The following is a 71,428-nucleotide window of genomic DNA, read 5'->3' as shown; positions in this document are numbered from 1 at the left end:
TAAAAAAAATAAATCTTTTTATTTTTTTAAAGTGATTCACTCTTAAGGAAGAGATGTTCTTTTTAGCATTTTCATTTACAAGGGAGCATTGTCTGCAATGTGTTTCAAAGTAAATAATTCCATTCAAATGGTGACATTCATTTCATCTTTCATTGATAGTCAATGGTTTAACAATTGCAGCATTTTTTTAAATCTGGCTTGGCTTAGCGCAGTACCACTCTTTGTCTTATTCTTATCTCATTGGCTACTCCTTCTGTGTCTTCCTCACAGTTCTCTATCTTCTTCCCATGACTCCTTCACACTGGTGTATCCTGCATCCCAGGACCCAGTTCTTGCCCTATGAACACTCAGTGCCTTGATAAACTCGTGAATGCCACTTGAATACGTGCCTCTAATTTTGAGGCTTCTGAGGCTGAAGCATAGTGTTATTTTTCTTTGGCTTGTCAGAAACACAAAGGTGATTAACTTTTTTTTTAAAAGATTTATTTATTTGAAAGGCAGAGTTACAGAGACGGGAGTGACACACAGAGAGATAGCTTCCATCCACTGGTTCACCTCCAAAATGGCTGGGTCAGGTGGAAGCCAGGAGCCGGGAGCTCCTTTGATGTCTCCCATGTGGGTGGCAGGGGCCTAGGGACTTGGGTCATCTTCTTCTGCTTTCCCAGGGGGATTAGCAGGAAGCTGAATCAGAATTGGAGCAGCCAGAGACTATGCCCATATGGGATGCTGGCACTGCAGGTGGCTTAACCCGCTGCCTATTGTGCCACACTGTTGGCCCCAAATGATTAACTTTTTAAAAGATTTTTATTTATTTATTTGAAACACAGAGTTTACAGAGTTGGGGGAGGAGAGAGAAATCGAGAGAGATCTTCCATCCACTGGTTCACTCTCCAAATGGCCACAACAGCTGGAGCTGGGCTGGTCCGAAGCCAGGAGCTTCTTCCAGGTTTCCCACGTGGGTGGAAGGGGCCCAAGGATTTGGGCCATTTTCCATTGCTTTCCCAGGCACATTATCGGGGAGTTGAATCAGAAGCGGAGCAGCCAGGTCTGGAACTAGCACCCCTATGGGATATGGGCACCACGGCAGTGGCTTTACCCGCTACACCACAGCATTAGCCCCATGATTAACTTTTTAAAATGTATTATTTTTAAGGTTTTCATTTACAAGGAGCTTTGTCTACACAAGGTAAATATATTCAGTTAAAACTGAGATGTTTATTGCAACTTTTAGTGGTGGTAGGGTTTAACAACTTAGAGTACCTTTTCTCTCCAACTTGTAGCGTGCCATACTCTATCTGATCTCCTAGACCAGTCCCCTAGGTTGTCCTGGATGACTGTCTACCTTTGGACCAGTTCTTGCACCTTCTTCCTCCTTTAGTCCTCCCTTCAAACTTGCTCCTCCTGTGATCTTCTCCATCTTAGCAAGTGACAATTCCATCCTTTCAGTTACTCGGGCTGGAAATCTTGGCATTATCTTTGACTCCTCTCTTTCCTTTAGCCCTACGTCCAGGGAATCCAGTTGGCTCTGTCTACAGGATATTTGCAGCATCTGGCCACTTCTCATCATCATTTCCATTGTAGTCTCCAATGGAATAGTTTCTTAACCTATCCCCTTGTTTCCAAGCTTGTTCACCTAAATTCTATTGTGTAAACAGCAAGCCTGGATGTCAAATAATATTACTCCTCTTTTTTATTTTAAACATTTATTTATTTGAAAATGTGTTTTTTAGAAAGATTTATTTATTTGAAGGGGAGAGAGAGAGAGGGAGAGAATCTTCCATCTGCTGGTTCACTCTCCAGATGTCCGCAATGGCCGGAGCTGAATCGATGCAAAGCCAGGAGCTTCTTCCAGGTCTCCTAGGTGGGTGCAGTGTCCCAAGGACTTGGGCCATCTTCTACTGCTTTCCCAGGCCATAGCACGGAGCTGGATGGTCTCTTGTGTGGGTGGCAGAAACCCAATTACTTGAGCCACCACTGCTGCTCTGCAGGATGCACATTAGCAGGAAGTCGGAATACGGAGCCAGAACCTGGCATCCAACCCAGGCACTCCAATGTGGGCCGTGGGTGTCTTCACTGGTGTCTTAATCACTGGGCTAAACATTCACCCTAAGAAACATGTAAACATTTAACACTAAAAAAAGGAAAATTTAACACTGCAATTCCTGAACTTAAATTTTTAAAAATAACGCCCCAATATACTTTTTTTTTTTCTGATACCTATCACCATCTTATGATACCAGTGTTCAGTGGGGAACACTCCTTCAGAATAGGCAAGAGGGCTGTGAGCAGCTTCTAGCTTATGTTACCTCGAAGTGGGCCACCTTCCCTGCCTCATACACACCTCAGTTGCTAGTTAGAAATGCAGATTCTTGGGCCACTCCTTTGTCTTAGGAATTGGAATATCTAGGAATGGGGCTTCAGAATGTTCATTTTAAACAAGTTCCCAGGGTAATTTTGCTACTCTCTCAAGTTTTTGGTTTATTTTATTTTATTTATTTATTTATTTATTTATTTTACTCTCTCAAGTTTTACAACTACTGCTCTGGGTACTAACAGAAGCCAGAGTGTAAGTCACAAAAAAACAAATATTTCCTTTCTGCCACTATTGGAAAAGCTCATTGATTTTGCTGTAAGACCGACTGTTATGGCCGGCGCCGTGGCTCACTAGGCTAATCCTCTGCCTGTGGCGCCGGCACACCGGGTTCTAGTCCCAGTTGGGGCGCCAGATTCTGTTCCGGTTGCTCCTCTTCCAGGCCAGCTCTCTGCTGTGGCCCGGGAGTGCAGTGGAGGATGGCCCAAGTGTTTGGGCCCTGCACCCCATGGGAGACCAGGAGGAAGCACCTGGCTCCTAGCTTTGGATCTGATCGGATTGGCTTGGCACACCAGCTGCAATGCACCGGCCGTAGTGGCCATTTTGGGGGGTGAACCAATGGAAGGAAGACCTTTCTCTGTCTCTCTCTCTCTCTCACTGTCTAACTCTGCCTGTCCAAAAAAAAAAAAATATTAAAAAGACAGAGTGATCAGAATCATGCCCTAAAATCCAGGTTTACCAAAAATTCAGCTTCCAAGTCATATCCCTGTCAAATCTCTGTCAGCTGTAAGCAGTAGCAGATTGTTTGGCCAGTAGCTTGGGAGCCTGAGTGGATTCCATTCACAGCTCTGAAGCTGATGGCAGGCTGTGTGTGTGTGTGTGTAGTCATTCTGTTTCCTCACTGGGAACGACTTTGGTGGTCCCAGGCTGACAGGATGATCTAGAGAGGTCTAATACATTTGTTTCAAGACTTTGGATCAGAACAGCCATAAGCTACTACTGGGACTCCTCTTCTTAAAACCTTGCAATGGTTTCCAACTTCTCAATTACCAAATATCTTACAGCGGCCTACAAGGCTTTATACAATCTGATTCCTCGCCTCTTTGAAGTCAAGGCTCCATAACACCTTCTACCCTGATCATTCCAGTCAAAACTGGAACACCCCTCCCCCGCCCCATTACTTTCTGTAACAATTAGCGCATTCTGAAAGGCCACATAATTTGCTGTTTAGTTTATTTTCTGACCTATGCAAGAATTTTCCCGTGTTTTATTCACTGATATATCCCAGCACATAGAACAGGATTTGGCATATATTAGGCACTCATAACTACTCATGGTATACATAAGTAAATCAGTAGATTAAAAAGCAACGCTTTATGGAATGAGATAGGAATAGACTTCAACAACGTGAAGGTCTTTTAGTATGTGAATTAGTATAATCGCTGGCCCAGTAGAAAGTGCATGGGGGCCGGCGCCGCGGCTCACTAGGCTAATCTTCCGCCTTGCAGCGCTGGCACACCCAGTTCTAGTCCGGGTCGGGGCGCCGGATTCTGTCCCGGTTGCCCCTCTTCCAGGCCAGCTCTCTGCTGTGGCCCGGGAAGGCAGTGGAGGATGGCCCAGGTGCTTGGGCCCTGCACCCCATGGGAGACCAGGAGAAGCACCTGGCTCCTGCCATCAGATCAGCGCGGTGCGCTGGCTGCAGCGCGCCGACCCCGGCGGCCATTGGAGGGTGAACCGACAGCAAAAGGAAGACCTTTCTCTCTGTCTCTCTCTCTCTCACTGTCCACTCTGCCTGTCAAAAAAAAAAAAAAAAATGCATGGGGCAAAGAGGCAACACAGGAGGGTGGAAAGCTGAACTGCTACTGTCGGCGCTTTTGGCCTGCCAGATCTTTTGCTGCTTTTCCCTCTCCCCTTCTTTTGTTCTTCACTGTAACTACTAAATTACCAGCGGTTCTCTATCTGTACCTGACTCCTTTCCCAGGCCCAGAACACACTGCCCTGTGGCATTACTCCCTCGCTTTCCCCCACTCCTTCCGTTTGGACTGAACTTAGAGAAACTTTGTTTGACTCTCCCAAGCCTATTTTATATCATAACATCCCCTGTTGGCTAAACCTTACAACGTGTTGCAGATTCTGAGGCTAAGCCTGAATGTTTCTGAACCCTGGCTAGTTGGACACAGGTGTCAAGCAATTATTCTAACAACCACTGGGAGATAGTTGCTTGTTAGGGATTTAACAAGAAAGGTGAAAAAATGAAGAAGCTCTTGGTTCCTGAAAAAATCCCATGTTAATCCTCTTGGACTATGTAGATATAAGTCAGGTAATCAATTCATTTTCCTCAGATAACTCACCACATGGGTGAAATAAAACAAACGTAGATATTTTAGGAACCTTCTATCCTATGGGGGGCACCCCTTATAGGTTTTCTCTTTTTTCAACAGTATAGGGATTGCACATCCTTTTTGAATGTTTAGGAATTTGGTATTCCCCAGCTGGACAGAGGGAATGGATTTAGGGTAAGAGAGATTATGGGATGGGTCAGTGCTGTGGTGTAGCTGATAAAACCGCCGCCTGCAGTGCTGGCATCCCATATGGGTGCCAGTTTGAGTCCGGCTGTTCCTTTTCTGATCCAGCTCCCTGATATGGCCTGGAAAAGCAGTAGAAGATGGCCTCTGCACCTGCGTGGGAGACCCAGAAGAAGCTTCTGGCTACTGGCTTCAGTTCGGCCCAGCTCTGGCTATTGCAGCCATCTGGGGAGTGGGGGAGTGAGACAACAGATGGAAGACATTCTCTCTCTCTCTCTCTCTCTCTCTCTCTCTCTCTCCCCCCGTGTGTGTGTGTGTGTGTGTGTAACTCTGTCTTTCAAATAAATAAATAAATCTTGAGAGAGAGAGAGAGGTTATGTTTAAAAAGAGTTCCCTGGGGGCCAGCGCCGCGGCTCACTAGGCTAATCCTCCGCCTAGCAGCGCCGGCACACCAGGTTCTAGTCCCGGTCGGGGCACCGGATTCTGTCCCGGTTGCCCCTCTTCCAGGCCAGCCCTCTGCTGTGACCAGGGAGTGCAGTGGAGGATGGCCCAAGTGCTTGGGCCCTGCACCCGCATGGGAGACCAGGAAAAGCACCTGGCTCCTGGCTCCTGCCATCGGATCAGCGCGGTGCACCAGCCGCAGCGCACTGGCGGCGGCAGCCATTGGAGGGTGAACCAACGGCAAAGGAAGACCTTTCTCTCTGTCTCTCTCTCTCACTGTCCACTCTGCCTGTCAAAAAAAAAAAAAAAAAAAAAAAGAGTTCCCTGGGGCCGGCATTGTGGTATAGTGAAGTATGGCCAAAGTGCTTGGGTCCCTGCACCCATGTAGGAGACCCAGATGAAGCTCCTGGCTCCTGGATTCAGCCTGGCCCAGCCCCAGCCACTGTGGACATTTGAGGAGTGAACCATCGAATGAAGACCCTTCTGTCTCTCCCTGTTTCTTTCTAACTCTGCCTTTCAAATAAACAAAATAAATCTTTAAAAAGAGAGAGAAAAAAAGAGGTCTCAAAAAATGACTACAGATCTGACTTAGAGGTGACCAGTGCGGAAACCTCTGTGTAGGAATCTCTAGAAGTCATGACCTGGTTAAACAGATTAAATTTTCCTTATGTTACCTTTAGTTTTTTGCTTTGCTTCTGGAAGTGATTTAGGTTCACGAGTTAGGAAGAACTGAACATAGCTGGAGAAATGTGAAGAGGTAGTGACAGATCAGAAGGCCAGAGGTGTTGGGGGAGAAGCTAAGAGGAGCCATTCCAAATGAAAGGTGACCAGCAATGACCAGGATGTGTAAGCACTAGCCAGAAATCTTCCTACATTCATGAAGACTCAGATTGTCCATTAGTCATGTAAAGTAATGGCTCAAATTATTCTGTTTGGCTGTTAAAGCAAACTTAAAAGACTGAAAAATTTGGGCAGCCTCAGATTGTATTTTGAGGGTTCTGTCTGGGGAGGAAAGAAGATAAAATGTTTAGGGTGGAACATCCTAACATGTTGCAAAATGTTGGTGTATAGGGCTTGGGATGGACCTGCAGGAGAAGCTGGTACTGATTTGGGGCATACCAGCGGACCCTGAGGAACTGCAGTGGACTGGATCCCACAAGATGCCTTAACAATTCTGAGAGTGCTAGGCACAACAAGTTTCAAGAGGAAGGATAATGCATATTAAGATTTATTAGAGCTTGCTAAAGATATTGCTTTGATTCCCAAAGATCAAGTAGTGGCAATTATATGAAAAATGATTACCAAGAAAACTACCACAGTTGCTGGATTTCTGAAAAACCTCAATTTCTTTTTTTAAGGTTTTTATTTAATGAATACAAATTTCATAAGCACAGCTTTTAGGAATATAGTGTTTCCCACCCTCCCACCCCCACTTCCATCCCACCTCCTACTCCCTCTCCCATCTCATTCTTCATTAAAATTCATTTTTAATTCACTTTATATACAGAAGACCAACTCTATACTAAGTAGAGATTTCCACTGTTTCCACCCACACAGACACACAAAGTATAAAGTACTGTTTGAAGACAGGTTTTACTGTTAATTCTCATAGTATACCTCATTAAGGGCATATGTCCAACATGGAGAGTAAGTGCACAGTGAATCCTGTTGTTGATTTAACAATTAACACTTATTTTTGATGTCAGTGACCACCTGAGGCTCTTGACATGAACTGCCAAAGCTATGGAAGCCTTTTGAAACCACAAACTCTGTCAATATTTAGACAGGGCCATATGCAAAGTGGAAGTTCTCTCCTCCCTTCAGAGAACAGTACCTCCTTCTTTGATGGCCCCTTCTTTCCACTGGGGTCTCACTCACAGAGATACTTCATGTAGGTTATTTTTTGCCACAGTGTTTTGGCTTTCCATGCCTGAAATGCTCTCCTGGGCTTTTTAGCCAGATTCAAATGCCTTATGGGCTGATTCTGAGGTCAGAGTGCTATTTAGGGCATTTGTCATTCTATGAGTCTGCTGTGTGGCCTGCTTCCCATGTTGGATCATTCTCTTTTTTAATTCTATCTGTTGTTATTACCAGACACTTGGTCTTATTTATGTGATCCCTTTGACACTTAATCCTATCTATATGATCAGTTACACACTTAAGATCACTTTAACATGTAAGATGGCATCAGTACCTGCCAACTTAATGGAATTTGGAGTCCTATGGCAAGTTTTTAGCTTTACCCTTAGGGGTAAGTCCATGGGAATGTATGCCGAACTGTACATCTCCTCTCTCTCTTATTCCCACTCTTATCATTATTATTATTATTATTTTTTGACAGGCAGAGTGGACAGTGAGAGAGAAAGAGACAGAGAGAAAGGTCTTCCTTTTCCATTGGTTCACCCCCCAGTGGCCGCTGCAGCCGGTGTGCTGTGCTGCAGCGGGCGCACCGCGCTGATCCGAAGCCAGGAGCCAGGTGCTTCTCCTGGTCTCCCATGTGGGTGCAGGGCCCAAGCACTTGGGCCATCCTCCGCTGCACTCCCAGGCCATAGCAGAGAGCTGGCCTGGAAGAGGGGCAAACGGGACAGAATCCGGCACCCCAACTGGAACTAGAACCCGGTGTGCCGGCTCCACAAGGCGGAGGATTAGCCTATTGAGCCGCGGCGCCAGCCCCACTCTTATTTTTAACAGATCAATTTTCAATTGGATTTAAACACATAAGAATAATTCTGTGTTAAGTAAAGAGTTCAACCAATGGTATTAAGTAGAATAAGAAAATACTAAAAAGAATAAAATAGTAAGCTGTTCCTCGACAGTCAGGACAAGGGCTGATTGAGTCATTGCTTCTCAAAGTGTCAGTTTCATTTCTACAGGTTTCCTTTTAGATGCTCAGTTAGTTGTCATAGATCAGGGAGAACAAATGATATTTGTCCCTTTGGGACTGGCTTATTTCACTTAGTATGATGTTTTCCAGATTCCTCCATTTTGTTGCAAATGACTGGACTTCATTTTTTTTTTTACCGCTTGAGTACATATCCCATAATTTCTTTTTTTTTTTCCCTAGGACTTTTAATTTGTCCTAAAGTCACTGAAGCAAGAATCATGATAAAACATTCTGTTTTCCTTTACAAGCCCCTAACGGGGAAAAAAAAAACCACAACTATTTGTAGGAAAAAAAAAGTTTTGTACATATATCCCGTAATTTCTTTATCTAGTCTTCCGTTGACGGGCATTTAGGTTGATTCCATGTCTTAGCTATTGTGATTTGAGCTGCAATAAACATGGAGGTGCAGATAGCTCTTTTATTCGCCTATTTAATTTCCCTTGTGTAAATTCTGAGGAGTGGGATGGCTGGGTTGTATGGTAGGGCTATATTCAGATTTCTGAGGTATTTCCAGACTGACTTCCATAGTGATTTATCAGCTTGCATTCCCACCAACAGTGGATTAGTGTGCCTTTTCCCCCACATCCTCACCAACATTTATTGTTTGTTGATTTCTGTATGAAAGCCATTCTAACCGGGGTGAGGTGAAACCTCATTGTGGAAAAACCTCAATTTCTTAACAAGCAAAAAGAGGGGTGGGTATTGTGGTGCCATGGGTTAAACTGCTACTTGGGGCACCTGCTTCCCATATTGAGTGCTGGTTACTGGGGCCGGCACTGTGGGGCAGCGGGTTAAAGCCCCAGCCTGCAATGCCACCATCCCATATGGGTGCAGGTTCGAGTCCTGGCTGCTCCACTTCCAATGCAGCTCTTTGCTGAGACCTGGGAAGGCAGTAGAAGATGACCAAAGTCCTTGGGCCCCTGCACCTGGATGGGAGACCCGGAAGAAACTCCTGGCTTCGAATCAGTGCAGCTCCAGCCGTTGTGGCCATCTGGGGAGTGAACCAGTAGATAGAAGACCTCTCTCTCTCTCTCTCTGTCACTCTCTGTCACTCTCTGTCACTCTCTGTCTCTCTGCCTCTGCCTCTCTATAACTCTACCTTCCAAATAAGTAAATAAATAAATCTTAAAAAAAAAAAAAAAGAGTGCCGGTTAGGCTGCTCCACTTCTGATCCAGCCCTCTGCTATGGCCAGGGAAAGCCGTGGAGGATGGCCCAAGTCCTTGGGCTGCTGCACCTGACTGCGAAGACCCGGAGGAGGCTTCTCACTTCTGGCTTCGGATTGACGCAGCTCCCAGCAGATAGAAGACCTCTCTTTCTGCCTCTCCTTCTCTCTTTGTGTAACTCTGTACCTGAGACGGGAACAGATGATGTCTCAAGAACTGGTCCCTGCCACCCATGTGTGAGACCAGGATGGAGTTGCAGGCTCCTGGCTTTGGCTTAGATCAGCCCCAGGTGTTGTGGGCATTTGGGGAATGAACCAGCAGGTGGAAGTGTGTCCTTCCTCCCCGACCCTGGGTGTTTGTGTGTATGTGTGTGTCTCCCTCTCCTTCTGTTGCTCTGCCTTTCAAATAAATGAATAAATATGCCTTTTTATTAATTCATTTATTTATTTGAAAGGCAGAGTTACAGAGAGGCAGAGGCAGAGGCAGAGGCAGATAGAGAGGTCTTCTATCCACTGGTTCATTCCCCAAATGGCCGCAACAGCCAGAGCCAGACCGATCTGTGGCCAGGAGCCAGGGGTTTCATCCAGGTCTCCAATGTGGGTGCAGGAGCCCAGGCAATTGAGCATCTTCTACTGCTTTCCCAGGCCATAGCAGAGAGCTGGATAGGAAGTGGAGCAGCTGGGACTCAAACCGGTGCCCATATGGGATGCCGGCATTGCAGGCGGCGGCTTTACCCACCAGAACCAAAACCAAACCAAACCAAAACAAAAAATGGGGTGGGGGATAGTATACAGTAGCCCAAATCTTCAAAAGCTCTCGGTAAGAATCTTCTGTAACTCTACGAGCACTCCAGGCCCAAGCCTCTAGCATGCCCCTGAACACTGACGGCTGCTAGAGAGATAGTGATTGAGGAATGTGTGCTGTCTTCTCAGATATGTAGGCTAGAGGGCTGGGAAAAGACAGCTTCCATCTTCCCCGTGGAGTTCTATCAGTGTGAAGGGATGCCCTCAAGGTATTCAGGAACTCCCAGTACTTTTCAGCGATTGGTAGGAAGAGTACAGCCATGTGCCCGTGCTGCATAATGACATTTTCAGTCAACGAAGACTGCATGTATGATGGTGGTTCCCTAAGTTTGTAATAGAGCTGGAAAATTCCTATTGCCTAGTGATGTTGTCGCTGTCCTAACATTGTGGGGTAACGCATTACATGTGTGTTTAAATTACAAATACTACATAGTACTTGATAATAAATGACTGTTATTAGTTTATGTATTCACTATACTATATTTTTATTTATTATTTTACAGTGTACTCCTTCTACTTATAAAAAAGTTTACAGTAAAAGTCTGCAGAATTAACCAGCAGCTGTCTCATACATCTCATGTATACTGCATCTCTATCTTTCTCTTTTAAGTTTTATTTTATTATTTTTATTTGAAAGGCATAGCAAGGAAGAGAAAGAGAGAGAGAGAGAGAGAGAGAGCGAACTTCTATTCACTGGGTCCCTGCCCAAATGCCTGCCACAGCCTGAGCAGGGTCAGGCTGAAGCCAGGTCCAGGGTTTCCCACGTGGGTGGCAAGGGCCCAAGTACTTGAGTCGCACCTGCTGCTTCCCAGACGGGCACATTGGAAGCGATCAGAAGCGAATGGGGGGGCCAGTGCTGTGGCTCTGGCGTAGCTGGCAAACCCGCCTCTTGCAGTGCCGAGATCCCATATGGGCGCCAGTTTGAGTCCTGGCTACTCCACTTCAGATCCAGCTCTCTGCTATGGCCCGGAAAAGCAGTAGAAGATGGCCCAAGTCCTTGGGTTCCTGCATTCACGTGGGAGACCCAGAGGAAATTCCTGGCTCCTGGCTTTGGATTGGCCCAGCTCAGGCCATTGCGGCCAACTGGGGAGTGAACCAGCAGATGGAAGACCTGTCTTTGTCTCTGCCTCTCTGTAACTCTACTTTTCAAGCAAATAAATAAATCTTTTTTTTTTTTTTTTTTTTGACAGGCAGAGTGGACAGTGAGAGAGAGAGACAGAGAGAAAGGTCTTCCTTTTCCATTGGTTCACCCCCCCAATGGCCGCTGCAGCCATCCTCCACTGCACTCCCGGGCCACAGCAGAGAGCTGGCCTGGAAGAGGAGGGACAGAATCCGGCGCCCCGACCGGGACTAGAACCAGGTGTGCTGGCGTGGCTCACTTGGCTAATCCTCCCCCTGCGGCGCCGGCATAAATAAATCTTAAAAAAAAAAAAAAAAGAAGAAGAAGAAGCGGATGGGGGACTCAAACCCAGGCACTCCAATTTGAGATGCAGGCATCCCTACTGCATCAAATGCTTGGCCCAATACTGCATAAAGAGGCTACATCTAGGAACTGAGCCACAGTAACTAGGTTCATGTAAGCACACCCTGTGATGTTCACACAGCTACGATAAAATAGTTTCTGGGTTTCTTAGAGCCTGTTCCCGTGGTTAAGCAAAGCATGGCTGTAATTGGAGACAGAATTACCTGGAGGCTTAGTTTTAAATTCAGAAACAGCAAAGTTTCCAAAAAACATGCATTCTGGACATAACGAAATGCCACTTAAAAGATCATGTAGGCCGGCGCCGCGGCTCACTAGGCTAGTCCTCTGCCTGCGGTGCCGGCACACCGGTTCTAGTCCCGGTTGGGGCGCCGGATTCTGTCCCGGTTGCCCCTCTTCCAGGCCAGCTCTCTGCTGTGGCCAGGGAGTGCAGTGGAGGGTGGCCCAAGTGCTTGGGCCCTGCACCCCATGGGAGACCAGGAAAAAGCACCTGGCTCCTGGCTCCTGCCATCAGATCAGCGCAGTGCGCCGGCCATTGGAGGGTGAACCAACGGCAAAGGAAGACCTTTCTCCCTGTCTCTCTCTCACACTGTCCACTCTGCCTGTCAAAAAAAAAAAAAAAAAAAAAAAAAAAAAAAAAAAAAAGAAAAGAAAAGAAAGGGGGAGAGAGAGAGAGAGAGAGAGAGAGAGAGAAAGAATATTCCATCTGCTGATTCACTCCTCAAAAGCCCACAACAACCAGGGCTGGGATAGGCTGAAGCTCAGAGCCCAGAGCTCATTCCAAATCTCCTCACAGTGGCGGAGACCCAAGGTCTTGAGCCATTCATTACCTGCTGCCTCCCTTAACAGGGAGCTTAATTGGAAGTACAGGAATCAGGACTCGAACCAGGCACTGCAATATGGGATATAGGTGTCCTAAGCAGCAACTTAACCTGTGAGCCAAACCCCAACCCTGAAATTCAGCACAGTTAGATGTCTAGAAATGATGTATGAAAATTTAAATGTTCAAAATTTGAACGTGGGCAATTGTTATTTCATGGTTTAAATCTTGTCGTTTTGGGGTGGGTGTTTGGCTTATCATGTAAGTCGCTGGTTGGGATGCCCATATTCCATATCTGACTGCCTGGATTCCATACTCGCCTGCGGCTGCTGACTCCAGCTTCCAGCTAATGGAGGCTCTGGGAGGCAGCAGGTGATGGCCCAAAGTAAGCGGGTTCCTGCCTCCCACTTCGGAGACCTAGACTGAGTTCCCAGCTCTGGGGTGTGGCCTCCCAGCCTTCGCAGGCTTTTTGTTGCAGAGTAAACCAGCAGATGGGAGCTTTCTGTCTCTCTGCTTTTGGAATAAATAAATAAATAAATTTGTTGTTTTATGTAAATCCTGTACTAATTCATCAAGAAATAATAGATGCAAATATAGCAAGCAAGGATTTTAAAATAATGAACATAGATATGTTAAAGGATCTTTTGGAAAAGATAGAAAAATTTGTGAACAATTTGGGAATTTCAGTGGCTTTTAACTTTTTAAACTTGTTTTATAGTTTTAATCGTTAAAGTGAAGCCTATTTCCAAAAGATTAAGGTGATCCTCTGTTTTTCCCACGAAGTAGTCAGTAGAAGTAGAACAGTACACCATGTGCTAGCTTGGCCTCTTGGGAAACATAGCATGTACAAGTTTGCTAGAAAGAGATAATGATCACTTATAGCCATATATCTCACGGAAAGTTCACAGGGATATTAATCTAGAGAGAAAATGGCGACGACGGGGGCAGTAAGAGGTTGGGAGAAGTACCTTAGTTTAGGATCAGAAACGGGCAATGTATGCCCTAATTGAAGGTTGTAGAACCACTGTCCTCCAACTGTGTATTTTTTTTATCATGTACTCTTTTCCCACAGCGATTTCATAACAATAAATTTACAAAGCAGTCCTCTAGTGTAGTTTTATGTCCTTAAAAATATTTTAAAAAGCATTAGCTAGAATTGTACACATAACTTGTTTAAAACGGAAACCAAAATGCACTGCCCTCTGAATGTTCATTCTTGCTTATTTTGACGCAAATAGAACAGCTTTTTTAGATCCAGAGTTTCTCCGTGTGGTGCAGACATGCCATTTTCTATGAATTTTCCCACCTCTGGGAAATTTATTTCTGAAACGTGTTAAGTGTGCAATAAGCCAAGTGGAATCGTGACGCAATAACCCATTGCAAGTTGCCTTGCACAAATGATGTCATTCGGCACAGACCTGCTCACTTTTATAACAAGTAGGTCTGGGAAAGCTCCCTCCATGATGTCTCCCAATCCCCCTTCCTTATCATGTGCACGATGCAAAAAGCCATTTCCCGAGCCTCCGGAACCCCCTAACTTGTGGACGGTGGGTGCACCGCAGTGGTTGGAGGCCCATCACTGGTGCAGGCGGAGATGGACTATTGGGAGCCGGTGAGGAGAAGCTAGCGTCCCCAGCCCCGACGGCGGGGCCGCTGAGGAACCTGCGTCGGGTGGAGCCCGCAGCACCGGACTTCTTTTCCTCGGCGGGGTCCCGCTGGCGCACCAGGCGGGACGCGGGGCGCCGCGGGCGCGGGACAGCCCTCCCCCCACCGTGTTCCCACACCCGCTCCCGCTCCCGTGGCGCCGGAAGTGACGCGCACTAGGCTGAAAGATGGCGGCATTGGCGCTCGACCAGGGGGAAGGTAAACACCCGCCAGGCTGCGCGCTGGCCCCCTCGGGGCGCCAGCAGGGGCCGAGGGGGCCTCCTGGGCCGGCTCTCCACCCCCTGGCTTCCCACCTCCCGCCCTCTCCCCCAGCGTGGCGGGCTAGCGCGTCCCTACGACGGCGCGCGGGGCCCCCTGCCGCCCAGCCCCGCCTCCCTGGGCGGGCCCCGGGCGGCTCCCGCGGCCCGCAGGGGGCGCGAGGCCCGGAGCGGCCCCTGGCTCGTGGCCCCACAAGCTCCGCCCATTGCCCGCCCCTTTCCCGCCTTCCTCCACCCCCGGCGTGGGTGATCCTGAGGCTCGGCGCGCTTCGGGGCAGAAGCTCTGGGACGCCGTCGTCGACGCTGCCACCGTTGGTGCTTCTGCAGCTGCTCACAGCCCCTTAGCCCTTTCCCCCGCCCGCGGCCCCTGGTCGGCCCTCCCGCTCAGCCCCGCCGGGTGCTGCGAGGCCCCCGGCTTTGGTAAGGCCACCTCCCGCCCCGACGCCGCGCCGCCTCGCGCCTAGCCCGACTGTCTGGACTCGCGACTCAGCGCTGTCTTCTTTCCCAGGACTGATTCCGAGGGGGCCGCAGGCGCGCAGACTCGCCCCCCGCCGGAGCGCTCCGGCCCGGCCCGCGAGCGGTCCCTTGTAGACGTTCGAGGAGCCTGCCGAGTGCCGTCCCGGCGCCCGCCCACCGATTGGCCCGTCGGCCCGCTTCTTCCTGATGCAGACTGCCGTCCACTAGAGGTTGGACAGGACCCCCGAGGTGCGTAGCCGCCCCTGGCCGCCCGGCCTGCCGAGCCCGGGCTTCGCCTGCGGCCCCGAGCTAGGCACGGATTCCGTGGTCCTTTGCACAGACCTGAGTCAAACATTGGGTTGACGCCGGGACCTAATTTGTCTTTGAGTTTACTTCAATTGTTTGCAATCTAATTCTTTTTTTTTCAGAGAGAGAGAGAGGGAAAAAAAGGAAGAAGCATAATTCAGCCATTTTTTGCAGCACACAGCTGCAGGTACCATGATTATTTTTTCCCTAACCCGTTCCTTCCCTTTAAAAATTCTATTTATGCCTGAAATAGAACTATGCAAAATGCGAGGCGTATGAAACGTGGACTCGGAAGGTCTGGGTTCGACTGGGTGACTGAGAAAATCGCGAATCGAGCTTCGGTTTCTTATCTGTGAAATCTAGGCAGTAATATCCACATCACAGGGTAGTGAAGACTATATGAGGTCATATATGTGAAAACAGTCTATAGCTGTAAAGTGTAAAAATGCAAGGCCGGTTTTTAACCTTTACCAGAGTGGTTAATGTGCTAGTGCTAACTGTTGCTGCCTCTTTATTTCTGTATTATTAACAAGTATAAGCAAATAAGTATGGAATAGCAAAGCACTGCTGTGAACCGATAGATATGTAATAGATAGATATGTAATAGTCGTGTTGCTTGGCCTTCCTCCTACGAATTGCTAACTGCTTATTTAAATAACGGTATTCTTTAATTCAAATGTAGTGTTACCCTAGGGCTTTGCTTTTGACCTTTTCTAGGCTGCTTAGGCCCTCTTTTTTTTAAACTCAATATTTGTTTAACACCTTATATTTGTTTGTTCTCTAGTTTTCAAATTTGTTCTCCTTTGTTGATCTAAGTTGTAATTTAGGAAATGCTTTTAAGATATACATGCCCTAATTTGAATGCCTGTTTTTCATATCTAGGGAACAGGATGCCTGAATACCTCGAACTAATTCAAAAATTGTTTTTGAGGTGCTTATTAATCCATTCATGTTTCTGTAATTCTTAGTCGATGTAGACAGTTTCAACTTTTTGGCACTTAATGTAGTATTTGTGTAATGTAATTCTCGTTTTGGGTCCCAACACTCAGTAGGTGCTTCAAGTCAAAGTTTAGCAGTGGGAAAAGGTGTTAATCTGCATTCTGTTACGGATGAATTGGGGGAAAGAATAGCTTGGTAAATATTTGTGGTTTGAAATGGAGTTTATTTGCCAGAATTCATATGCGTAATGGATCAGTATGGAATCATTCTTACTTGGCACATCAAAAATGTATGGTTTGGCTTTAAAAAATGGTCCACAAAAAGTGAAATAGAAGCATTTTGGTGGGGGTATGTTGTTATTTTTAGCTCACATGGTTTTCTGAATAGTTAGATGTTGTATTAAATTTATAATCCCCTAGCCCAGTGCCAGTTGTCTTTCAGAGTATGCTTTGGTGTTTTTGTCAAAAGGCAGAGTTACTAGAAGGCGAACGGGATTACAGTTGTGAAAAAGAAGAGCCTACTTTTAAAAACTGGTTGCTTTTCGATGTTGGGTTTAGTGCTTGTCTGAAAGATAAAATTTTGGGAACTTCTGCTTTATTGGGAATTTCAAGGTTTGACCTCTCTGCCTTGATTTGGGTTTATCTGGGGCTAACATATTGGAACCAGGGCTGGCTTGGCATCATGCATGTGCAGAAGAACTTCATAGCCTGCATGTAAAGCTGGCATGGGCCAACATAAAAGTGAAGGGTGAAATTCATGCTCATAATTTAAATTTGTAGTTTGTCTTTCCTTGGAGTGGCATAGTATACAGCAAATAAAAACCCACCATGACAAGTCAAGAGAGACAGAAGAAAAAACGTTTATATATTAGTACCTCTTAACTTCCTCCCGCCGTGTATTTGAACCAGGGACCCCACAAATGATGTAGCTGGCACATTGTCAAGCTTGGTCTTTGCCCCTACAAATTTTTGAGAGTGAGTAATATTAACTATGAGGAGAATGAATCTTTAACCTTGAGGGGTGTGTGTGTGTGTGTGTGTGTGAACTGATTAGCATATATTTCCTCTGAATTGGAATGCTGTAGCTCTTGCGGGGTCTCTATCGGTGAAGCATTGTAGAGCAGTGGTTTATCGGGAGGGCTCTGAAGTCAGGCAGACAGCCTTGGGCAGGTTACTGACCCTCTGAGGTTTGATTTTTCTCATTTTTAAATCAGGGATGTTTAAAGAACTAGAGAATTGTGAGGATTCAGTTTGTTCATTCATCTGACAAGTATTTATTAAGCACTTAACGTATCAGGCACTCTTGTAGATGTTGGGGATACAACAGTGAATGGAACAGAACAAAACAAAAAAAAAATAGGAGCAAAAAATTAACTACGTACAATAGGTAGCCTGTGTCACCATTTAATCTACTACAAAGAAAAATATAGCAGAGAAGGAAGATGGGGCTTGACTGGTTGATGGAATGGGTGGAGTTTCACAGTTTTAAAAGAGGGTGATTAGGATGGTCTCCCTGAGGTGACACCCAGAGGAAAGAGCTGAGAGGGGAGTCCTGTGGATCTGGATCTGAAGCGATCTAGGTGGACAGAGCAGGCGGTTGAGGCCTCCAGGTGGGCGTGTGGCTGGTTTTCAAGGCACAGTGTCAACAAGGGGGAGAGTAATAGGAGATAATTATTATTGCCATTTTAGGAATCACTGGAAAGGCTCTCCTAGTTCATCTCTGCCATGGGTGTGTGTTGTATTGCTGTTGGCCCACAAGTGCAAGACTTTTTCAGAATGAGAAATTTTCACTTTGGAGTAAACTAGAAAAGGGCAGCTGTGTTCTCAGGTCTCCATAATGCATATCTGTGTGAATCATTGAAGCACATAAGAACAGATAGAAAAATTATCCTTTGTCTCTGATGAGATCTTTGAATTCAGTTAACGATTCTGCATCATGAACCTTACAGACTGACAGGAAATCTGTGTGTTAACATGGCGACCTCCCCAAAGATCTAGTGCAGTTGTATGATTCTTGTGGATAACTCAAGCGCAGCCATTACAGTATTGGAGGTGTCGTGTTAGAACGTAACTTAGAAGATTGGGGGTTTTATTCCCCAGTAGAGGCTTTTCCTAGAATTCTCTCTGGATCCAGCCTCTAAAGGCTAGGGAAGCTGTTTTCCATGACGTCACTCTTGGACTACTACTTGTAGAGAGGAATAAGCAGAGTAGCATTAAATTAAAGTTGTTTGATGAAAAATATCCTTGAAGTCGAGTGTTTTGCTTTCTTATAAGGTTTCTGGTAGTATAGGATGACTAAATGCTAAGCATACCTGAGGAGTGAAGTAATGCAGGTAATAGGTGCCAGTCTGGAGGCTGAGGACCCCAGCTTTCCCAATAGCTCAGTAAAATGCTCATTTGCAATTTGGTATGGAATTATAAAAATATTTGGATGACAAGAAAGAATTTCCAGTATTAAATAAAGTAACTTACGCAGCCTTTCCTCCCATATTAAACGGAGTTGTTTCTCAATTTGGGTAGTATATCTGGGGGGTATAATGACTGCAAATAGAGCTAAAAAAGTTGATCTGTTTCCAAAACTCCTTCGTTGTAGATGGGTACATGGAGAAGTTGGCCATTTTGAGATTGTTGCATTTAAAATTTTTACCTTTTACGTTATAGACATTATGCGAAATGTTGTGATTCAGAAATTAATTGCATTTTAATCAAAAGTAAGCCACACATTTACTTTTTAATATGCAAGTACAGCATTTTTAACGTAGGCATCAATTTTGGTGGGGCAACTGTGTGAGGATGTAGGTAGCATGGAACCCCATGTTTTTGTTGAGGACGTCATATATCCGCCTCTGCAAATCTAGCTTTTGTACTGAATAGCTTCGGGTTTTATATGAATTTTCAAGCAGATGTCAGAGGAATGTGAAAGTAATACATTTTTGCTTCTGGTATAAATATGAAGGTTAGTTATTTTTTGAAACATATTTAATTGCCTAGAATTTTGCTTTCAAATTAGAATGGCAGCCTTTTAACTGAAACGGAAGCATTTAATTTCTTTGCCTTTAATTTCCTGTCCAGTTTTACCCCCACCAGGCTTCTTTCTTTACTAGTCACTAGAGAGTTTGAACTGTTCAAAATTTCTGTGATATAAATAGCAATAATAGTCTTCCAGGGCAGAGGTAGGAAGAGGTTGGGTGTGTGTGTGTGTGTGTGCGCGCACACATGTGTATGTAATGTGTGAGTGACTTATCTCTTATCACACCTTCTATGGTATTCAGGCCTTTTTGTCTCAGGTCCTCTCTGTACTCTTCAGAATTACTGGGATTCCAAAGAAGTTTGTTTTTTGGGTTATATTGACTTATATTTACTGTAACAGAAATTGAAACTGCGAAATTTAACAGAATGCTTGTAATTGCTTTAAAAACATAACCTATTACATGGAAACCTAAAATCACTTTTTTTTTTAGTGAAAAATAACTTTCCCAAAATGGTGAAGCCCTTGGTGAGAAGAATGATACCGTTTTATATTTTTGCAAATCACTTTAATGTCTGGCTTACTGAACGGCAATGAGCTTCTCCATCAAGTCTGTAGCAGTGTCACACATCATATAGAAACCCATGGAAAACACAGAGAATAAAAGTGGAAAAGGCAAATAACTTCTTTTTATTATTATTTTGAAAATGATTTTGGCTTTGGGAAGTCCTTTTAGAGAACTTGGACCCCAGTTGTCCCTGGACCATACTTTGAGAATTGCTGTTGTAATCATTTTATGTGCAAAAATGTGAAGTTTTGTTTTTTTTCTTTAGTAGTGCCAAGTTTATGAAATAAGACATACTTTTTAGTATTTGTTTCCCTAGTAGTGTAAGTATGCCTTGTCATTTAGTCTAATTTAGGTTTGTTCCCTCTTTGAAAAAAGGAATTTAAAATTTTGAAGGACAAGTATAGAGTATATACATATTATATAGGTTTATAAATCATAATTTCCCTTAATCTTTTCTGTTTTGAAAAGGGAAAACACAATTTCTGTACATTGAACATTTTGTATGATAATAAATATTTTTTCTGGAAGCCTCTTAATGGATTTTTTTTCTAACCCTTGTTATAGAGTTCTTATTTGAGTTTTATGTTAATTTTGCAGTTCTTAAGTTTCTTTCTTTTTTTTTTTTTTTAAGATTTATTTATTTGCTTGAAACTCAAGAGTTACACAAAGTAGGAGAGGCAGAGAGAGAGCGAGCGAGCTAGCGAGGTCTTCCATCTGCTGGTTCATTCCCCAGATGGCCGCCAGGGCCGGAGCTGCACCAATTTGAAGCCAGGAGCTGGGAGCTTCATCTGGTCTCCCAAGTGGGTGCAGCGGCCCAAGGACTTGGGCCATCCTCCACTGCTTTCCCAGGCCATAGCAGAGAGCTGGATGGGAAGTGGAGCAGCCCGGACTCAAAGTGGCACCCACATGAGATGTCGGCACTGCAGGTGGTGGCTTTACCTGCTATGCCACAGTACCGGCCCCTTAAATTTCTTTCTTAAATTGGTATGATTCTGCATTTGCAGAGATTTTATAAGATTTTGCACATTTTTCTTTTTTTGTATATTTTTCTTTTTGAATTCTTATACTTTGCTTTTCTTATTTAAAAAATTTACTTTCGTACATGTTTTTGTGTTGCAGTTTTTATTTCACTTTAATTTGTCTCACTCTTCTACTTTAATCTTTTTTCTTGCTAGAATCCAGGATATGGGTGGGAATAGGTTTGTTTTGTTTAATATGTTCATTTGTAAGTTTGGTTGTTTGATGCTTTAAACATTAATGTTGTAGAGCCCTTCTTCCCTACAGAATATAATGCAAGCCACCTATATGATTTTAAACTTTGTTGTCACATTTTAAAAGTAAAGGGCGAGGGTGGCTCCTTGGCTCACTTGGTTAATCCTCCGCCTGTGGCGCCAGCATCCCATATGGGCTCCGGAGTCTGTCCTGGTTGCTCCTCTTCCAGTCCAGCTCTCTGCTGTGGCCCGGGAGTGCAGTGGAGGATGGCCCAAGTGCTTGGGCCCTGTACCCACGTGGGAGACCAGGAAGCACCTGGCTCCTGGCTCCGGATCGGTGCAGCGCCGGCCGTGGCAGCTATTTGGGGAGTGAACCAACAGAAGGAAGACCTTTCTCTCTGTCTCTCTCTCTCTCTCTCTCACTGTCTAACTCTATCTGTTAAATTAAAAAAAAAAAAAGTAAAGAGGGATGAGCATCTTTCTGGTTTCCCACGTGGGTGCAGGGGCCCTGGTCGTTTGCAGAGAGCTGGATCTGAAGTGGAGCAGCCAGTAACTCGAACCGGCGCCCATATGGAATGCCGGTGCAGGTTTAGCCCACTATGCCACAGCGCTGGCCCGGGATGGGCGTTTTGCGATGCACTTCAGACGTGCTGGCTGGGACGTGCGCATCCCACATTTGAGTGCATGGTTTTTGTCATGGCTACTTTACTTCCCATCCTGCCCTTCATTTTGGAAGGCAGTAGGTGATGGTTCAAGCACTTGCGGCCCATCTACCCACGAGGGAGACCCGGATGGAGCTTGGGCTCCATGCTTCCTCCTGGTTCAGCCTGAAACTGATGCAGGCTTTAGGCAGAATTAGCAGATGGAAAGTCAGTCTCTCCTTTTAAATAAAATGAAGGTAAATTATTTAAAATAAAAAAGTGAAGGAGCTCGCGGTGTGGCGCGGGTCAAGCTGCTGCTCAAGAGGCCGGCATACCGTTTCAGAGCTCTGCGGGAGGAGGCGGGGTCCTGGAGACCCGCTGTTTCACTTTCTTTCTAGCTCCCTGTTAAGGTAACCCGGGAGAGCAGTGGATGGCCCCAGTGCTTGGGTACCTGTACCCACATGGGAGAACCAGGAGTCTTTGGCTCCTGGCTTTGGCAGGAAAGTAGTCTCAGCCATTTTGGGAGTGAACCTGGCCAAGCTGACCCGATGGCATGGCCGTTTGGGGAGTAAACGTGGCCCTGCCCAGATAGGGCACGGTCATTTTAGGAGAGAACCTGGCCCAGTGCCGATGGCGCGGCCATTTTGGGAGTAAAAGTGACCCATCCTCACAGGCGCAGTCATTTTGTAGAGAACCTGGCCCAGCGCCGATGGCGTGGCCATTTTGGGAGTAAAAGTGACCCATCTTCACAGGCGCATTTTGTAGAGAACCTGGCCCAGTGCCGACGGCGCGGCCATTTTGGGAGTAAAAGTGACCCATCCTCACAGGTGCAGTCATTTTGTAGAGAACCTGGCCCAGCCCCTTCGGCGCGGCCATTTTGGGAGTAAAAGTGACCCATCCTCACAGGCGCAGTCATTTTGTAGAGAACCTGGCCCAGCGCCGACGGCGCGGCCATTTTGGGAGTAAAAGTGACCCATCCTCACAGGCGCAGTCATTTTGTAGAGAACCTGGCCCAGCGCCGACGGCGCGGCCATTTTGGGGGTACAAGTGGCCCATCCTCACAGGCGCAGTCATTTTGTAGAGAACCTGGCCCAGCGCCGACGGCGCGGCCATTTTGGGGGTACAAGTGGCCCATCCTCACAGGTGCAGTCATTTTGTAGAGAACCTGGCCCAGTGCCGACGGCGCGGCCATTTTGGGGGTAAAAGTGGCCCAGCCCCGACGATGCGGCCATTTTGGGAGTAATCACGCTCTCCCTCCGACAGGTACAGCCATTTTTGGAGTGAACCTGGTCCAGCCCTTACAGGAGTGGCCATTAAAAATTTTTTAAAAAATATTTATTTGGGCCAGCTCTGCGGCTCACTAGGCTAATCCTCCGCCTACAGCGCTGCCGGCACCCCGGGTTCTAGTCCCAGTTGGGGTGCCAGATTTTGTCCCGGTTGCTCCTCTTCCAGGCCAGCTCTCTGCTGTGACCCGGGAGTGCAGTGGAGGATGGCCCAAGTGCTTGGGCCCTGCACCCCATGGGAGACCAGGAGGAAGCACCTGGCTCCTGGCTTCGGATCAGCGCGGTGCGCCGGCCACTGGGGGGTGAACCAACGGAAAAGGAAGACCTTTCTCTCTCTCTCTCTCTCACTGTCTTAACTCTGCCTGTCCAAAAAAAAATTTTTTTTATTTATTTGAAAGGCAAAGTTAGAGAAGGAGGGAGGGAGGGAGGTCTTCATCTGCTGGTTTACTCCCTAGATGGCCACAATGGCTGGAGCTGTGCTGATCCTAAGCCAGGAGCCAGGAGCTTCTTCCCGGTCTCCCATGTGAGTGCAGGGGCCCAAGGACTTGGGCCATCTTCCACCGCTTTCCCAGGACATAGCAGAGAGCTGGATGGGAAGTGGAGCAGCCAGGACTTGAACTGGCGCTCATATGGTATGCCGGCACCACAGGCGGCAGCTTTACTCGCTATGCCACAGCGCAGGCCTTGCAGCCATTTTGAGAGTGAACATGGTGCAGCCCTGACTGGCTGGGCCATTTGGAGAGTGAGTCAGGGCATGGAAGATTTGTTTCTCCTGTTGCTCTGTCTTTCAAATAAAAAATTAAAAAAAATTATTTATGTGCAGCACCGGCCATAGCGGCCATTTGGGGGGTGAACCAACGGAAGGAAGGCCTTTCTGTCTGTCTCTCACTGTCTATAACTCTACCTGTCAAATAATAATAAAAAAAATTTATTTATTTTAAAAGTTGAATGAGAGAAAGAGAGGCAGAGACAGAGATCTTCCATTTACTGGTTCACTCTGTGTATGGCTGCATGGGCCAAGACTGGGTGAGGCCTGAGCCATGAGCTTCATCCTGGTCTCCCATATGGTTGCCGGGGCCCAAGCCATTGGGCCATCTGGTGTCCCAGTCACATTACCAGGTAGCTAGATCAGAAGTGGAGTAGCTGGGACTTCAACAGGTGGTACAGTTAGTGGCTTTACTAGTTATACCACAAGGGTGGTCCCAGATAAATAAATGTTTAAAAAAAATTAAAAGCAAACCATACGTGGTTAGTTTTAATATAGTTAGTCTATCCAAAGTATTATTTCAACACACACATATATTTGAGTACAGAACAATTTATGAGAAAAAATTTGAGATTTTGTGTTCTTTTTTCATATTAAGTCTAAAATTTAGTGTTCACTTTAAGCAAACTTTAGTTTGGACTAACCCCATTTTAGGTACTGAGTAGCCTCATGGCTAGTGGCTTCCATGGTGAATGGTGCAGATGCATATACAGAATAGCTTTGTACTTTGGCTAAGGCAGAAAAGCCTAAAGAGCCCATTTGTGAAGCTAGAAAGTAAAACTTGTATGATGAGAAAAAATAGAAAACAATGCCATTGCAAAATGACATCCAGTGTTTTTGCCTACTAGTGTGATTCCTGATCTGCATGAATTTTTTTTTTTTTTTTTTTTTTTTTTTTTTTTTTTGACAGGCAGAGTGGACAGTGAGAGAGAGAGAGACAGAGAGAGAAAGGTCTTCCTTTGCCGTTGGTTCACCCTCCAATGGCCGCCGCTGCAGCCGGCGCACCGCGCTGATCCTGGCAGGAGCCAGGAGCCAGGTGCTTTTCCTGGTCTCCCATGGGGTGCAGGGCCCAAGCACCTGGGCCATCCTCCACTGCACTCCCTGGCCATAGCAGAGAGCTGGCCTGGAAGAGGGGCAACCGGGACAGAATCCGGCGCCCCAACCGGGACTAGAACCCGGTGTGCCGGCGCCGCAAGGTGGAGGATTAGCCTATTGAGCCACGGCGCCGGCCCGATCTGCATGAATTTTTAAGAAATATTTTTCTTTGAAAGGCAGAGTCAGAGAGAGAGGCAGATCTTCCATCTGCTTGTTCACTTCCCAAATGGCCCAATGGCCAGGTGGAAGCCAGGAGCCAGAAATTTCATCTGGGTTTCTCATGTGGGTAGCAGCGGCCCAAACACTTGGGCCATCTTCTGCTGCTTTCCAAGGTGTATTAGCAGGGAGTTGGGTTAGAAGTGGAGCAGTGGGGACTTGAACTGGCACTCAGGACATGCCTGTGTTGACTAGCCAGACTCCTGGTCTCAAAACCTGCAACAAACCCTAGGGATTGTAGAGGAGCTTGACAGGTCCGAAGTCCTTTTGGTCCCATGGGTGATAAGGAACGTTAGCAAGAGTTGATAAGGGAAGCCAGCGTTGATTGACCCCTGGTAGGGTGCCTGCTTTCACCTCAATATTTAAGCTATATTAGTGTATTTAATCACTCTCCAACTCAATAGTAAGGTTGTTGTTATTCCTTATACATAAATTGAAGCCAGATTTATAAGTTACCAAGATTTTTCTGGGTCACACAGGTGGTAAGCACTAGTAAATGTTCTCTGACTTCAAAGGTTTTTTTCTTTGCAGCTACACTACTTTATATTGTTTGCAAATAATATGCTAATCTATTTTTTATAACCTGGCTATTATTTTTTAAAGATTCATTTATTTATTTGAGAGGCAGAGTTATGGGGGGTGGGGGGGGGAGAGAGAGGGAGAGGGAGAGGGAGAGAGAGAGAAGGCAAATGAGAATGAGAATCTTCCATCTGCTGGTTCACTCCCCAGATGGCCACTAGTGACCAGAGCTTGGCCCATCCAAAGCCAGGAGCCAGGAGCTTCCTCTGGATCTCCCAGGTGGGAGCAAGGGCCCAAGGACTTGGGCTGTCCTCACTGCTTTCCCAGGCACATTAGCAGGGATCTGGATCAGAAGTGGAGCAGCTGGTACTTAAACCAGTGCTCATATGGGATCCTGGCGCTGCAGGTGGAGACTTAACCTGCTACACCAGTTGTATGGCCCGAAATAAAAAGTTTGCCTGTGGAACTTAATGTCTTCATCTGTACAGTTAGAGTTGGCTTGGATCCTCAGAGACTTTACTGAGAAATCGGGCTGGGATGAATGTGTTATTACTAGGGAGACAATTTTCTGAAGTTAACTGGATCGGGTGTATTGTGTTACTTTGAAGTTAAAGGGTCAGATTTGCTCTGGTAGCACCAAGTGAGGGGCATAAAAATGAGACCTAATGTTGGGGCCGGGGCTGTGGAGTAGCAGGTTAACGCCCTGGCCTGAAGTGCTGGCATCCCATGTGGGCGCCTGTTCGAGTCCCAGTTGCTCTACTTCTGATCCAGCTCTCTGCTATGGCCTGGGAAAGCAGTAGAAGGCCCAAGTCCTTGGGCCCCTGCACCTGCGTGGGAGACCTGGAAGAAGCTCCTGGCTCCTGGCTTCGGATCGGCGCAGCTCTGGCCAATGCAGCCATCTGGGGAGTGAAGCAGCGGGTGGAAGACCTCTGTCTCTCTGCCTGTCTTCTCTCTTTGTAACTCTGACTTTTGAATAAATAAATAAATCTTTAAAAAAAATAAAAGACCTAATGTTATGGTGTACTTAGGGAGTATATACCATTATCAATGCTGTACGTGCATTAACTCAGTTAGTCCTCAGACAACCTGTTAGGTAGATTCTATGAATGCTAGTACCCTCATTTTACAGATGAGGACTGTAGAGCACAGAGAGGCTCAGTAGCTTGCTCCAAAGTCACAGAGCTTAATAAGAGAACTAACATCTGACTTCACACTTGTACTCTAACTTATTACTTTGGTCTAGGGACTGTATTGTGCTGGTCAGCTAATCACTGAATATTTCATTGTTTTCTGCTTACATACATGATTTGCATAAAAGTGTGAAATACTGATGCTGCTCTAAAGCTTAGTCTTATTGATAAATGTACTAAGGGTACTAAACCTGTTCAGATAAAAATGCGTTTATCTCAGGCATTACAAATTCGTTTTAGAAGTCAGTTTATGGGCCGGCACTGTGGCACAGCGAGTTAACGCCGTGGCCTGAAGCGCCGGCATCCTGTATGGGCGCTGGTTCAAGACCCAGCTGCTCCACTTCTGATCCAGCTCTCTGCTATGGCCTGGGAAAGCAGTAGAAGATGGCCCAAGTCCTTGGGCCCCTGCACCCGTGTGGAAGACCCGGAAGAAGCTCCTGGTTCCTGGCTTCGGATAGGCACAGCTCCGGCCATTGCGGCTAATTGGGGAGTGAACCAGCGAATGGAAGACCTCTTTCTCTCTCTCTCTCTCTCTCTCTCTCTCTGCCTCTCTTCTCTCTGTGTATAACTCTGACTTTCAATAAATAAATAAATCTTTGAAAAAAAAAAGTCAGTTTAGATCAGGCAACCTCACAAATGAATTGCTGAGACTTTAAAAGTTGGTATAAAGGAGCCGGTGCTGTGGCTCACTTGGTTAATCCTCTGCCTGCTGCGCCGGCATCCCATATGGGCACCGGATTCTGTCCCGGTTGCTCCTCTTCCAGGCCAGCTCTCTGCTGTGGCCCGGGAGTGCAGTGGAGGATGGCCCAAGTGCTTGGGCCCTGCACCCGCATGGGAGACCAGAAGGAAGCACCTGGCTCCTGGCTTCGGATCGGCGCATTGCGGCGGCCATTGGAGGGTGAACCCACAGCAAAAAGGAAGACCTTTCTCTCTGTCTCTCACTGTCCACTCTGCCTGTCCAAAAAAAAAAAAAAAAAAAAAAAAAGACCTGTCTCTCTCACTGTCTAACTCTGTCAAATAGAAAAGTTGGTATAAGTTTTTATACCATATATGATATAGACAAGTATGTGGATTACACATTTGTAAAATCATATAGCAAATAGGTGAATAAATGAGTAAATGACCAAAAGAAATTTATTTCTAATATTCTCATATTAATAGCTACATAGAGAAGGCCAAGAAAGCTTGAATTACTTAAAATACAGATATTTCTGTTCTGAACCTGTGAGGACCTTTGGTTTTTAAGTAGCAGAAATCAAGCTAAGGTAGTGAAAAAGGAGAATTTAAGGGTTTCTTCCAGTACCCAGGGACAGGCATAAAACTGGACTCAGGAACTGGAAAATGAAGGCATTAAGAGCACTCCCACTTCGTCAGTCTTCTGCTTTTCTCTGGTAGTCAGCCCATATGGCAGCCAGAAGTGCCCACAGCTGCTTTTTGACAAGTTCCAATCCCAGCCCTAAGCAGTCAGTGCACATCTTTTTCTTTGTCCCCTTCTCACCCGGCTCTCCCCTCCCCTTCTAAATTCTTGATATAAGGGGGTTCCTCATAGTTCATATTTCCTTCTCTGGTCTGGCCATATGTGACTGGGGCCAGGGCCACAGATGGGAGCCTGCCTGCTAGGAATCCCCTTCAGGCCAGAGAAGAGCACTAGGTACTTAGGCAGGTGCAAACTCACATCCTTGGGGTCTCTTGACTCACAGTTTACCAGTATTCCTTCCCCTGCCCCCTCCTGCTTCTTTGTCCTATGATATTTCCCCCATGGTTAAGTACCTGGAACCTGGATTGCTCTTTTTGAGAATAATATTACCCGCTTTTTAAAAATTTCAATTCATGGAGTGTTTTTCAGAAAAGTAGGCATTAGCTGTTTGAGACCTTTCCAGATGGAGATAGTTATTGAATGTACTTTGACATGAAGGGAAATATATGCTATTTAGGCACTGTCAGAATAGCAGATTAATGAAACATAAAGCAATCTGCTCTTAAGTTTGAGGGTCTTCAAGAAGTTAATGGAAAAACTATGTATAGGTTCCAGATTTTTTTTGCACCAAAAATAAATTTATCTTCTCATTCAATTTTCCATTAGCTTTTTGAAACACCTTCCTATATGAATGCTAATTCCAGCCTTCTATTATTATTAAGTGTTCATTAAATGTGACCAGTATATTTTGAGAAGCCAGAATGATAATTGGTGACCATAATGATCCTGAGTAAAATAATGAAATATCAAGTTTTTTTTTTAATCTAGTTTGTTATTTTTAGAGAAGTTGTTTTGTTTTCTTAAAGGTAGAGTGACAGTTGTTCTACCCACTGGTTCACTTCCCAAATGACTGGAGCGGCAGCTGAGACTGGGCCAATCTGAAACCAGGAGCCTGGAACTCCATCCAGATCTCTCATGTGGGTGGCAGGGACCTAAGCACTTGGGCCATCTTCGGCTGCCTTCCCAGGTGCATTAATAGGAAGCTGGATTAGAAGTGGAGCAGCTGGGTCTCCAACTATCATTCTGATACGGGATGCTGGTGTTACAAGCAAGCAGTGGCTTACCCTGTGCAACAACACAGGCCCCATTTTTAAAATTCTAATTATTTTGGAGATTGATAGTGTGATGTTGATAATAACTGTCTGCCACTAGAATGTTTGATTATTTAGATTCCTTTTGTTCTCTGTATGCATTTGTACACATAGGTGTTTTTTCATTTGCGCTATATATATATATATATTTACATTAAAAAAATTTATTTGAAAGGCATAGTTAAAAAGACAGGGAGGCAGTTACAGAGAGAGAGAGAGCTCTTCCATCCTCTGGTTAACTCCGCAAATGGCTGCAGTGGCCAAGGCTGGGCCAGGTGGAAGCCAGGAAACAGGAGATTCTTCCAGGCTTCCCATGTGGTACAGGGACTCAGGGACTTGGGCCATCCTCTGCTGCTTTCCCAGGTGCATTAGCAGGGATCTGGATCAGAAGTAGAGCAGCTGGGAATTGAACCACTGCCTGTATGGGATGCCAGCTTCACAGGTGGTGGCTTTACCCACTACACCACAGTGCCAGCCCCAGAAAATACATTTTTTAAAGATTTGTTTACTTATTTGAAAGTCAAAGTTATAGAAAGAGAGGGAGAGTCGGAGAAAGAGATCTTCCATCCCCTGGTTCACTCCCCAGGTGGCCACAATGCCCAGGGCAGAGCTAGGCTGAAGCCAGGAGCCAGGAGCTTCATCTGGGTCTCCCATGTGGATGACAGAGGCCCAAGGTCTTGGGCCATCTTCCACTGCTATTCCCAAACCATTTGCATGGAGCTGGATCGGCAGTGGAATAGCCAGGACGTGAACTGGTACCAATATGAGATGCAGGCACTGCAGGTGGAAGCTTAACCTTCTATGCCACAACACCCGCTTGTCAGTTGTAAAATTGTGAGCTCATGGGGCTGGCATCCGCAATGCTGCCATCCCATATGGGCACTGATTCGAGTCCCAGCTGCTCCACTTCCAGTCCAGTTCTCTGCCTGGGAGGGCAGTAGAGGATGGCCCAGGTGCTTAGGCCTCTGCACCTGCATGGGAAATCTGGAAGAAGCTCCTGGCTTCTGGCTTTGTATCAGCATAGCTGCAGCTGTTGAAGCCATCTGGGGGTGAACCAGAGGGTGGAAGAGTTGTCTGTCTCTCTCTCAGCCTATGCTTTACAAATAAATAAATTTTTTTAAAATTGTGAGCTCATTAATTTTGCCTTTAAAAATAATTCAGATAAGGGGCCAGCGCTGTGGTGCAGCGAGTTAAGCTGCTGTCTACAGCACTACATTTCATATGGGCTACAGTTCAAGTCTTGGCTGCTCCACTTACAACACGTCTCTATATTAACGTGCCTGGGAAGGCAGTGGAAGATGGGCCAAGTGCTTGGGTCTGTGCCACACACATGGGAGACTGGGATAGAGTTCCAGGTTCCTGGTTGCAGCCTGGCCCAGCCCCAACTTTTGTGACCATTTGGGCAGTAGGTGGAAGATCTCTCTCTATGCCTTCTTCCTCTCAGTATTTCAAATAAATAAATCTTAAAAAATTTAAAGATTCAGAAGCATGACCAAACTAGGGACTTACTTTGATCTCTAACATGTTAGTAAATTAGTTCTTCCACACATTGATTAGTACCCAAAATATGTTCTAATATTTGTTTTCCCAAATTATGGACAGGCCTGTTAAGTTATACTTTTTTTTAAATTATTTACTTATTTGGAAGGCAGAGTTACAAAGAGAGGCAGAGAGATATTCTGTCTGCTGATTGTCTCCCCAAATGGCCACAACAGGTGGGGCTAGGCCAGGCTGAAGCCAGGATCATGGAACACTGTCCGGGTCTCCCACGTGGGTTCAGGGGCCCAAGCAGTTGGGTCATCTTCCACAGCTTTCCTAGGCACGTGAGCTGGGAGCTGAATTAGAAGTGGAGCAGCCAGGACATGAACCTGTGCCCATGAGGGATGCCAACATCACAGGCAGGCAGTGGCTTAATCCACTGTACCACAATGCTGGCTCCTCTTTAAGTTCTACTTTTTTTTTTTTTAAGAGATTTTATTTATTTTATTCGAAAGTCAGAGTTACACAGAGAGAGAGAGAGAGAGAGAGAGGTCTTCCATTTGCTGGTTCACTCCCTAATTGGCTGCAACAGCCGGAGCTGTGCTGATCTGAAGCCAGGAGCCAGGAGCTTCTTCCGGGTCTCCCACACAGGTGCAGGGGCTCAAGGACTTGGGGCATCTTCTGCTTTCCCAGGCCATAGCAGAGAGCTGGATCGGAAGTGGAACAACCCGGACTCGAACTGGCGCCCATTTGAGACGCTGGCGCTTCAGGCCAGGGTGTTAACCTGCTGCACCACAGTGCTGGCTTCTAGTTCTTCTTTTACAAAGTGAAATTATATAGCTTTTTTGGGGGGCAGGGGAGAGAAGGAGCAAAGAAATCTAACTGGTTGTGACCAATTAGTATAAATACCACTGTGCTTGGACCAGCCAAAATTATATAGCTTTTAAAAAGTTATATAGTTTTTGATTAATAGAATAGTAATAAAGATTTTTATAATAATTTCTTTTTCTATATACATTGCTGTCTTAGATAAGTGGACATTTAATGTGATTATATCTATAGGACTTAAAGAGAGGTTAAGGGACAAATGGGAAGAAAGAGGCCTCTGGAATGCCTTTTGGAAGATGGAGAATACAGAACAAGAAACTAGGGAGAGGGTGGAACTATGATTCCGTTTAGATATGTTGATTTTGAAATCCCAAAATAAGATTATCTCCAAATGGCGGCACCCCAAAGTATCTACTAGGCAGTTAGTTCAATCTGTATAGGATTGGATTAAAGATAGAGGTTGGACAGAGATTGTTACTGTATTGGTAAAAGTAGGTCTTGGTAGAAAACCTGGGTTTAGGTAAGGTAATTTAGGGAAATGCATTGAGGTGAGAAGAGGAAGGGGCAAGGACAAAATCTTGGAGAACAGAATTTTACAGGTAACAGAAGAAACATGAGTCCATGAAGGAGACTGAGAAATGAGTTAGTCCAAGAATAGGAAGAGAACCAGAAGAACAACAGCGTCATGGAGCTGAGTGAGTGATGAGCTGAGGACATAAGTCATGCCACAGAAGGATCCAGGGAAATAGGGACTAGGATGTAACCATTTCAGTTGGCAATAAAGAGCTTTAAAAGATTTTTCTTTCTTTTTGTTTTAAGAAGTAATATACTCGGGCCAGCGCTGTGGCTTCACAGGTAAAGCCTCCTCCTACAGTGGTTTAGGTCCCAGCTGCCCCACTTCTGATCCAGCTCTCTGCTATGGCCTGAGAAAGCAGCAGAAGATGCCCAAGTGCTTGGGCTGCTGTACCCAGGTGGGAGACCTGGAAGAAGCTCCTGGCTCCTGGCTTCAGCCTGGCCCAGCCCTGGCTGTTGTGGCCATTTGGGGAGTGAACCAGCAGGTAGAAGATACCTCTCTCTCTCTTCCTCCCTCCTTCCCTCCTTTCCTTCCTCCCCACCTCTCTCTGTAACTCTGCGTTTGAAATAAATAAAAAAAATCTTTAAACAAAAGTTATATACTTTCATTGTCGATAGCTTAGGAAACACGAATTAGCAGAAAGGAAGGAAGAAGGTAAAACTGCCTTGGAAGCAGTAGTATCCCATGAGAAGCATTTTAAATATTTTTAGTGTATTATTATGTCAGACTTTTTTCTTTATTAACAAGGTTTCTTTTGTCTTTTTTTATGATCTCAGGCTGGGATAACTATTGAATAAAAAAGTTAATATGGAGAGGGGAATTTTGGGACTGTGACACAGCAGATTGAAGCCCCAGCCTTCAGTGCCAGCATCCCATGTGGGCGCTGGTAGGAATCCTGGCTGCTCCTCTTCCGATCCAGCTCTCTGCTTTGGCCTGGGAAAGCAGTAGAAAATGGCCCAAGCCCTTGGACCCCTGCGCCTGCATGGGAGATGCGGAAGAAGCTCCTGGATCCCAGCTTAGGATCAGCCCAGCTCCGGCTGTTGTGGTCATTTGGGAGAGTGAAGCAGCGGAGGGAAGACTTCTCTTTCTCTGGCTCTACCTCTAACTCTGTATTTCAAATAAATAAAAAATAAATTTAAATTTAAAAAGAGGGGAGGGTCTTTAAAAAGTTTGTAGAAACGTATATTATTGGGGGGGGGGGCGGTGCTGTGGCGCAGCGGGTTAAAGCCCTGGCTTGAAGCACCGGCATCCCATGTGGGCACCGGTTCTGGTCCTGGCTGCTCCTCTTACGATCCAGCTCTGTGCTGTGGCCTGGGAAAGCAGAGGAGGATGGCCCGAGTCCTTGAGACCCTGCACCCACATGGGAGACCTGGAGGAGGCTTCTGGCTCTAGCTTCAGATTGACACAGCTCTGGCTATTGCAGCCATCTGGGGAGTGAACCAGCGGATGGGAGACCTCTCTTTGTCTCTACCTCTCTCTGTAACTCTTTCAAATAAATAAAATAATTTTTTTAAAGAAACGTATATTGTGGGAAAACTATGCTTAAATTTCAGATTTTTTTGCATCAAAATGAAAAATTTTTTATCAGTTTTTTTCTTTTTAAAAATTTTTAGAGACTTATTTGTTTATTTGGAAGGCAGAGAGAGAGCTGTTCTATCCACTGGTTCACTCCCCAAATGGCAGCAGCTGCCAGGACTGGGCCATAGCAGGGAGCTGGATTGGAAGTGGAGTAGCTGGGACTTGAACCAGCGCCCAGATAGGATGCTGGCATTGCAGGTGGAGGCTTAACCTTCTACACCACAGTGCTGGCACTTTCCCTGCCTCCCTGTCTCCCTCCCTCCCTCCTGTCCTTCCTCCCTCCCTCCCGTCCTTCCTTCCTTCAGTCCGTCCATGCGTCCATTTGAAACATTTGAAAGGCAGAGTTAAAGGGAGAGAGAAGAGCGAGAGGGCGAGTGAGCTAGCTAGCTTCTGCGCCACAGAGCTGGCCCCAGTGAAAACTTTTAATTCAGCTTGATTGAACTTTTTGAGGCACTCTGCTGTGTTAAGAAGTTAAATATAGAGTGTTATAGACAACGTATTGATGAAGCAAAGTAATAAATATAGTGATGTCCTATTCCAAAGCGTGGAGAAGGGGTGTCTGTCACGTGTCTGTGAAAGCTGCCTTTTTCCCCTCAGCAGCTTAGGGCTCAGAAAATCCAGGACGCAAAGAGGATTCCTGAGCAGCACATTTCTCCATACCTAGCATAGTATCTGTCACACAGAGGTGCTCTTCCTTTAAACAAATAATGGAGCGAGGAGCATTGGTTAGTTGAATGGTGGTACTGGCATTGCTAGCCTTCTGAAGGAGGTAGAGCAGGTTACATCAGTCAGTTGTACCAGTTATTTCATTGGAGGGCTTGTGTCCCTTCAGACACCCAACCAGGGAAAGGCAAGGACTTGGGAGACTGGGTCCTGAATTGTCACTGGTGAGGTTTCAGAGCCATAGATGTTGGTTGTTCGCTTCTAAGCTGGCATAGTCTGGCTAGTGTTTCAGCAGGTAGCTCAGACCTACAGTTCCAAGTCATGGGGTATTCTAGACAGTGCTTTAAATTGGTTGTAGTATTAGGTTTATCTCTATTGGTTGTCCTTAGCTTGATAAAATCTTGTGTATCCAGTGTACATCAGCAGGGAGTGCTCACAACTGTTCAAAGGAAAACACTGCCCAGAGGCACTGAAAGTTTACCAGAGATTAAAGGACCAGTAGCATAGTTCTGATTGAACAAGGCAGACGAAGAGATGAGGGCAATAAAGGCCCCAGCAAGAGGGTGATTACTCTGATACGGAAAGTGTAAGCTGGGAAAGGACAGAGGTAATGTTAGGAGGTCATAGAATGGTTCAGTGGGAAGTTGACAGCGTTCAGGAGTGCATCACTTCTGGCCAGGTTCTAGGGATTTGCAAATAGGATTTACAGTGGGGTAAGGGGAAAGGTTACAGGCCTGGTCAAAGGAGTTTTGGATGGGTGATCATCTGTGAACATTGGTGAGGTGAAGATGACTACTTTGCCAAGTGCCATTCATCAGCTAATGTGGGAGAGTGATCAGAAGGTGTACACCTTAGTCAGTGACAAGGAGCAGAAGATGAGTTTTTGTTTGGATGAAACATCAGATTTAGAGAAAAGGACCAGACAGTTAAGAGAAGGCTTTGAGAGTCCATCTGTAAGCTCTAAAGGAGTATTTTTTTTTTTTTAAACATGGGTAGGTGCAGGGATAGAGGTAGGAGACAGGAGGCTTGGAAGTTGTGACTTTAAGGAAAACTGTCTTACTTAAATCAGGTTGAGGAGGGAACTTTTTGTACCAACTTAAGTGTGTAAGGGAGTTTGTTTATAGTGAAGCAGTGTTCCATGGGACACAGTGGAAAGCATTGGGAGGGAATTTAGGAATGGTGGATAGGTCATTGGGGAGGAAGCTGGTAGCTGTGTAAGGGTGTGAATTAAGAGGCTAGATGGCCTAGAGGGTTTGTTTGAAAAGGAAAAAATTATTTTGCTTCATAGTCTAATAGATTGAGTTAGTTTATTCTTCCTAAGAGGTCTAATTTCAGTTCTACTATCTTAGCTTCATTTCTCTGTTACACGGAGATGTAGTTTAATTTTCTTTAAAGTTATGTGTTTAGGGCCAGCACTGTGGCTCACTTGATTAATCCTCCGCCTGTGGCGCCGGCATCCCATATGGGCACCGGGTTCTAGTTTTCCTGTTACTCTTCTTCCAGTCCAGCTCTCTGCTGTGGCCAGGGAGTGCAGTGGAGGATGGCCCAAGTGCTTGGGCCCTGCACCCGCATGGGAGACCAGGAGGAAGCACCTGGCTCCTGGCTTTGGATCGGCTTAGTTCCAGCCGTAATGGCCATTTGTGGGGTGAACCAACGGAAGGAAGACCTTTCTCTCTTGTCTCTCTCTCTCTTTCACTGTCAAATAAATTAAAAAAAAAGTTATGTTTATATTTTAAATAGAAGTAATGCATAATCATTTTTAAAAATAAGGTTAATGAGGTAAGTAAAGAGGCAAAGACACACTTTTCTTGAAATCCCACTACCCAGGGACATAATTTTAGTATATATTCTTCTAGACTTTTTCTCATCTAAACAAATAGATGTTTGTTTAGTTTTTAAAGGTCTGCTTTTTTAATAAGTGTCCTTTGTCAGACTAGGTAAATCACTGCCATCATTTTTAATTGTTATATTTAGTAATCTATTGTTAGGCTTTTGAATACTTTCTAATTTTTTATTATAGATAAGACTTGAAAGAAAAACCTTGTATCTACAATTTGGTATATTTATCTGATTATTTCTTTTGGATAAATTTCTAGGAGTCCTCACATTGGTGTAATTTCTTTATCTCATAATTTAATGTTTGGCTGTGAAATCCTTTTTGTGTTGCTAGTTTTGCAGCATGTTTTAATGGACAGTATAAAATCAGTGGGATAGGCATGTGTTGTTTGTAAGTTAACAATTTTGTGTGTGATATGTCTTTAATACTTTCCTTTCCAGGTGTAGGGAAACCAAAAACATTAGTCTACAAATTTCTAGGTTGTCTTCTCCCACAGTGTTGTCCATTTAAGACTTAGGAATGGAATTGACATAATTATAAAAATTGTTGAGTTCTGAGTTCATCGTGTCTTCTAAATGCATGGAAATTATTAACACTTTTCTTTGATTACTTTTTTTCCAGGCCATGGCAGGGGACGTGGAAGGATTCTGTTCCTCCATCCATGACACCAGTGTCTCTGCTGGGTTCAGAGCACTGTATGAGGAGGGATTGCTTCTTGATGTCACTCTGGTTATTGAAGATCATCAGTTCCAGGCCCATAAAGCACTCTTGGCCACCCAGAGTGATTACTTCAGAATTATGTTTACCGCAGACATGCGGGAACGAGATCAGAACAAGATCCATTTAAAAGGGCTAACTGCCACTGGTTTTAGCCATGTCCTTCAGTTTATGTACTATGGAACTATAGAACTGAGTATGAATACTGTCCATGAGATTCTTCAAGCTGCCATGTATGTGCAACTCATAGAAGTGGTGAAGTTCTGCTGCTCTTTTCTCTTAGCGAAAATCTGCCTAGAAAATTGTGCCGAAATTATGAGACTCTTAGATGATTTCGGTGTAAACATTGAGGGAGTCAGGGAGAAGTTGGATGCCTTTCTGCTAGAAAACTTTGTGCCACTCATGTCCAGGCCTGACTTCCTGTCCTATCTGAGCTTTGAGAAGCTTATGTCTTATTTGGATAATGATCATCTCAGCAGGTTCCCAGAGATAGAGCTGTACGAGGCTGTGCAGTCTTGGCTTCGACATGATAGAAGACGCTGGAGACATACTGATACCATCATTCAGAACATCAGGTTTTGTTTGATGACCCCATCCAATGTTTTTGAAAAGGTTAGTGTATTTTAAAGCAATGGACAGAACTGTTCCGTTACCAGACTTAATACAAATATTCATTTAAAACAGTATGTCTTTATAGATAAGATTCCCAGGCTTGATTGTGAGCCAAAAAATGCATAGTTTTTGAATAAGAAGCCTGCTCTTTTGTAGATTGTGCATTTAAGCTCTTTTAAATACATTTTGTGTGTGAAAGATGAACCAGGTAAGTAGTAGAATAGTTTCATCTTAAAAGTACTTTTAAAGTTGAAGCACAGTTATTTGTGCAGAACATTATAAGTTGGCTTTAATTTTTATTTCACAAAGTAATTAAATCTGAACTGGGTCAGGCTAGCTGTCTTTTAAAATTTAATTTAAGTAATATATACTGAAATTGGGGTTTATAGTTCTGCATGGTATACATTAATACAGATCTTGGGGCGAGTATTGTGGCGCACCAGGGACTACTGCATCCCATATCAGTGCTGGTTCAAATCCTGGCTGTTCAACTTCCAACTTCCTTTCCACATTTGTGCTAGTGCATCCTGGGAGAGATTGCAGATAATGGCTCAAGTGCTTGAGCCCCTACCACCCACATGGGGGATCAAGATGGAATTCTGGCTCCTGGCTTTGGCTTGGCCCAGCCCTGGCTGCTGTGGAATTTGGGAAGTGTAAACTCATGCATGGAAGATCTCTATCTCTCTTTCTCTGCCATTCTGCCTTTTGAGTAGATGAAAAAAATTCATTCTTATTTCTCCAAAATGTACTTAAGAGCATATAAAATAACTCTTGAAAGCCAAGAGGCCATAGTGATGATGTTCTTGCCTACTCTTCATCTAGTTCTAGTTTCCCTTCTCTTTCATTGTGAATACTAAATTTGACTATGAAAATACTCTGTCTAAAAACATCATTTTGGCAATTCTAAACAAGCAGGTTATAAATCCACTATCTACACTGATCAAACATCCCTGTGTACATTTTACCATGTAAATAGGTCTCTCTTTAAAGTACTCTTGTCTCCAAAACAGCTTTGGCATTTTTGCATGTAAGCATTTCCATTTTTATATCAGAAACTCACCTGTGATCCTTTCTTGCGCAAAGGAGAGAGAGCAGTTTCAGTAATTGCTTAACTTAATTGGTTTCTAATCACATGGGGTACCTCTGGGACTCTGTTTACCTCTTGTAGCCTTTCTTCTTTCTAGAAAGCAAAAAAATCTTGGTTGACATTCATGTTAAACAGTTCCTCAACTTCATTTACCAGACGTATATGCAAAGGAGGGTTGCTTATGCCATTTGGAAAATAAACACATTTGTGCCTTTGAATAACACTAAACAGCCTGGCATTTTTTTCCTCCTCTGAAATGCTGTGAAATGTTATTAAATTACAGTTCAATATAAGAGAACTTATATGGGATTTTTCTTTTTTCTCAGAATGTATTGATATGGCAGCAATAACTGAAACTAAAGAATATATTTCTTTTTTTAAAAAAAGATTATTTATTTGAAAGTCAGAGTTACATAGAGAGGCAGAGAGAGAGGGGAGGGGGAGGGGGGAGAGGGAGAGAGAGGGAGGGAGGGAGAGGGAGAGGAAGAGGGAGGGAAGGAGGGAGGGAGGGAGAGGGAGAGAGGGAGAGATCTTCCATCCACTGGTTCAATCCCCAGATGGCCACAGTGTCTGGAGCTGAGCTGATCTGAAGCCAGGAGCCAGGAGCTTCTTCCGGGTCTCCCATGTGGGTTCAGGGGCCCAAGGACTTGGGCCATCTTCTACTGCTTTCCCAGGCCATAGCAGAGAGCTGGATCAGAAGTGGAGCAGCTGGGATTCGAACTGGCGCCCAAATGGGATGCTGGCACTGTAGGCAGCGGCTTTACCTGCTATGCCACAGCACCGACCCCAAGAATATATTTCTTATTTACTCCTTTTTGTTCATTGATAATCAGCCCCATATCAACTGTATAAACCATTTGTCTCTTTATGTTTTGATTTTTTACCTTATTATTGTTTTTATTGCTTTTTGCCTGGAGAATTCTGTTTTGTCTTTATGCATTGAACACAAATGCTTTCCCACCACTAAGACAGAACCCCTACAACTTCAGTCTAGATGGAAGTACTTGTGAGATAGAATAGAATTTCCCATTTTTGGGGGATGATATGATGGATAACTGGTAGCAGTAAATGATTTTTAAGTGCTGAGCTGTAGAGCTTTTTTATATTCCAGTTATCAGTCCTTGGTAGGCAGTAGTGACAGTAGCTGGAAGTTAATGCCAAGTGATGTTGCATCTGCTGAGGGATTCCTCTGGCATCTACAGTATAGGAAGTGGTCATTACCCATTGGCCATATATTGGGAGTTAGCAGAATCAAAATGGTATCAAGTCTTCCCTTCCGGAATTAACTTCTTAGATATACTTATTAAGGTCACAGCCACAGAGCAATCTTTGTTTTTTTTGTAATGTCTATTAATCTTTCAGTTTTACTTTAGTTACATTGCTGAGATAAATGGAACATAGTGATTCTTGCCTTTAGAGATGGGTGAGATTGAAGTTTATCAAAAGAATCTGTTTTTCTTTTTTTTTTAGCAGTATTTTTTTTTATTTGACAGCTAGAGTTATAGACAGAGAGAGACAGAGACAGAGACAGAGAGAAAAGTCTTCCTTCCATCCCAAATGGCTGCCACGGCCGACGCTGCGCAGATCTGAAGCCAGGAGCCAGGAGCTTCTTCCAGGTCTCCAGCGTGGGTGCAGGGACCCACAAGGACTTCGGCCATCTTCTACTGCTTTCCCAGGCCATAGCAGAGAGCTGGATGGGAAGTGGAGCAGCCGGGACTCGAACTGGCACTCATATATGATGTCAGCACTCCGAGCGGTGGCTTTACCCACTAAGCCACAGCACTGGCCCTGAACTTACTTTTCAGTACCTTTTTTCATGAAGTTGTTGAAGTATCCTCATGTTTTATGCCATACTTTTTTTGTGCTCCTTGAGACTAGAAACCATCTTTTTTTTTTAAAGATGTATTTATTTATTTATTTGAAAGAGTCAGAGAAGAGACAGAGAGAAATCTTTCATCTAATGGTTTACTCCCCAGATGGCTACAGTGGCCAGAGCTGTGCCAGACCGAAGCCAGGAGCTTTTTCTGGGTCTCCTGCACAGGTACAAGGGGCCTGCCTGGCCTGAGCCACTAGTATCATCTGCTGCTGCTTTCCCAGGCATGTTAACAGTGAGCTGGATCAGAATTGGAGCAGGGGCTGGTGCTACGACACAGCAGGTTAAAGCATTTCTTATGGGCGCCAGTTTGAGTCCTGGCTGCTCCACTTCCAATCCAGCTCTCTGCTATGGCCTGGGAAAGCAGAAGAAGATGGTCCAAGTACTTGGGCCTCTCTGCACCCACGTAGGAGAACTGGAGGAAGCTCCCGGCTCCTGATCAGCGCAGCTCTGGCCGTTGTGGCCATTTGGGAGTAAACCAGCGGATGGAAGACCTCTCTCCCTCCCCCTCTCTCTCTCTATTTATAACTCTGTCTTTCAAATAAAGAAAATAAATCTTTAAAAAAAAGTGGAGCAGCTGGGATTCAAACTGCCGCTCATACGCAGGCAGCAACTTTACCTACTATGCCACAACGATGGCCCACCATCTGTTTTCTCATACTTGGCATACTGCAGATCTCAAATAAGGCCATTTTAACATTTATTATGTATGCATGGCCCCAGAGGGCACAAAAATAAAGCCATGCTACATTTATGTTTAAGAGACTCATCCCTGTGGAAAAGTAGCTTTGGTTTCTGATTTTATCCTAATTGTTGAAATTAAGAAAAATGAAATGTTGGTGCCTGCTTTTTTAAAACATGTATTTACTTGAAAGGTGAAGAGACAAGTAGAGACGAAGAGCCATCTTCTGTCTGTTAGTTTACTCCTCAAATGCCCGCAATAGCCAGGGCTAAACCAGGCTGAAGTCAGGAGCCAGAAACTCCATCTGGGTCTCCCAGGTGGCTGGCAGGAAACTGAGTACTTGGATCATTATCTTAGCAGGAAGCTAGATCAGAAGCCCGGAGTAGCCAGGACTTGAACCAGGCATTCTGATATGTGGGTGTAGTGGTAGCTTAATCCACTCTACCACAATGCCCACCCCATACTTTTTATTTTTAACTTCAGCATGTTTTAAGCTTTCTATTATGAGAGTTTTCTAAACATATAAAAAAGTTGCATGCTTCTCCTGAGAATAAGCACTTTTCCCTACCTAGGTGTGCTGCTATTCCACTCAAAATGCTAATACACTGATAACATCAAATAGCTAGTCTTTATTCACATTTTCCCAGTTGTCTCTGAAATCCACTAGAATGAAATCAAGGTTTATGCCTTGCTTCTAGATATCACATTTATATAATCTTTCTTAACCTAGAACAAGTCCCCTCCTCCCTTTTTTCATTTTTGATTAACATAATGTACATATTTGTGTGGCACAGTATGATAGTTCAACAAAGGCATGCATATACTGTTCAAATCACGGTAAATGGCATTTCCATCTCCTTATTGCTTCTTTGTTTGGAGCCTTTAACTCATTTCTTTTAGACTATGGGGCCGGTGCTGTGATGTAGTGGGTGCTGGTTCGAGTCCTGGCTACTCCACTTCCCATCCAGCTCTCTGCTATGGCCTGGGAAAGCGGTAGAGGATGGTCCAGGTGCTTGGGCCCCTGCATCCGTGGGGGAGACCTGGAAGAAACTCCTGGCTCCTGGCTTCGGATCGGTGCAGCTCTGGCTATTGCGGCCATCTAGGGAGTGGGCCAGCAGATGGGGGACTTTCTCTCTCTCTTTGCCACTGCCACTGCCACTGCCTCTCTATGGCTGTGCCTTTCAAGTAAATAGATAAATCTTTAAAAAAAAACAAAAAAGGGTATGAATTATCTCTGTGTCATATACTGTGGATATATCTGGTTATTTCTTTATGTTGGTTTTACCTTAGTTTCCCCATTGTATTTTTAAAAAAAATTTTAAAAGATTATTTATTTATTTGGAAGAGTTATAGAGAGGGAGAGAGAGATCTTCCATCTGCTTGTTCACTCCCCAGATGGCCACAGTGACTAGGGCTGGGCCAGGGCAAAGCCAGGACCTTTATCCGGGTCTCGTGTGGGTGCAGGGGCCCAAGCCCTTAGGCCATCTTTTGCTGCTTTTCCCTGGCCATTATTAGGGAGCTGGATTGAAAGTGGAGCAGCTGGGACACAAAGCAGCACCCATAGAGGATGCTGGCGTTGCAGCTGGTGGCTTACCTGCTATGTCACAGCACACACCTTATCTAGTCTTTTCATTTCTTGTTAATGTATCTACTTTTGGGCATCATGTTTTTCAGGAAAATGTGGAAGATCACTTAGCAACTCTGATCAAACATAGTAATCAACATTGTTTTTGTATTATGAGGCTAAGTAGCCCAATTCTAGTACTAAAATCAGCAAAAATTTTATTACACTATTGTGTTAGGTTTCTTTTCGATTTATAAAGTTTCCTTTCCATGTTTAATTTAGAATACTTCCATTCAATTTATTGGGGTTAAAACTAAAGTGTCAAAACTGAAGATTATTTCTTAGAAAGAATTACATATACCTGTGACTAGAAGTGTACTAATCAGCATAGTCACCACTGTGGCTGTTGAACACTTGGAATGTGACTAATCTGAATTGAAATAACAATGACTAAGATGACAAGGGGTGTAAATTACCTCTATTTCTATTGATTACATGTTGAATTGGTGTTTTAGATATATTGAGTTAAATATGTTAAAATAGTTTTTACTTTTTAAAATGTGGCTAGAAAATGTAAAATTGCATCTTTGTCTTGGGTTTGTGGCTCAGGTTTTATTCTGTAGCACAGCACAGTTCTGGAAGTTGAGGAAGGCAGTTGTTCTTTAGAAACTGAGTACACGTATGGTGAACAGCCTTTTCTCACATGCTTAACCCTTTTCCCAGACTCCCAGCTTTTAGAAACAGTTACATGCAGTTCGTGTTTCCGTGGAGTGGCTGATGGCGATAGCTGTTAATTGAGGAAAGCATCTCTTTGTCAGGATCCTTCGGCCTCAGGAGAATAAAAAGCTGTTGCTCAAAGTTTGCGGAAGGAGCTCCTGGAGATTTCAGTCCTTCCTGTGCTCGTAATGATCAGATCTGAGCAGTGGCTTCACAGGGGAAGGGGGCCTTCGGTCTCCCTAAGAAGAGCCCCACTGATTCCAGACTCCTGAATCTTGCCCTCTTAACTGTGTCGATACATTTGGGTTTATTCTTCTGCCATGTCTTTCCCTGTAGTCCTCTACTAGATTTTTTCCTCAGCTGAAAGTAAACTGTTTTAACTTTTTACTGTGAACTCTGGGACTGTCATCACAGAGGCCGTGCTTTCCAAATTTCCTCACTGAGTCGTTAGAGGCCAGGAAACTATCTAAACACCACATACACATACGTGTGCTCACACAAGATACTTCAAAGAATTTGTAGAAAATGGAATTAAAAGAGAAGTTTGGCTTGGTGCAAACCAGTTTTGAAGTATATACATAGTTTGTCTTACACAATAAAAATTTTTCATAAACTTTTTGAAGACCCCTTATAAGCATAGATTTCAAAATTTTCTCGCCTCCAAAGAAACTTGGCTTTTAAAAGTACCTGTGGTGAGGGGAATGGGGTATACATACTTAGGTCCTACTCCAAGTTTTCTATGTATAGGTAGAGTCCACATGTTATCTGCATTTTATAGGTATGAAAACGTTAATACGGCCGGCGCCGCGGCTCACTAGGCTAATCCTCCGCCTCGCGGCGCCAGCACACCGGGTTCTAGTCCCGGTCGGGGCGCCGGATTCTGTCCCGGTTGCCCCTCTTCCAGGCCAGCTCTCTGCTGTGGCCCGGGAGTGCAGTGGAGGATGGCCCAGGTGCTTGGGCCCTGCACCCCATGGGAGACCAGGAAAAGCACCTGGCTCCTGGCTCCTGCCATCGGATCAGCACGGTGCGCTGGCCGCAGCGCGCCGGCCGCGGCGGCCATTGGAGGGTGAACCAACGGCAAAGGAAGACCTTTCTCTCTGTCTCTCTCTCTCGCTGTCCACTCTGCCTGTCAAAAAAAAAAACAAAAAACAAAAAACAAACAAACAAAAAAAAACGTTAATACAAGGTTAAGCTCTTACTTCAGAACAAGAGGCGTTGTCCAGACTGGAACTGGAGTCCACTTGCTTCTCAGTTTGAGGACTTGGTGGGATAGTTCCTAGAGTGGGGAGAGAACCTTGGGTTGTGGAAAGGATGATGTTCACCTGTGGTTCAGCCTGTGTCGTGTAGAAATTGTCACAGAGTTGTGAAAATTCGAGTGTGTTTACACTAACAAAGCAGCCTAAGAAATATAATTGTACTGAAAAAATATAAGGTGTGGGAAAACTTTTACAATTCTGAGGTTGTCACTGTATAATCAAAGAAATCTGAAATTTAAGGATCTTGTCCTTCAACATAGTTAAGACTTTTTATGATTTGTTTTTGCCTATAATGAATTCCTAGTTTTAAAATGAGACAACAGTTTCAGTTTGGACTTAGGCAAATGTCTGTGGCATGTATTTTTTACTAGCTCTGATGATCTTTGCATCTGTTAACGGAGATAAGGCCTGACATTTGCCATGCTGGATTTTAGTCATAGAAACATTTAAATACTTTAAATTCTGCTACCTTTGGTCTTTGGGTTTTTGGAAAACAGTTACTGCTTTATTGAAAACATTTTATGAAGTAAATATATATTTGGCAAAATATGATTTGTACTTTTTTGTATGTAAAAGATCTCTTTAGTAAAATTGTTACTCACTGAAATACTCATGTTGATTCTTTTTTTAAAATAAAGATTTGTTAATTTATTTGAAAGAGTTACACAGAGAAGGAGGAGCAGAGAGAGAGAGGGGTCTTCCATCCGCTGGTTCACTCCCCAGTTGGCAGCAGCAGCCAAAGCTGCACCGATACGAAGCTAGGAGCCAGGAGCTTCCTCTGGGTCTCCCACGTGGGTGCAGCGGCCCAAGGACTTGAGGGCCATCTTCTGCTTTCCCAGGCCACAGCAGAGAGCTGGATCTGAAGTGGAGCAGCCGGGACTCAAATTGGTGCCCATATGGGATGCTGGCACTTCAGGCAGCAGCTTTAATGGCTATGCCACAGCCCCGGCCCCTCATGTCGATTCTTTAGTACACTGACATTTTAATATTTTTGAACCTAGGACATCTTCAGTATTGTAATTATGCATAAGGTAATACTCAGCATACCAGTCATTCCCTTAGAAATTGCATTGATATGTTAAGTATCTTCAGAATCATACCCTCCCAGTTAAAAACAACCAAACCCAGAAAGCCAAAAGCAATAAATGAATCACTTTCTGTGCATCAAAAGAAAAAAACAAAAAACAAAGCCAACTTTCAGTTTTTGAAAGGAGAAGAAAAGCTATTTTAAATCCTATGAATATAAAAAAGACACACTCTACGTTGCATTTAGGTTTGTTTATAGTTGATTTTTTTACTTTTTAACTGTTTATTAAGGAAGAAGATTCTATAGATACATTCTGCTTTGAGTGAGCCAATTGTTTTATTGTAAATATTTTGATTGTAAGCTATTCAGATTCCATAGTATACTTTTTTCCTTAAGCTGTTAAATTGGGTTTGTATAACTTTTAGAGAAAGCTAATGTTTTGATGAGAAAAGACCATAATATGTATTCTTTGTGTCTGTTGGATTTGTAATAGAGTGTTAGTTTTTTTATCACTGAGAATATATTTGGAATTAACAAATTATATTTGCATTTTATAAACATTTATTATTAGAAGAATATTTGTAACTCTGAGAGTTTTGGTTGCTAAAATAAATAACTTCATTGTTAGTGGAAATCCAAGGGTCAGAGTTAGAATTAATGCTTCAGCAAAGCTTTCTAACACTTAAAAAATTTTTTTAAAGATTTGTTTATGTATTTGAAATAGTTTCAGAGAGAGAGAGGAATAGACAAAGACTTGCCATCCACTGGTTCCCAAGACGGCCACAACGGCCAGGGCAGGACCAGGCCAAAGCCAGGAGCTTCATCCAGGTCTCCTATGTGGGTGGCATGGGCTCAAATACCTGTGCCATCTTCCACTGCTTTCTCAGACTGTTAGCAGGGAGCTGGATCAGAAGTGGAGCAGCCAAGACTGGTGGCTACTCCACCTGCTACACCACATTGCCGATCCCAAAAACATTTTTTCTTAAGGAGCAGAATTTATGACCTTTTCAAAAAAAGCTACATTTTAAAGTGGGGATAAGATGTCTTGGACTCACCTTGAAACTGATAGAATTCAATGATGGTACATTATGTATCCAAAGTATGTGTGCCTAGAAAGTAGTGGCTCTCAGAACTAGTCTTCACTACTAATCTACCAAATATTTTCTCTATCAGCATAGTTGGTTTATCTTGCATTCACAATGGTCTATGACACCTAAGGACATCTATCATCTCCTGTTCGGGAGGAAGGATGTGATATTCTGGTTAATTGAAGCATAACCCACATGGCAATTAAATTGCCTGGGCAAAGTTGTCTCTGTTAAGGGTAGGTACTCTTCCAGAATTCCTTCACTTAGGCCCTTCTGAATGTGTTTTTTTTTTTTTATTTTTTTTGACAGGCAGAGTGGACAGTGAGAGAGAGAGACAGAGAGAAAGGTCTTCCTTTGCTGTTGGTTCACCCTCCAATGGCCGCTGTGGCCAGCGCACCGCGCTGATCCGATGGCAGGAGCCAGGTACTTCTCCTGGTCTCCCATGGGGTGCAGGGCCCAAGCACCTGGGCCATCCTCCACTGCACTCCCGGGCCACAGCAGAGAGCTGGCCTGGAAGAGGGGCAACCAGGACAGAATCCGGCGCCCCGACTGGGACTAGAACCCGGTGTGCTGGCGCCGCAAGGCGGAGGATTAGCCTAGTGAGCCACGGCACCGGCCTAGAATGTGTTTTGAATAATCTTGCACTTGACTGATAAAAATTTCTGTCCAGCAACCAGACCATTAATTGCAGTGTTACCATAGTTTAGCCTACTACTCTTGAAAAAGCTATTTATTTATATCTGCTAACTTTAGCTAGAGGCAGATAAATCTAGAGGAATCAGTGGAAATTTCCCTTTAGCACTCAGTTTTAGAAGTCCATGAGAAACATAACCAGGTCTGTTTTTGACAGTGAAAAAAATTTTTTTTTAAAAGGTAGTATAATAACCTTTATTTCAAATGTGAAATTTTATTAGAATTTCTGATAAGCTTGAGTTGTTTTTTTAAAAGTTTAAAATCCTTTTCAGATATTAAATTGTACTTATGCAGCTGGAATCTAAAATGGCTTAAATTAACAATTAGCTCACTTGCCCCTTGGAGTAAAAGTAGAGAGGAGCAGGTTTTCTGTTGGAAACTAGGTCAATGGGTTAAATGTGTTTTCTCAGTTAATGTCTTTTTCTGTGTCAGTCTCATTTTTGTTGACCCCTCCTCCCAGACCCCGTGGACTTGGATGACTTTAATTAACACGTGTGCAGTCTGTAAAAATTACCCAAGGTGTTTTTCTCCTCTGAAGTCGTCTGCTTTTTATGCTACAGATAAAAAGTGCCTCTGTCTTGCATTCAGCCCAAGTTCACAGGTTCCTGAAGAGTGCCAGTAATCTAGGTGTGGGCTGCTGCCCTGGAAAGAGTGTCTTAGGGGGTGAATTAAGCAGACAGGAATCTAATGAAAACAGGAGTTTAGAATTCAGTCTGACTTGCTGATTTTTCCTGTTAAATAAAAGAAGAAAACAAGCATAGGAGAATTGGCAATTTAGAAGGAACGCATGGAATGGAGACAGGTATGTTGACATGTAAAAGGCAAAAATCTTTAATAGGGAGGGGTGAAACCAAATGGTAAGCAGAAATGGAAAAGGATCAGAGAAGTCTGAAAATAACTAGAGGAAAGCTTAGGGGCAGGAAAGGAACAAGGGAAAGTATTTAGATTTTGGGCTTTAGAGTTTTAATTTTCAAATTTATTATTTGTCCAGAAGGACCCATGTGTGTCATGGGTAGGCATTACTCATTCAGGTGTTAATTTTAGAATTAAACCTTTTATTTGGCTTTTCTGCTCCACCATATTTAAAAATCAAATATTTACAGAGTTGCGCATATTTCTATAAATAGGAAAAGAATCCCTAGAAGTTGTGAATTCTAGACCCTAGTTGTACTATCTAAATATTAGTATAACAGATAGTAATAGATGGTCTTAGGTCTTTTTAAAAAATACCTTTTCTCCTTCATGTTTGCACACTGTTAATAGTTCCATATTACTATTGCACTGAAATTGGAAATAAATAGATCAGACTAAGCACATTTAAAAACAGATTTATGTATTTGAAAGGAAGAGTGACAGTGGGAAAGAGAGATAGCAAGAGAGATACCTTCCATCCACTGATTCACTCCCAAATGTAGCTGCAGTGCCAGGTCTGGGCCAGGCTGAAACCAGGAACTCCATCTGGATCTCCCACTTGGGTGACAGGGGCCCAAGGAGTTGGGCCATTACCCACTGCCTTCATATTTTATGTAAATATTTTTTATTCTATAGAAGAGTTGGCAGGGATAGAGAAGTGAGCAAATCATGCTGAAACTCTTAGCCTTTTCCTGAGGGAACCTCTCCCTTGTCCCCCATTGTCTTGGTCACTTTACTTCTGAAGTTTGGTTCAATTCTTGAGACTCTTCCCTGCTTGGAGAGGAGAGGATGGATATTACAATTTAGCCTTATGATTTGATATTTGTACAGTTGGTCCTTCGTATCTGCAGATTCCACATGCATAAATTCATCATCCATGGATTCAGCCAACCTCAAATCGAAAATATTTGGAAAAGAAATTCTTGTGTCATTTTTCCTAAACAATACAGTTTAACAGTAATTTAAAAGGTATTTACGTTGTATTAGATATGAAGGAGCTTCAAAAATTCACAGAAAATGCATGTTACCTTTTCATCCCATTTTTCCATGAACTTTTTGGAGCCTTCTCAAAAGTGATAGATTACTTTCGATGATTTCAAGTATCTGAGAAGATATTTTGGGTTATATGAAGATATGGACTATTTTATTTAAGGAACTTGAACAGCCAGGAAAGAGCCTGGAATCAGTCCCCCTTGGATACTGAGGGATGACTGTAATTTTACAGCATTACCCAGAAGGATTTGCAGTTAGCATAGATGAGTTTTCATAGCTTTATACCTGGTTATTACCTCAGTTTTTCAGGACAAAGGGATTAATTGAAGTCATTTTGTACTTAACGTTTTTAATGATGATTTTCTTTCTCGTAAATCAGTACAAGCTTTAGTTCTAAGCATGATTTGATAATAGAGACATACACCAGGATAGATAGTTTGCACATTTTATTGGGAACCAGAATCAGCAAATTTGGCTGTGATTTCCAAAGATATGATTTGTTTTAGCATTAAAGCCCCATGGTAGCAGCTGCTTTGGTTTTTAATATTTCCTTTGAAAAGATTCAATTGTGTTGGGGAAAGGCTGATAAAACTGACAAGTAGAACTCATTCTTGCGCAGGATACCTCCTGTATTCGTCTATTCTGAGAAATAGGTTAACAGTTTTTTGGATGTAGGAAGGCCAGAGAGGTGTTCATGCAGCCAAACTCTTTTCTAAAGGAATATCTAAACTGGAGGCTTGTCTAAGGTCACACAGTGGCTTGGGGGCAGTGTTAAGCCTAAAACCTGGGATCTGTGTTCAGGGATTGTCCCTCACTGCCAGTCACACACAGTGGTAGATAAACGAATAGAAGGCTTTTCGTTTTTTTAGTCTTAAGTCTCCTGGACTTCTAAAAAAATAATTTCCAAAAATGAAACAGGCGATAATACCTCAAATTGAGTGACTAAAAGCCTAAAATAATTTTAGACTATAGCCAGTTTTAGTAGATTTTTTAAATTCTAGATTTTAATCAAATAAAGGTAGTAAGTTCTGTGGAAATGGCTATTATAGTTATATTGCAAGTTCCATTTCTCTCAAAATTAAGGGTGGCATATGCAAATTACCTTTAAAACTTAAGAATTTAATAATGGATTGGTTATGTAACATTTTGTCATTGAATGGAAAAACACAATTTTGGCTAGTGGTAATGGCTATTTTTCTTTGACTTAGTATATATTTTCAGGAACCACATTCAGAATTAATCATTTCTTCCGTTTCTTCCTTTGCTGACTATATGCATATGTGCACATTACATTAACTATAAGAAGTTCAGAACGGGAAATAGCCAATTTAAAATTTCAGATCACTGTTGTTAAGAGACAGAACATACTTTCTGCCATGACAAAATACTTTTCGTAATAGGATTTTTAAAAGTACCAAAGCAAGAAAAGTGTTAAAATATTCTTTCTGAGTTTTAAAACAAGTTGGTGTTTTTAATCTTAGGAAAAGAGGGGGAAAGCAATTGTGAACATGAGAGAAATACCATTCTTTCCATATCTCTTCTGAGAGCATCTGATATACAGATAAACTGTCACATGAGGGATGAACGATAGGAGAAATGCCTTTTCTATTGAAAAGATGAGCCACATGCTTCTTTTTTGGTGGTTGCCTTCGTTAATGCATTTGAATTGACTCAATTCCTATAGAAGGTTTCAGCCCTGCACTTTGTTTTAAAGCAGTGTTTCTGTAATTGCCTTGTATGGGATTTTCAGAGAGGCACTAATTCCCTGTTTTGATAATGAAAGAAGAAATTGGTTATTGTTACTGTTTCTTTGTGATTTTAGAGGAAAACCACAGCAGTCTCTCTGGGAAAAGGCCAAGGCAAATCTAGCACTAGTCTTGGAGAGAGAAAGATGAGCTAAGTTTCTTTGGTTAGAATGTCTTTAATGGAATATTCAGCTATCTGAAAAGGCACAACTTCCATTTTGGAGGGCTTAGAGGTAGAACAAATTGGATAAAGATAGGTAGCTTTCATTTGGACTTTAACATAGAGTTAAAGTGACTCTTATAAACTCTTTGGAACCCAGGTGTCCAAGGAGCACAAGAGAATGAATGAGGAGAAGACAAAGGAACCCAAAGATTGAATGTGAGACAAGAGACTAGAAAATGACTCTAAGAGCAGTTAAGCTGGACCAGTTTGATGGGATCTGCCAGAGCCTAGGGTTGGGAAGGGCCGTATAGGCCATCTAGCACGGCCCTCCATGGCACACTGGAATCCGTTTCCAGCTCTGTGGAGGTGCTCATACATAATCTACCTCCAGTGTCTGGAGGCTCACTAACATCAGAGGTGAGCAGTCCCTGACTTGGGAATCTATACCCATAACCTTTTGACTCTATGCAAAAGATAAGACATGGCCCCTGTAAACAACAAAAACCAAGCTATGTAGAATCAAAGGACAGGTTTCCCATGTACACATACACTGATGTGTTTTCCCCTACACATACCTCTGTGTAAAACAGTCCATTGTTTATTTTTTCAGAATATTTTATATATATACATATATAAACACACATATACTGTAGTTTTCCTCATTTAAAATTTTGGACATCTGTATCAGTGCATATGGATTAACCTCTTTTTAATGACTGCATATTGTATATGCTAGAGTTTATCCAACAATGTTTTACTAATAATTTTTGTTATTAGGAATATTAATACAATGAACATCTGCTATCTTAACAGTTCTAATTATAGAGCTTTTTCCTATTGGCCTAAACTCTTCCTCCTAACTTGTACTTACTGGTCCTGAAAAACAGTCACTGTCCTTCTCAGATTGAAACATTCTTCATCCATTTAACCATTCTGCCTTTGGATTCTTTCATTGTCTCCTGGATGTGGTCCAGTTTGCCAGTGTCTATTTTGAAGTGTAATGATGGAACTGAACACTGTCTTAGTTGTGGTTTTACCTGAATGAAGAGGATGCGATTGTCTACTCTGTTAATCCAGTCCGTGATATTAGCTCCTAAGGCTGCAGTATCCCATTGTTAATTCGTATCGAGGCTGGATCTAGTGAAGCTCTGCATTTTTAGAGTTGGTAGATCCCTGGAGCATATGCTGAAACTATGGGTTTCCTGTTACCTCACCCTACTTCCAAATACACTCCAGGTGGTTTGTGGGTCCCTCATACTTCTCTTATGATTCAACTTTGTAGATTACTTTGCTCAAGTTATATGTTCCCTCATTCGCTACCAGTGCTGTTATTATATCATCAAAAATTAGGAAACAGGATCAGTCTTGAACTACCTAGTAAATCTGTATTGACTCCTAGAGTGTAGCGCTTTCTTATTTTCAGATGCTAACTATTTAACAATCCAGGATCCACCTCAGGCTAACCACTCTGTAGTTGGAAAACTGATCTGGTTTTTAGTCCTCTCTCATTTTTCACCATTGTACAAGGGTTATAGAAAGCAATTCTAATAATAATAAGGCAGGGGGACAGCCTTGTCTTTGATGCCTCTCAGGATCGTAGGACATGATTTGTGAGATTAGATGACCAACTTGGTGAAAATAACTAGCTGGTATTTCTTTTTTTTTTTTTTCCTTAAACATCTTGGATTTGTTTTCTTCGTAGCAATTGTGTTTAATCTTCAGATCGGAAAGAATAACACATTCTTAGCCGAAACTGGAAGTAGGAATAAGACTGTGTCTCTTTGTCGTTTGTTAATATTATATAAGCCACCCCGTCCGTGGGACTTCACTTTTTCCTTTAACATCCACAATGCCCTATCTTCAGTATCTAGTACTTTTTAAAGTCACTGTTTCTCCTGAAGCTTTAGTCTTATTCACTGTATATTTGTAAAGCTCCATTTCATTCTTTGTAATACTTTATGTGCCTATTTTTTTACCATCTGTTGTGATTTTTTAACATCTGAATTCCAGAAAGCTCTCTGTGTAGCACATTAGATTTTTTAGATGCTTTGTCCTTTTCTTCCTCTCATGAGTGTATTTTGCAATTATGCAGTCAGCATTATGCTTTTGAGAGCCTCCAAGCCTTCTCGAGTTTTCTTACATTTTCTGATGTTGGAATTGATCCTAATTTTCCTTTGAAAAACTTGAAATCTGCCTATCCAATATGTGCAGCATTCTTCCTTTCTTGTTCTCCAGACAACATGGCTGCTTTCTGTAACGCTTCCTCCTGCTTGTGTGTTACCAGTCATATTTTTTCTAGTGAGGATTAAGGCCAAATTAACAGTTTCTCCCATTTCTCCTCTACTTTCTCCAGGACTAAATTGTTAAACAGACCAAAAGAACATGTGATCAGATGCATTGATTTACGCTTAGTAACACTTGCACAGATGTCCCTTGGTCAGTAATAATAGCTAATGACAGCTAATATTTTTTGCCCAATGCCACATGGCAGGCACCATACTTACGCCTTTCTACTTAGATTGTCTCACTCATCCTAGGGTTTAGGAGGCATAGGTACTGTTGGTACCCCAGTAACACGGATGAGGAAATGGGCTTAAGGATGTTGAATTACATGCTCAGGATTGCACAGCCTGTGAGTAGTGAAGTCAGAAATTTCCTAAATTGAATTCTTAATCACCATACGGCCTGCTTGACATGGTGCTTAATTACTATGCTGGACAAGATTCTGTTACTTGAAAACCTGTGTAGCTCTCAGACCACTGGCTGTGCACAGTAGGCACTTAAATATTTAATTTGAGGTTTGTGATTCTTGTTGATTTCCAGAGTACTGCCTTTCAGCTCCTATAAATACATCAGAAGATGAGCAAAATGGGTAAAGCATAGTATATTAGAGAATTTTTAGAAGAAAATAATGTAATAGGAAAAGATTCTTTTTTTATTACTGTGTGTCTTTTTTTTTTTTTTTTTTGACAGGCAGAGTTAGACAGTGAGAGACAGAGAGAAAGGTCTTCCTTTTTCCATTGGTTCACCCCCCAAGTGGCTGCTACAGCCGGCATGTTGCGGCCAGCACACTGCACCGATCCAAAGCCAGGAGCCAGGTGCTTCCTCCTGGTCTCCTATGCAGGTGCAGGGCCCAAGCACTTGGGCATCCTCCACTGCCTTCCCGGGCCACAGCAGAGAGCTGGACTGGAAGAGGAGCCACCGGGACTAGAACTCGGGTACCGGCGCCGTAGGCGGAGGATTAGCCTAGTGAGCCATGGTGCCAGCCATGAATGTATTTTTGATGGCTTTAAGAGACCCATTTTCTGTTTATATGTAGAAAATAGTGCAAAGTATTTATAAAATGTGAGGGAATCACTATTCACAAGCAAGCATGCAGAAACTTTAATTATTGTAATACTGGAGTACTATGAGCTTTTATTTATTTCCCTTCTAAAAAGATTTATCTGTTTGAAAGGCAGATGGGGGAGAGAGATCTTCCATCTTCTGGTTAATCCCCCAAATAGCCATAAAGTTGGGTCTCCCACACATGTGCAGGGTCCCAAGGACTTGAGCCATCTTCTGCTTTCCCAGGCCATAACAGAGAGCTGGATCAGAAATGGGGCAGCCGGGACTCGTACCGGCAGGCACTTCAGGCGGCAGCTTTACCCCACTACGCCACAGTGCTGGCCCCAATTTTTTTTTTATTATTTTAAAGATTTATTTTATTTACTTGAAAGACAGAGTTACAGAGAAAGAGGGGTAGGATAGATCTTCCATCCTCTATTTTACTCTCCAAATTGGTGCAACAGGCAGGGCTGGGCCCAGTAGGAGCCAGGAGCTTCATTGGATCTTCCGTGTGGGTGAGGGGACCCAAGCACTTGGGCCATCGTCCGCTGCTTTCCCAGGCACATAAGCAGGGAGCTGGATCAGAAGTGGAGCGGTTGGGACTCAACCCAGTGCCCATGTGGAATGCCAGCATCACAGGCAGTAGCTTAACTTACCATGCCACATTGCCAGTCCCCAGAATAATAGTTTTAAATGCATAAAATAAAATGCCTTAGATTAGAAAGGAAACCACTTAGGTTAAATACAGTTATCAGAATACTTAGACACAAGTTTGTGATGCTGTATGTTTCAAATATTTTTTGAATAAAGGTAGGAAACGAATAAATTAATGGATTAAAGAAAGAGAAAGATAAGAAGATGGGCAGGGAAAAAGAAGAAAGCAGGCAAAGCCCATAAATATGTGTGCCTGGTTTTGCCTCCTTCCCGGGATGCCATCCTGGATTTCTAACAGACTCCTGGATGTTTCCTCCCGAGTATCCTACCAGCAGAGTTGAATGCCACTCCCAAGCCAGCTCATCTCCCCTTTTTTCCCTTCCTGGTCACACACTCTCACTCACCTCAAGTCTTTCCTCAAATCACATTTGAGTCCTCACTTTTTTTTTTTTTGACAGGCAGAGTGGACAGTGAGAGAGAGAGACAGAGAGAAAGGTCTTCCTTTGCCGTTGGTTCACCCTCCAATGGCCGCCGTGGCCAGCGTGCTGCGGCCGGCGCACCGCGCTGATCCGATGGCAGGAGCCAGGAGCCAGGTGCTTCTCCTGGTCTCCCATGGGGTGCAGGGCCCAAGCACCTGGGCCATCCTCCACTGCACTCCCTGGCCACAGCAGAGAGCTGGCCTGGAAGAGGGGCAACCGGGACAGAATCCGGCGCCCCGACCAGGACTAGAACCCGGTGTGCCGGCGCCGCTAGGCGGAGGATTAGCCTAGTGAGCCGCGGCGCCGGCCTGAGTCCTCACTTCTTCACCATGCTCTGCCTCCAGTCCGTCATGAATGTTTGCAGATGTTCTCTTTACAATAGTTCATTTCTGCTGTCCAGATTTGGAGTCCTCTTATCCTTATTGTATGATGGCAGACTTTTTTCTGCTTGATTTCCAGCTTCTGCAGCCCTCACAGATTGCTAGATATTTTCGTGCCTTGTTGTCAACTCACCTGTTTACTTACTGGTGAATCTGTATTGCATTTCATTGACCCAGATATATTCTAGGCTCTTTGAAGAAATGAACCACATATTATTTTATATCTTCCCATAGAACTTATTAGCACAATACTTAAAATGGATTCATAAGGTCTTGGGCCGGCGCCGCGGCTCACTAGGCTAATCCTCCGCCTAGCGGCGCCGGCACACCGGGTTCTAGTCCCGGTTGGGGCGCCGGATTCTGTCCCGGTTGCCCCTCTTCCAGGCCAGCCCTCTGCTGTGGCCAGGGAGTGCAGTGGAGGATGGCCCAGGTGCTTGGGCCCTGCACCCCATGGGAGACCAGGAAAAGCACCTGGCTCCTGGCTCCTGCCATCGGATCAGCGCGGTGCGCCGGCCGCAGCGCGCCGGCCGCGGCGGCCATTGGAGGGTGAACCAACGGCAAAGGAAGACCTTTCTCTCTGTCTCTCTCTCTCACTGTCCACTCTGCCTGTCAAAAAAAAAAACAAAAAACAAAAAAAAAAAAAACAAATAAGGTCTTGATAGATATCATAATTAGATAGTTCCAGCTCCAAAAACAAGAAGGGAAAAAAATTAGACCTATTCTCATCTATTGAATTACTACTGTAGGAGCTGATAATATCAAATCAAGTTTTTATGTCAAAAACCTAATGGGATTTTCATGTGTATTTCAGTTTTCACTGACTTACCTCCTCAAAGGATTCAGTCATGGTTCATTTACAGTGTTACCTGTGGTTAAGAAAACTGCAGGCCTGGTTTCCTCTACTGTGAAGCCCCATATTTGTCTTCCCATGTAGCCCAGGCCCTGACATCTAATAGGTGTCTAGTACATTTTCTGAGACGAATTTCCTTCTGCCTAGAAATTAACTTGTGCCTGAAAATAGCTTGTTTACTTTTCAGAGCTTGGGAATGTATTAAAATATTATAAATACAAATTATAAAAACAAATATTGTAAAAAAAAAAAAAGCTTTGTAGAAAACAAAGAAAAGCAGGTGATTTTTACCAGGAAAAGTAGTTTCCGAAGAATATCGTAGCTTACTAGGCTTTGGTATTTTTGTTAGCCATTGATACTTTTTCTTTGAATTAAATTCTTGTGCTTGCATTCTTAGGTTAAAACATCAGAATTTTACAGATACTCTCGACAGCTGCGCTATGAAGTTGAACAGGCGTTGAATTACTTTCAGAATGTTCACCAGCAGCCTCTGTTGGACATGAAATCAAGCCGCATTCGTTCTGCCAAACCGCAAACTACAGTATTCCGAGGAATGATTGGACATAGCATGGTTAACAGCAAAATCCTACTCTTAAAGAAACCGAGAGTCTGGTGGGAGCTGGAGGGCCCGCAGGTACCTCTACGGCCAGACTGCCTTGCTATTGTCAACAATTTTGTGTTCCTGTTAGGTGGGGAAGAGCTGGGCCCGGATGGTGAATTCCATGCTTCTTCCAAAGTGTTCAGATATGACCCAAGACAAAACTCTTGGCTGCGGATGGCAGACATGTCTGTCCCCCGTTCAGAATTTGCAGTTGGTGTTATTGGCAAGTTTATTTACGCCGTAGCAGGCAGAACCAGGGATGAGACTTTCTATTCAACAGAGAGATATGACATCACCAATGATAAGTGGGAATTTGTGGATCCTTATCCAGTTAACAAATACGGACATGAAGGGACAGTGCTCAATAACAAGTTGTTCATCACTGGTGGAATCACCTCGTCTTCCACCTCCAAGCAAGTGTGTGTGTTTGACCCCAGTAAAGAAGGGACCATAGAGCAGCGGACCAGAAGAACCCAAGTAGTTACCAACTGTTGGGAGAACAAGAGCAAGATGAATTACGCGCGATGCTTTCACAAGATGATTTCTTACAACGGTAAGCTTTACGTCTTTGGTGGTGTCTGTGTGATCTTGAGGGCCTCTTTTGAATCTCAGGGATGCCCTTCCACAGAAGTGTATAACCCAGAGACTGATCAGTGGACCATCTTGGCATCCATGCCAATTGGTAGGAGTGGCCATGGTGTGACTGTGCTGGACAAACAAATAATGGTTCTCGGAGGCCTTTGCTATAACGGTCATTACAGTGATTCCATTCTCACATTTGATCCAGATGAAAACAGATGGAAGGAAGATGAGTACCCTCGAATGCCCTGCAAGCTGGATGGCTTACAAGTGTGCAACCTGCATTTTCCGGACTATGTGCTGGATGAAGTCAGACGTTGCAACTAATGACAGCTTTTTCCTTTGAAAAAACAAAGGCAAACAAAGCATTTGTTTGTGCTAAAGTAGTTAATTAACAAACATAAAAGAAAAACCTCACCAGTTTTACTATCAAAGCCATTGGTCTAATATCGTAAGAATTTCTCATTCTGTGCTAGCATCCTTTTTCCCCCAGTGGCCTCAAACTCATGCAATAAGTGAAATCTAAGCGCTAGCTCTTGAAACTACTTCCAGAAGCAGTTTAATGGAATGCTCCACTTACCTAGGAAGTTGATTTTCTGCTTTACACATTTCTTTCAGGTGTTAGTGTAGGAGTCACGCATCTTCTAAGAGAAGACCGACATGTGTCACTGGATGTGATTTCAGTCCCTTTCTCTTTCCGAAACCTTTTTGAACATTTATTTCCGTGTATTTCGGTCTGTAATTTTTTTGGGGTTTTATTATTTAAATGTTTAAAACTCTTGACCTTTTTGCATGGCTTTTTGCTGAAAATGCAAAAATACAAATTTTCTATACAAAGTTAACTTTTTATATTCAAAACACTATTTCTAAGCTGCCTTCTCTAAACTGCATCGTGTTAGTGAAAGCATATCCATACTTCCTATAAATAGATAAGGCACATCCCTTGTACGTGTGGTTAGGATTCTATATTTTTAAGCTAGTACACTTGCACACACGGTTCGCCATACTTGTTGAATTTTAGATGTAATGTCTTTTCGTGTGTTAACATTTTCAGAAAGTTAAAATAACTGGAGTCCTCATTTGATATCAAAGTAGCCTATTTTGAGTCCATACAGATTCAGTAATATTAGAGCTTCTTGTATTTCTGAAACATGTATGGATTTAAGAAAACTAACATTTTTATACTTTATTTTCAGAAGTAAATTTTAGTGTTCCTTACCAATACATGCTTTCTTTTTGAAAATGTTTTTCTTTGCAGTCTGTTTAACATTGCCCTGTTTTTAGTGAGAATTGGAGTGGTATTTGACAAGCTCTGACCCTGCAGCGTATAAGCACTTTTAAAGAGAATTTAGGGAATACCAGACTCCTGAATAAAGGCCCCTTGAAAGTAAGTGCAACCCCCATTCTTTCCATTCATTAAGGCTGCTGCATCTGTTATTGGATGGAAGATAGCAACTCTTGGAAAATTTGAGCTCAGTTTTGACTTAGAGATAAGAATTACGTTATTGGTTGTCTACATGTTTATTTCATATAAAATACCATACAAAAATACCCAGTGGCACTAGGGACGTAAGCCCTCAGCTTTTGCCTTGTTTACTGAAAGCTACTAGCATGAAGGATAGTAACCACAAAGTTCAGAGTGAATCAAGAATAGCTGTTCAAAAGTGTTTATAAGTATTTTAGGATTAGCTGCACCTTGCAACTCTGTAGATTCGAAGGAGAAGATGGAGTTGACAAAATTCAGCAAGACTAACCTGGGAATGGATCATTCAAATTGATGCCATTTTCTCTGGAGTAGTCTATATGTGATACAGACTAGATCTACACTGGCAGAACTTGCCAGAACTTAGGATATTGGTGCAATATTGCAATGCCTTCTATATGGCTGCTGTTGTATAAATTTTCTAGTTTCTGTGTTTTTTCTCTGTTTTCTTTTCTTTTTCTTTTTTGCTGCTGCCACCATTGAACATAATAGAAGCGTGACGTGGAAATGTGAAGACTTTGTTTTTGTTTTTGTTTTTGCAGTTCAGTTAGACTTACTGTGTAATAAAACCTGATTTTAACACTCCATTAACTGGAGACATTTGAGTTTCAGAAACACAATCAGGTGCACAAGTAGCTTTTGAAAGAGAAATATCATTGGCATTGGTTTCAGAAATCAAGTTAATAATATTCTTTTGTATATGAGACTTAATTTTTCATTAAGTGATCTTTCATTTACTTAGTTTCTAAAAATGCAAGTTGATATCTTGCTTCCCATAGTAATGTGGGTAAAAGTCTTTTTCTACTTTTTTTTTTAAGATTTTATTTATTTATTTGAGAGGTAAAGTTACAGACTGAGAGGGAGAGACAGAGAGAAAGGTCTTCTATCTGCTGGTTCACTCCCCAAATGGCTGCAGTGGCCGTAACTGCACTGATCAGGAGCCAGGAGCTTCTTCCTGGTCTCCCACCCAAGTGCAGGGGCCCAAGCACTGGGGCCATCTTCCACTGCTCTCCCAGGCCACGCAGAGAGCTGGAGCAGAAGAGGAGCAGCTGGGAGTAGAACTGGCGCCCCTATGGGATGCTGGCGCCACAGGCGGAAGATTAACCTGCCCCACAGTGCCAGCCTCTGTTTCTACATTTAAAAATACTCTTTAATTCTGTTACTTTTGAAAATTAGAGATTAAGTTAACCATTTAATTTTTTTTCTAATACATTAGTTCATTTAAGGTTTTTGAATGTGCGCTGTCTTGCTTTAAAGAAAATAATGTCTTCATTATTTTCCTCATTGATGTCTTTTGCTGGGAAAGACCAAGAAGGCACCATCAGACGGAGTGCCCATATCAAAGGCTTGACACTCCAGTGGTGGCTCAGATGGGAATTCATAGCCCTACTTAGGGTCACATCCGAGCAAACAGTTGTATTTTCTTGGTTTTCCATATAAAAGACATGAGGCCAAGATCAAAGTTTGTGTTTCATAAAATTTGTGAAATCTTAACTTGAACTAACTCTGGGTTCAGCTTCACGTAAGTCATGTCTGACCTGATGTTAGCTGTAATCAGTTTTGAGCTTTAAGAATAGTTGCTATGGCTTGGGTTCTGAATGTATGAGAAAACTCTTCTGTTTATAGGTAGTTCTAATTTAGGTTCTTTTAAATCCATGATTAACGTACATTCCCTTTAAAATTATGGTTTAATTGCTGCAAGAGATTTATTTTTGTTATACTAAACTATGGAAAATTTTTTCATACAACTTTTTTCAAGTTTATTTTTTGTGTGCTTCACTTCAAAGCATTTGTGTTTATGTACATTGTATGCGCTCAAAATAGTAGTTATTTCAAAATTCAGTAAGAGATTTGAAACTACAGTATAACTGTTATGCCCTATGTGTTACTTTGCTTTACGTTTTAAATGCCAGACTTCACAAAAATAGCTGATTCTCATTAATTGCATCTTAATTAGAACCATTGGTTCTCTTCCATGTCTTTGACCTTCTAAGTTTTGATTTTGAAGAAAATCCTTGCACTACAGCCGTTTCATAAGATGCAAGATTCTCACACTGAAGGTTTTGTATTGGAAGAGATGCTACTGGGTTTTAAAGAAGCAAAGCTTACTGAGTAGACTTGTGTTTCCTGAGACAGCATTCTCTGTGCACTCATTCCTCTGCTCTCTGCGAGTGTTGCCCTCGTTTGTGAAATACTGACTGAGCCCGTCACTTGCTCTTTGCTAAAGCAGCACCTTCGGACACCTCATTCTGGGCAGCCTGCGTGGCTCGTAGGAAAGGACACACGTGTCTGTGTGGGGACAAGTGGTGAAAATGGAGAGTTTTGTCTTAACTACATGAAACTAAGCTTTAAGATATTTTATAACAAATTATTTGAGCTGCATAATCTAAAACATGTCAAACATTCAGTGGGACTATTTTTATATATGTATATGTGGGTGTAGGTCATAACATTTCAGTTTATAATATAAATTGTTATTTCAGTTTATAAGCTATCTCAGAAGAGACTAGCTCTTTTGAGAATACATAATTTAAAGTTTTAGACTGAAGTAAAACACAGCATAGATATAGTGTAAATTAGATATAATTGAGGGCTATATGGCAGTAAAACTGCTAGTGCCAGTTTTCTTGTTTGCCTACTATACATTTTGACTTTTCTTTTTTATTCTGAACATTTTTAGACATCATATATTTGTTCAGTCACAGAGTCGGTTTGGGAATAAATATCTTCTAAAAAGAGATTTATCTTAAAAACGAAAATTCTGAGAAATTAGTTTACCAAGAGTTTATAAAGTCAAATATTCAATAGGCATAGACTGGAATAGATAAATTCATGGAAATCATATCCTTTCAGTATACCAGTGCAACTTCAATATTACACAAGTAACATTGAGAGAATGCCATCAGCTTTGTTCCCCCTTGATATTCTTGGGTTTTCTTTTTTACATCTTCGGGAACAGCTACATTAAAAATTTTATTAACCAGTACCAGTAAGGATTAAGTGTTTGCTTTTTGAAGGAACGTTCCAGTGAGGTGATCGGAGAGGTTATTTTCTACCTAACTTGTATATGCCCTGTATCTCTTGGGCATACTTTGTCTATAGAAAAATATTTTGACCTTTAGGTACATTTTGGGCCAGTAGTCAAATAATCCTAGAGCCGATATAACAGTCTTAGAATAATTTAAGGTTTGCCTTTTATACCTGTTTTGAAAGCCTTTACATTTTTGTCAGGTAATTTTTCCCAAGCCGTGGATATAATCTATTCAAACATGTTTATGCTATCCATTCTGTTTTTAAATTGAAAAAAATGTTAAAAGTGTTTATGAAGAAAAGTTTAAATAAAATATTTTTCATCTTTAAAATGTGTTTAATATCTGATTGTTTACTGTCTTTATATAATCGGTCACTTTCAGTTACTAATGACTTCATTAGCAATATATATATTTTGTTTTCCTTAACCATACCAAAACAGTGCCCCAAAAATGTGATTTTTAGCAATGTTTTTAACTACAAATTCAAATGAGAGCATTAGAATAAAATTATTTATATTCTTAGATGCAATGGAAAGTGTATAATGAAGCCAAATAATTAAAGTTCCACTAACACAGAGTTTTGCAGTTGTGCCAAATGGAAATAATAGAACTGAAAAAAGAAGCATTTACAAATCTCAAGGCTTAGTTTGGTGGTTTTTAGATTTCCTTTGGCATTTTTGATTATTGTGGTTTTTTTAAGATTTATCTATTTGAAAGGCAGAATGACAGAGGTGGCGAGGGAGGGGTGTGAGAAAGACAAAGAGATCTTCATCTGCTGCCTCCGTCCCCAGATACCCGGGCTAGGCCAGTCTGAAGCCAGGAGCCTGGAACTCCATCCAGTCTCCCACATGGTAGCAGTGGTCCAAGTACTTGATCCATTATCAGCTGCCTTTCCAGGTACATTAGCAAGGAGGGGGATTGGAAGTGGAGCAGCTGGGACTGCACTCTGGGCTGCCAGTGTCACAGTGGCAGCTTAATCCACTGCACCACAGCAATGGTCCTCTAAATTCATTATTTTTAAAGGTGTTTCTGATATTAGAGATTAGGTAGAAGCCTTGGATATATACAAAGGCACTTGTGTGCCACCTTGCAAGTGAACTCATAAGAAACCTCGGCATGAATCTCAAAGCACCTAGATCTTGACGTCAAGCCACCTGTCTGGCTTTTCTCCTGTCACTTCTACCCTCCATTCAGTTGCAATCTTTATATATTCATTTCCAGCCTCAAATTACTTGTTTTCTTTCCCTTTCCCTACTTGTCAAAATCAACTTACTTTTTTTTTTTTAAAGATTTTATTTTACTTTTTTAAGAGAGTTGCAGAGAGAGGTAGAGACAGAGAGAGGTCCTCCATCTGCTGATTCACTCCCCAGATGGCTGCAATGGCTGGAGCTGAGCCAATCCGAAGCCAGGAGCCTCTTCCAGGTCTCCCACATGGGTGCAGGGGCCCAAGCACTTGGGCCATCTTCTACTGCTATCCCAGACCATAGCAGAAAGCCGGATCGGAAGAGGAACAGCCAGGACTAGAACCAGTGCCCATGTGGGATGCCGGCACTGCAGGCCAGGGCTTTAACCTGTTGCGCCACAGCTCAGGCCCCAAAGTCAACTTAATTTACAAAGTTCAATTCAAATGCTCCCTTCTCCTGAAACCCATAACACCTCTTTCATTGAATGAATTACTACACTCAACACGTTTATAGCTCTTAATTCATTTTGCATAATGGTTGGGTACAATTCTTTTCTCCACAACTAGATCACAGTCTCCCTGGGTGAAAGGGCCTTTTTTATTTTTTGTACCTTGGCATCCAGCATATTTTTTTAAAAGATTTATTTATTTACTTGAAAGGGTTACACAGAGAAGGAGAGGCACAGAAAGAGAGTGGTCTTCCATCTCTGGTTCACTCCCTAGATGACCGCAACAGCTGGAGCTGCACCGATCTGAAGCCAGGAGCTTATTTTGGGTCTCCCACGTGGGTGCAGGGGCCCAAGGAGTTGGGCCATCTTCCACTGCTTTCCCAGGCCACGGCAGAGAGCTGGATCAGAAGTGGAGCAGTCAGGACTTGAACTGGTGCCCATATGGGATGCTGGCATTACAGGCGGCGGCTTTACCCATTATGCCACAGTGACAACCCCTATTTTGTTTTTTTAAGATTTGTTTATTTACTTAGAGTTACAGAAAAGGAGAGGCAGAGAAAGCAGCATATTTTATACACAGTAGACACTGTACTGTATGCCAGATTCCAAATAGACGAATGCTATGGGTATTTGCGGGGTTTTAGTCTGTTCCCAGTCTGTATTCCCTGTTCAGTATCCTACACCTACAGCTCTTAGTCCAACACATGTGAAGTCCATACTTCTCAGCCCAGAATTCTAGCCATCTCCTGAACATGTCTCACATGTTTGTGGAATTTCAGTGAACCAAGTGCAGACATGAATATCTTGTCTCCTCCCCAAAAGTTTGCTCCTTGTTCCTTGTGTTACGTGGCTCTCCCATTGTCAGTGATTGTGCAGGTCAGAAATCTGGAACTACCTCTTTATGCCAACTCGTCACCACGTTCTGTCATTGTAAGCTCTGTTGCTCTCTGTCTGCCATCCATTGTGCCCTAGTTCAGGCTCTCATCCTGGGCTCTTCCAGGAGCTTGCTTGCAAAAGGTAACTGCTGAGATTCAGCAGCCTTTAATGATCCCTGAGAAGATGCAGCAGTCTAGTGTGATGCATGAGGCCTTTCCTATTTTCCTGTTTGTACCTGTTCAGTCTCCCAAACCGTGTACTTCAGCCACGCGAGCTAATTGTAGATCCTGAATAGGCCAGGTTTTCTCAAGCCTGTCTACCTTTGGTAGCTGCTCTGCTCTTCTTGCTTCCCTGGCCTAACCCTTTCTTGACCTTCAAGAACCAGCTTGGGTGTCATGGCCTCTGTCAACCCTCGGGCCAGGTTAACCATGTCTCTGTCGCTCCCCCTCTTCATGGAAGAATGACACTAGACCCTGCCTAGGCTTCCTATCCGAGTCACGGCACCATTATGTCGCTCCCCCTCTTCACGGAGGAACGACACAGGACCCTGTGCTGTTCTTTCGTCTGCTCGGCCCTCCCCGGGTTTGCTGCTGGTTCTTCCCGGGTTGGCTACCGACCCTTCCACCTCCGTGGAAGGGCGGTTCCCCCTGCCACATTCCCCACTTCCGCGGGGGAGCGGCACACCGCCGGCCGGCTCTCTCGGGGGCTGCACAGGTGTTCCCTCAGATAGATGTTCCCCTTAGATGTTCCTGGTGCATGTTGTCTCTCTCCTCCTTTATAGTCCTCTTCCGCCAATCCCAACTCTGCTACCCACACGCCGAGTACGCTGCTCTCCTCCAATCAGGAGCAGGATCAGCTCCTGGAGGTCATCACTCAAGTTGGCAAGAGGCAGCTGCGTAGAAGCTGTTTTCTCCTCTCCCAGCACCATATTGTGGGAGAGCAGATGCATAGAATAAGTCTTAATTCCAGTAACTCAGTCCAGTCCGGGTTGCTCCCCACATGTCTCCTTGGTCTTAGTGCAGCACCCACCTCCTCTAACATTTGATTATAACTGTCTTCTCCATTGCACCCTTAACTGTAGTCTTTGAAGGTAGCTGTTGTGTCTTTATCTTCCAGGAATCTAATCTGATGTCCTGTGGTAAGTCCTCTGTGATAATCACAGAACCCAGGAATGGGAAGGCTGTCAGTGAAATACTCCTGGTGAGAAGACGTAGCTTCAGTAGAGGCTTGGTTATCCGCCAAAACTGACCTCCCTGAGGGATCCCCCTCTGCTCAGCGCCACCACTGCTCCTGTGTCTGCAAGGCTGATACACACAGCTACGATGTTTGCCAACGAGCACCTCTGCCCTTGACATCTCAGCATTTCTGACACAGGCTGAAATAGGTGAAACAGACCAAAGGGTCTTTTACAAAACATTAATCTCGTGAAATTCTGTGTATGGGCGGGGTAGTGTTCAGAGCCCCCAACAATCTTGGGAAACACTACAAACATTTCTCTTAGAGGAGCTCAACAAACATTAGCATACTAAAGGCTCTGAGAAGTCCTATTAATCTTTTTAAGCTCAAGGTAAACCATATCACCACTAAGCTTTTTGTGTCGAACACATGTGATCCAAGAATGCTTGGAAAAGCCTGCCTAAGACCCTACTGCCCATGCGGGAGACCCAGATAGAGTTCTTGGCTCCTGGCATTGACCCGGCCCAGCCCCGGCTATTGCAGGCATTTGGGAAGTGAACAAATAGATGGAATATGTCTGTCTCTGCCTTTTAAGTACAATGAAAAAGCTTTTTTTAAAATAGGCAGAGAAGACCCACTAATTCAGGTATTTTGGTTCACAAAATGTGGCTTCCTCCTGCAGGTCTAGTTAGTTTCCAGGCTGAAGTCAACATTTTGCCAGGGTGACATTACCTTGGAGATTTCACATGGCAAAGAATATCCCACCTTCTTCCCGTAGGGATAGGATAAGTCTCAGTAATTAACTTGTGCAACTTTTGTGGTTTAAGGAGTGGGACTTGCAGGATGGCCAAGTAAGGAGCTGAGCAACACATCTCCTGAGAACCTAAGATATCGCTTATCACAAAAATGTTTAATATTTGGGAAATGTTTTACAAAGTCACACAACAAACTCCGATATATTTGCTCAAGAAATTCTATTGAACCTTAATAAGAACAGTGGAATTCTGTGATGTTTTAGCCTGGGATTACTGCCATCCCAACTCCCTCTCCCTGGGCTCTAGGTCACACAAGTTCTGTCCGGGCCCTGGGAGGCGGCTGGCTTTATTCAAAGTCGAGTATGGAGAATCCCATGTTTTGCTGTGACCAGTCTTGCCCCTAGCCTGAAGTCTCAAAGCTAATTGGTGCTAACAGCAGACTGGCAGGCCAGCCAGCAACTTAACAGGGAGGTTGTGGGAATGAGACCACCAGAGTGGATCCTGCATTATGCTTGGTGGTGTAGAAGGCTGTGGCCATCCACAGGGTTGTCCGCGTTCACGGAGAGACCTAGAGGGCCCTAGCAAGCTGCTTGTCCCTGCCCAGACTTGAAGCCTTGCAAATAGAGAAAATAAAAGCTGTGAGATACTTGGAAACTACTCAGACTTTGAACGTATTACTGAAGCCAAACACATTCATCAGCAAAGGGAAGCGGCTGTATTGGCTCAAGGTGTGTAAGCGAAACTCTGACTAGTTGCTGGCTGACTACTAAGCTATGCTGACTCCAGTGATCTCAGGGCATCCAGACTTAAAAATGGAAACAAGAATTAAGGAGCAGGTGTTTAGCACTTAAGATGTCATGTTCCACATCAGAGTGCGTGGGCCCCTGATCCAACTTCCTGCTTAATGCAGATCATGGAGGCAACACTGATGGCTCAAGAAATTGGGTCCCTGCCACCCTGTGCAAGGCAGATCTGGAATGAGTTTCTGACTCTGGTTCTGGGCCAGCCCCAACATTGTGGGTATTTAGGGGGTGAACCAGAGAATGGAAGCTCTCTCTCTGCCTGTGAAAAAGTAATTTTTAAGAAACAACTAGAAAATAGAGTAGAGACATCAATAGTTATACGTTGAAGAGGGAGGGAAGTGGATGGGGAATGGGAACTACAGGATTAATCCAGGAAAATCACAAAATAACCAAAAAACAGCAAAGCCTAGCACCCTTTAGACTGGAGATGGGGGGACACAATCCAGAGCTGCTGCAATACTCATATATTTACATTTAAGAGAAAGAAGACATGCAAAAAAATAAATAAATAACCCAGGAGGGACTGGCATGGTGGCTCAGCAGGTTAAGCTGCTGCTTTGTGACACCAGCATCCTACAGCAGAGTGCTGGTTCCAGCTGTGGCTGCTCCACTTCTGATCCGTCCTGCTAATGCACGTGGGGAGGCAGAAGGTTATAGCTTATGTACTTGAGTGCCTGCCCCTCACATGGGGGTCTTGGATGGAGCTCCAGGCTCTTGGCTTTCGTCTGGCCCAGCCCTAGCTGTTAGGGGCATTTGGGGAGTGAACTAGCAGAGGAAAGATACTCTCCCCTATTTCTGTCAAATATGTAAGTAAATTTAAAATAAAAGATTTATTTATTTGAAAGGCAAAGTTAGAGGAAAAGACAGAGAAAGAGGGAGATAACTTCCATCCTCTGGTTCACTTTCCAGATAGCCAAAAAGATCAGGGCTGGGCTGGGCCAAAGCCAAGAGCCAGGGGCTTCTTCTGGGTCTCCCACGTGGGTGGCAGGGTCCAAGGACTTGGGTCATCTGCAACTGCTTTCCTAGGCCATAGCAGAGAGCTGGGTCAGAAGTGGAACAGCCGGGACTGGAACCGCTGCCCATATAGGATGCCAGCACGGCAGGCGGTGGCTTTACCTGCTATGCCATAGCACCGGCCTCAGCTGCTCTACTTCTGATCCAGCTCTCTGCTATGGCCTGGGAAAGCAGTAGAAGATGGCCCAAGTCCTTGGGCCCTTGCACCCACATGAGAGACCCGGAAGTTCCTGGCTGCTGGCCTCGGATTGGAGCAGTTCTGGCCATTGCGGCCAACTGGGGAGTGAACCAGCGGATGGAAGACCTCTCTCTGCCTCTGCCTCTCTGTAACTGCCTTTCAAATAAATAAATAAATCTTTAAAAATAATTTTACCTGCATGACTATAAGAAATCAATAGCAAGAAACTATCATTTGAATTTGCTCAAGGGAAATGCATTCTTCGTAACGTTTCACGAGTTTTGATAGAATTCTGATCAGAATGTTTGCAGTCATGAGCACGGAGTCCTAATGTGCCCACAATCAAAACAAGGAGAAGGGTGAAGCAGCCTGTTCTTGAGCAGCTCCAGGCCACAAGCAAAGAGGATTTGTGCCAGGGGAAATTTTATGAGTAAATGCACAGTGGAAAAGCATATGGGAGACTTGGGGAATGGTGAATTCCTCAGTGACAGAACTATGAGAGCAGATGTCAAGGCAGAAAAAAAATTCCTACCCATGAATATTCTGTGTATCTGCAGATTATTTTGTTTAAAGGGGATAAGAGCAAAATTGGATCTTATGTCCCCCCCAAGTGAAACTCCTCACAACTGTTCAGTAAAACATCCTGTGACCTTAGAGGCAAAGAATAAAATCCCATTAAAACACTCAGAGACTGACAGACAACACAATCCAGCATTGTGAGCCGCCTTGAAAATAATTTTAAGGCAAATGGAGTTAGACTGAGAAAAACAAATCCACACTTCACCTTATGGACTACTTAGGGTTTTCCTTTATAAAAGAGAGAAGATGGCGAAAAGATTATTTTTAAGATTAATTTATTTGGAAGAGTTAGAGAGAGGGAGAGACAGGAGAAAGAGATCATCCATTTTTTGGTTTCCTCTCGAGATGACCACAGTGGCCAGGGCTGAGCCAGGCCCAAACTAGGAGCCAGGAGCTACATCGGGGTCTCCTATGTGGGTGCAGGAGCCCAAGCACTTAGACTATCCTCCACTGCTTTCCCAGGCACATTAATGGGAAGCTGGTTTGGAAGTGGAGCAGCTGGGGCTTGAACCGGTGCCCACATGGGATGCTGGTGTCACAGGCTGTGGCTTTACCTGCTACATAGACCACAGCGCCAGCCCTTGGGGAAAGAGATTTTAAAAGGATAGGGAAGACATTGTTCTTGCTCTACAAATTCTGTTCTGACTCAAAGATTGGGGCCTTTACTAGCCACAGGACTGGGCATTCATCTCTGGATTCCTGGGAACTACCATGTAAAATAGGCAGTTTTGTTCTTGAATTTTGCCCCTTGCAGCCCACCCCTGGCCCCAACTACCCACTATTTTTTTTAACTTTTATTTAATGAATATAGATTTCCAAAGTACATCTTATGGACTACATTGGCTCCCCCCCCCCACCATGACTTCCCTCCCACCCACTATTTTTTTTTTTTTTTTTTTTTTTTGCACTGAGGCATAACAATCCAAGCAATCAAGTAGGCAGGAAATAAGAGTAGGCTGGCCAGCCAGCGCCGTGGCTCACTTGGCTAATCCTCCACCTGCGGCACCGGCACCCTGGGTTCTAGTCCCGGTTGAGGTGCTGGATTCTGTCCCGGTTGTTCCACTTCTAGTCCAGCTCTCTGCTGTGGCCCGGGAAGGCAGTGGAGGATGGCCCAAGTGCTTGGGCCCTGTACCCGCGTGGGAGACCAGGAGGAAGCACCTGGCTCCTGGCTTTGGATCGGTGCAGCGCTGGCCATAGCAGCCATTTGGGGGGTGAACCAGCGGAAGGAAGACCTTTCTCTCTGTCTCTGTCTCTGTCTCTCTCTAACTCTGCCTGTCCAAAAAAAAAAAAAAAAGAGTAGGCTGGCCAAGGTCTCACACATTGTAGATGACCACAGAGAAAGGAAGAACTTACTCCCGGGAAACGAGAGGATGAGAGGAGGGAGCTGCCACCAGAGTACAAAGAGGTTCAATAAGGGAAAGCAGATTAGAAGTGGAAATGTGCACTGGAAGCCATGCCCGTGAACTTGCCCACCGTCCAGCAGCAAGATTTATCAAGGGGGTGGAACCACATCAGAGCTCTGTCTTTTCTTTTAAGAAGATTAACTTATTTGAAAGGCAGAGCTGGGGTGTGGGATAGAGCCCTTTCATCTACTGGTTCACTCCCCAAATGGCTGTTAGGGCCAGGGCTAGGCTAGACCAAAACCAGGAGCCTGGAATTCCACCCAGGTCATCCACGTAGATGCAGGAGCCCAAACACTTGGGCCATCTTCCACTGTTTTCCAGGTGAATTAGCGCAGAGGTGGATCAGAAGTGGAGCAGCTGGGACTCCAAGTGGCACCCATATGGGATGCTCGCATCAGAGATGGCAGCTTAACCCGCCGTGCCCTACACTCTGTGTTCTTCATACACTGCATCTAGAAGGGTCT

At 43.8% G+C, this 71,428-nt stretch overlaps 1 protein-coding gene across 3 annotated transcripts; it reads left to right on the top strand.

Moving 5' to 3' along the window:
* The first annotated feature begins 14,562 nt into the window (after positions 1 to 14,562).
* KLHL15 (kelch like family member 15) lies at positions 14,563 to 62,878 on the top strand. Of its 3 annotated transcripts, none has more exons than XM_017349958.3 (5): positions 14,563 to 14,770; positions 14,859 to 15,055; positions 36,656 to 37,363; positions 57,251 to 58,007; positions 58,242 to 62,878. In XM_017349958.3, exons 3-5 carry the CDS (start codon positions 36,659 to 36,661, stop codon positions 58,358 to 58,360), a joined length of 1,581 nt encoding a protein of 526 aa, XP_017205447.1. In that variant the 5' UTR covers positions 14,563 to 14,770; positions 14,859 to 15,055; positions 36,656 to 36,658; the 3' UTR covers positions 58,361 to 62,878. The 3 variants fall into 3 exon arrangements, with proteins under 3 accessions (XP_017205447.1, XP_002720027.1, XP_017205444.1); XM_002719981.5 differs by adding an exon at positions 15,235 to 15,299 and having other exon boundaries at positions 14,564 to 14,770; positions 57,251 to 62,878; XM_017349955.3 differs by having other exon boundaries at positions 14,564 to 14,770; positions 57,251 to 62,878.
* Positions 62,879 to 71,428: the final 8,550 nt, after the last annotated feature.

The sequence above is a fragment of the Oryctolagus cuniculus genome, chromosome X (genome assembly GCF_964237555.1).
Source record: "Oryctolagus cuniculus chromosome X, mOryCun1.1, whole genome shotgun sequence".
In the NCBI taxonomy this organism is placed as follows: Eukaryota; Metazoa; Chordata; class Mammalia; order Lagomorpha; family Leporidae; genus Oryctolagus; species Oryctolagus cuniculus.
This window is presented reverse-complemented; position numbering and strand designations above follow the sequence as displayed.

Coding starts and splice junctions, on each gene's coding strand:
- KLHL15 (XM_017349955.3), top strand. CDS start 36,659: ATGGCAGGGGACGTGGAAGGATTCTGTTCCTCCATCCATGACACCAGT. Junction 37,364..57,250: donor CATCCAATGTTTTTGAAAAG/GTTAGTGTATTT, acceptor TTGCATTCTTAG/GTTAAAACATCAGAATTTTA.